At 46.5% G+C, this 72,089-nt stretch overlaps 2 protein-coding genes and 1 long non-coding RNA gene across 3 annotated transcripts; 1 reads left to right on the forward strand and 2 right to left on the reverse strand.

The window, feature by feature from the left end:
- The first annotated feature begins 8,990 nt into the window (after positions 1-8,990).
- LOC123107060 (uncharacterized) lies at positions 8,991-9,971 on the forward strand. The gene has a single exon (XM_044529068.1). It carries the CDS (start codon positions 9,072-9,074, stop codon positions 9,765-9,767), a length of 696 nt encoding a protein of 231 aa, XP_044385003.1. The 5' UTR covers positions 8,991-9,071; the 3' UTR covers positions 9,768-9,971.
- Positions 9,972-12,371: 2,400 nt separating this feature from the next.
- LOC123107061 (uncharacterized) lies at positions 12,372-14,093 on the reverse strand. Its single transcript, XR_006451581.1, has 2 exons — positions 13,725-14,093; positions 12,372-12,678 (listed from the first exon to the last, which is right to left on the reverse strand). It is a non-coding gene; the product is annotated as an uncharacterized lncRNA (long non-coding RNA).
- A 7,514-nt stretch (positions 14,094-21,607) lies between these two features.
- LOC123103769 (respiratory burst oxidase homolog protein E) lies at positions 21,608-31,305 on the reverse strand. The gene is made up of 13 exons (XM_044525450.1): positions 30,251-31,305; positions 29,964-30,123; positions 29,749-29,797; positions 29,402-29,515; positions 28,788-29,303; positions 28,058-28,456; positions 24,575-24,670; positions 23,448-23,563; positions 23,026-23,362; positions 22,755-22,949; positions 22,536-22,664; positions 22,312-22,390; positions 21,608-22,170 (listed from the first exon to the last, which is right to left on the reverse strand). The coding sequence occupies exons 1-13, from the start codon at positions 30,918-30,920 to the stop codon at positions 22,061-22,063; spliced, it is 2,970 nt and encodes a 989-aa protein (XP_044381385.1). The 5' UTR covers positions 30,921-31,305; the 3' UTR covers positions 21,608-22,060.
- Between the last annotated feature and the right edge of the window lie 40,784 nt (positions 31,306-72,089).

A 72,089-nucleotide genomic window follows, 5' to 3' on the forward strand; every position in this document is an offset into this window, starting at 1 on the left:
TGCTTGGCGTAGGTTGTTCTAGGATCACTTCTTGATCATAGTTCTTCGTTCGTGCTTTGCCTTTTCTTCTCGCTCTCTTTTGCGAACAGGTTAGCCATCATATATGCTAGTCGCTTGCTGCAGCTCCACATATTACCGTGCCTTACATATAAGCTTAAATAGTCTTGATCGCGAGGGTGTGAGATTGCTGAGTCCCCGTGACTCATAGATTACTTACAAACCAGATGCAGGGACCGATGATACCATTCCAGACGATGCGCTTGAGCTCAAGTGGGAGTTCGATGAAGACTCTCGTCGTTACTATGTGTCTTTCCCAGATGATCAGTAGTGGTGCCCAGTTGGGGCGATCGGGGACTTTGTCGCATGTGGGGGTTGATCTTTATTCTGGTACCGTAGTCGGACCATGAGTGTATTGGATGATTGTAATGTTATTCATGTATTTATGTGATGTGGCGAGTGTAAGCCAACTATGTATCCTTTCCCCTTTTATATATTACATGGGTTGTTGTGAAGATTACCTTACTTGTGACATTGCTTTCAATGTGGTTATGCCTCTAAGTCGTGCTTCGACACGTAGGAGATATAGCCGCATCGAGGGCGTTACAGCTGGTCCTATGGGCCTTAGCACGATGACTTCCCGACTGTCTAAATAAGTTGTGTCCGACTCCAGTGAGGGAGGTGCGATTCGATCTATGTTATTCTTTATCGGCGATGGTTGTTGTTCTACTGTGTTGGTCCTATGGGCCTTAGCACGATGACGTCCTGACTGTTTACTACAACAAGTTATGCCCGACTCTGGCGAGGGACGGGCGATTCGATCTACGTTATTCTTCATCGGCGACGGTTGTTGTTTTGGTGCATGATACGTCTCCAACGTATCTATAATTTTTTATTGCTCCATGCTATATTATCTACCGTTTTAGACATTATTGGGCTTTATTATCCACTTTTATATTATTTTTCGGACTAACCTATTAACCGGAGGCCCAGCCCAGAATTGTTGTTTTTTGCCTGTTTTAGGATTTCGAAGAAAAGGAATATCAAACGAAGTCCAAACGGAATGAAACCTTCGGAAACGTGATTTTCTCATCAGATAAGATCCACGAGACTTGGACCCTCCGTCAAGAAAGTCACGAGGCGGTCACGAGGGTGGAGGGCGCCCCCCCTAGGGCGCGCCCCTGCCTCATGGGCCCCTCGAAGCTCCACCGACGTACTTCTTCCTCCTATATAAACCCACGTACCCTCAAACGATCAGAGACGGAGCCAAAAACCTAATTCCACCGCCGCAACTTTCTGTATCCATGAGATCCCATCTTGGGGCCTGTTCCGGAGCTCCGCCGGAGGGGGCATCGATCGCGGAGGGCTTCTACATCATCATCCAAGCCTCTCTGATGAAGTGTGTGTAGTTTACTTCAGACCTATGGGTCCATAGTTAGTAGCTAGATGGCTTCTTCTCTCTTTTTGGATCTCAATACAATGTTCTCCCCCTCTCTCGTGGAGATCTATTCGATGTAATCTTCTTTTTGCGGTGTGTTTGTTGAGACCGATGAATTGTGGGTTTATGATCAAGTCTATCTATGAATAATATGTGAATCTTCTCTGAATTCTTTTATGTATGATTGATTATCTTTGCAAGTCTCTTCGAATTATCAGTTTGGTTTGGCCTACTAGATTGGTTGTTCTTGCCATGGGAGAAGTGCTTAGCTTTGGGTTCGATCTTGCGGTGTCCTTTCCAAGTGACAGAAGGGGCAGCAAGGCACGTATTGTATCGTTGCCATTGAGGATAACAAGATGGGTTTTTTTATCATATTGCATGAAACTATCCCTCTACATCATGTCATCTTGCTTAAGGCGTTACTCTGTTTTTAACTTAATACTCTAGATGCATGTTGGATAGCGGTCGATGAGTGGAGTAATAGTAGTAGATGCAGGCAGGAGTCGGTCTACTTGTCTCGGACGTGATGCCTATATACATGATCATACCTAGATATTCTCATAACTATGCTCAATTCTGTCAATTGCTCAACAGTAATTTGTTCACCCACCGTAGAATACTTATGCTCTTGAGAGAAGCCACTAGTGAAACCTATGGCCCCCGGGTCTCTTTCTCATCATATTAATCTCCATCACTTTATTATTGCTTTGCTTTTACTTTGCTTTTACTTTTTACTTTGCATCTCTATACCAAAAATACCAAAAATATTATTTATCATCTCTATCAGATCTCACTTTCGTAAGTGACCGTGAAGGGATTGACAACCCCTAAACGCGTTGGTTGTGTTGAGCTATTGTTTTTGTGTAGGTACGAGGGACTTGTGCGTGGCCTCTTACCGGATTGATACCTTGGTTCTCAAAAACCGAGGGAAATACTTACGCTACTTTGCTGCATCATCCTCTCCTCTTCGGGGAAATCCAACGCAGTGCTCAAGAGGTAGCAGTGCACTGGTCCTATGGGTCTTAGCACGACGACTTCCCGACTGTCTACTACAACAAGTTGTGCCCGATTCCGGTGAGCGAGGGGCTATAACATCGGCGCGCCTTCGGCTCGCTTTAGTTCTTGTAGTCGTCACTAGATTGTTAGCAACTAGCTACGAATCTCAAGGAATTGCCATGGAGGAAAGGGGATCGAGAGGGGAATTTCTTCAATATTCGAATTGCAGTAGCTAGTTACAGGTTTCTCCTCTTACAAGTTGATGGCAGAGCCATTCAACCAATGGCCCAAATGACACGGTAGCTGGGACACGTCGATATATAGTTCACTTGACCGACTTGTCTGATGCATATCGTTGGGCTGGTTGTCTCAGTTGCTTGTCGAGTCGAACCACCTCCTGAGCTTCTTCGGTTGGGCCGTCTCCTGTAGTAGCCCACATTGACAGATCAAGAATTCTTGCACCATCTTATGCACCTGATTACTCATGCCCTTCCAATAGAATAATTTCTTGAGCTTGCGCAAGGTGACTGGCACACCTGAATGTCCTCCCAGGGGACTAGCATGGAAAGCCTCAATAATTTTCACTGTCATGGGCAAGCCATTAGGCAACCACAATCGCTGCTTGTACCTGATCAGTCCATTTTGCAGATAAAAATCATCTTTAGAGTCAGAGCGAATAGCCAATCTCGTAAGCAATTCTTGCGCTTCTTGATCATGTTGGTAGGTGTCACACACATCCCGCAACTAAGCTGGGTGCTGACAAGTGATCGCTAACAATTCAGACTCGGGATGTGGTCTGCGAGATAAAGCATCAGCAACCTGATTCTCAGACCCTTTTTTGTATTTGATCTTGAACTGCAAACCTAGCAACTTAGTGAACACTTTCTGCTACCAGGGAGTATGTAAGCGATGGTCTTCCAGATGGGCCAAACTGAGGTGATCAGTAAAAATCAAAAACTCAGAATGTTGCAAATATGTGCGCCATTGTTCAACAACCAATAAAATCAACATGTATTCCTTCTCATAAGTAGACAATCCACGATTCTTTGGTCCCAGCCCCTTACTCACAAATGCTATTGGATGTCCCTTTTGTACCAACACTGCACCTACCCTAGTGTCACTAGCATCATTTTCAACAACAAACTGAACCTGGAAATCTGGCAAAGCAAATACAGGTGCTGATGTTAGAGCCTTTTTCAACACTTCAAAAGCAGTCTGTGTTGTTGTAGACCATACAAAGGGCACATTCTTGCGTAGGAGATGAGTTAAGGGCTGGCTGATAACACCATAATTGCGCACAAATTTCCTATAGTACCCTGAAAGTCCAAGAAACCCTCGAAGCTCCTTAACAGATTGGGGCAATGGCCACTCAAGGACCGCTTGCACCTTAGTTTGGTCTATTGACACTCTGTTCCCACTGACCACAAACCCAGATAGGATATGCTACGCTGGGCGAATGCACACTTTGACTCTTTAACTCTCCACTGATGCTGCCTAAGTAGTTGCAAACCTTGCTTGAGGTGTTGCACATGTTCCTCTAAGGTAGCACTGAACACCAGTATATCATCAAAGAATACGACTGCACAGTCATGATCCACGGGCGCTAGAGTAACATTCATCTCTCCTTGGAATGTAGATGGCCCTCCCGTCAGCCCAAACGATACCACATTAAACTCATAGTGACCATTGTGTGTATGAAAGGTTGTCTTGTATTCTTCCCCGGGAGCCAAACGGATCTGATCATACCCAGCACGAAGGTCCAATTTGGAAAACCATGAGGCGCCTGATAATTCATCGAGCAATTCATCTATCACGGGCAGAGGATATTTAGTCTTCAGTGTCATGTCAACATGTTCAGTTGTTTGTAATCAACACAGAGTCGCCATGTGCCATCCTTTTTTTAACCAAAATGATTGGGGAGGCAAAAGAACTAGTGCTAGGCGAAATTACACTGGAGGCTAGCATTTCTTTCACTTGTCGTTCTATTTATGTCTTTTGCTCAGGGGAATACATGTATGGTCTAATGTTAACAGGACAAGCTCCCTCCACCAGTGGCATTTTGTGATCACAAGAGCGACGAGGAGGAAGACCAGTAGGTTCCTCAAAAATATCAGCAAAGGAAGCAATGACTTGTTGAATTTCTTCAGGTACATCATCCATCACAGTCACTTTGTTTCTTATGTGTCTAGGATAAGTTATAGTTCTACCACAATGAATTCACACTCAGATGGCAGATCTCCTTGTAGAACCACTTTTGTGCCCTTGTAATCAAAGGATAGCCATTTTTGTAACCAATTAACACTCATAGTTCCCTGAGCCGAGAGCCAATCCATCCCAATAATCCCATCATAATGTTGCAGAGGCAGGATTTTGAAATCAGTAACAAACTGATGTCCCCCACTGACCATCCACAGTTAGGAATCCAAGCAGAGCATTCTAGTTGTCCTCCTCCAGCGATCCTGAATTTCTGTACCTTGCTCAAAGGTTGCTTACCTACTAAATAACCTGCCTGTCACTGAGAAATTAATGTGAGCTACCAGAATCCAATAAGAAGACTACTTCCTGTCCTGAAACTTGACAAGTGAGTCGAATAGCACTGTTAGTTTGACTAGCTGATTGTGTTTCTGCAGATAACACCATTGGATCCATATCACTCTCATCAGAATCAGGCGATTCTGGTGCACAAAATTCCAACAATTCCTGCACTACATGTAATTTCACTGTAGTATTGCACCTATGTTCTCTGCCCCATTTTTCACCACATATGTAACACGGACCCTTGGCTCTGCGATATGCTTTGAGAGTCGCTAACTTATCCTCTGAAGCAGTTGTTCCGTTGTGAGAATCCCCAATTCTAGCATATGTTTGTACCTTATTATCAGGTTGCTGTCTGTACTGTCTAGATGAAGCAGAAGAATAAGAGCGCTTGTTGCAGTCTGGCTCACTGTCACCAACTTCCTCTTGCACCAAAGCAATTGAGTAGGCCATGTCCAAATCAACATGACGTTGGACAGCTACTATCATTCTGACGGTGTGCTTCAATCCATCCACAAACCGGGTGGTATAATGTAGCATACTAGGTTCAGGCTCATATGCAGTCAACTGGTCCATAAGTTAAGAGAATTGAGTTATGTACTCCTCCATAGAGCCGGTCTGAAGCAGACGATACAGCTTGCGCACTAGGGATTGGTGCTGATTGCGGCCAAAATGGTTGATCATAGCAGCGCAAAAATCTTCCTAAGGCGATCGAACAAACTTGTGTTGAACTGAAGATAACCAACGTGCTGTCGGGCCTTCAAACTGCATCGCAGCCACCGCAATCCACAAGTCCGGATCAGTGTCAAACATATATCAAAATAATCCTCCCACCGAGTCTGCCACAACTTTGGATTTTCTCCACCAAAACCTCGGAAAATCGACAGATGGTAGTTTCCCATGCCCGGAATGGCCTCACGAAGACGATGAACCACTCCGACGCTCGCGATTCAGTAAACTGGAGAAGGAAGATGTTGGGCGGGGTAATTTTGCTGTACCTGAGCTGGAGGTTGAATGTACGGTGCAGACATGTCTGTACCCCGAACTTGCATAGATGCACAGAGCCCCGCGACGCCTGCATCTGGTGGCCCCTTCAGCGAGCGCTCGCACCCATCCATCTCTCCAGCGCAGAAGGAGGTGCCCTTGGCGATGCGCATGTCTTGGATCTACTTGAGTAGCTTTGCCTCGGCGCCATCGGTGTACGTCTGGAGGTCGTTGACAACGGTCTCCATCGCCGCCTCGACGGCCTTATCAACCGCCGCTCCAATCGAGCGTGACACCGCCGCCTCCACCGCGCTCCCCACGGTCTTCACAATAAGCGCGTCGAGCTCCTTCTGGTGGCGGAGATGAGCCGCCTCGCTTGCGTGAGTAATCGTCCCATAAATCGCCTTGCCCTCAGGCGTTAGGTGATCCATGAGTTCCTGCCGCTGGCGCGCCGCCGCTGCCGCCAGCCGCGTGTCGTGAGTATTCTCCAGCGTGGGTGGGGAATTTTTGGCTCTGAGTACCAATTGTTAGCAACTAGCTACGAATCTCAAGGAATTGCCATGGAGGAAAGGGGGTCGAGAGGGGAATTGCTTCAATATTCGAATTGCAGTAGCTAGTTACAAGTTTCTCCTCTTACAAGCTGGCGGCAGAGCCATTCAACCAATGGCCCAAATGACACGTTAGCTGGCACACGTCGATATAAAGTTCACTTGACCCACTCGTCCGATGCATATTGCTGGGCTGGGCTGTCTCGGTCGCTTGTCGAGCCGAACCACCTACTGGGCTTCTTCGGTTGGGTCGTCTCCTGCAGTAGCCCATGGTTTAGTCTTAACATAGATGGTCTGCCGTGCGGGACTGCGGGGTATGGGAGAGCAACTAGTTAACGAGCGCTTATTCGGGAGCCTCGCAATGATCAGCGCCACTTGGCACGCTCTCAGCCATTCGTCACGTGTCGCGCTCTGGACGCTTCCTTCGGATTTTATTTTTTTTATTTTTTTGCACGCGTTTTCGGCTTTTTAAACGGTTTTTTCCAAGTTTTTTCGATGTTTTGGTTTTCCTCCGGTCTTCCTTAGCTTTTCAATCAAAAAAAATTTGGGAAAAAAATTTTTGCGCGAAAAAAACACGTTTTTTTTTCTTTCGCGAAAGTCACGGGTTTTTTTCGCGAGAGGCACGCTTGTGCTTTAGTGAGAGTCACGGCCGTGCCCTTCGAAAATGGAAAGCCTTTCGGAAACAGAAAAAAACGCGTTTTCTGTTTTTTTTTCTTTCGCGAGAGTCACGGTTTTGCTTCCGCGAGAGGCACGGTTGTACTTTCACGAGTCACGGCCGTGCCTCTCGGAAAGGGAAAAATAAAATGCGTTTTCTGTTTTTTCTTCTTTCGCGAGAGTCACGGTTTTGCTTCCGCGAGAGGCACGATTGTGCTTTCGCGAGAGTCACGGTTGTGCCTCTCAGAAAGGGAAAAAATACGTGTTTTTTTTTCTTTTGTGAGTCACGGTTTTGCTTCCGCGAGAGGCATGGTTGTGCTTTCACGAGAAACACGGCCGTGCCTCTCGGAAATGGAAAAAAAACGTGTTTTCTGTTTTTTTCCTTCCACGAGAGTCATGGTTTTGCTTCCACGAGAGGCATGGGTGTGATTTCGCGAGAGGCACGGGTGTGCCTCTTTCGGAAAGGGAAAAAACCGTGCTCCCGGTTTGGTTTTTTCGCCCATTTTTTTTCGTCTAGTTTTTTTCATAAAAAAAATTCGTCAAAACCTATCAACATGGGATCTAGTTTTAAAAATCTCGACGCGAGAAATCCAATGATGAAAACGGTTCAAGATTTGGACATACGGTTTAAAAGATAAAGCGTTTTGAATAAGCAAATCTACGAAAAAAGGGAAAACTCTCAGGTTGCGACAAGTGGCGCGCTGCATGTGCGCCACTTGTCGCGACCTGGAAAAGTGGAGTGTTTTTTTTATGTAATGATTTCGGGGGTATGGACTAAGTGTTGTTGCTGTACCGGTACCTGGATCGCAGACACAGATGCCCACAACCACAAGGCCGCAGCTCCAATCGTCCGGTCTCGGGTGTGATCCATCGAACATTCGGAATAGGACGATCAACAGAAAAGGATCCATTCACCTAGCCCTAGATCAAACCGTGATCGATTGGATAGAACGTTCAGACGTGGGGCAGCACGTTGATCACACGAGATGCTCGTGTCATGCCAAACCGATATACTCCGTATCTCTGGTGGTTTCTTTTCTCAAACCAAACACAAACACAGCCCTCGGCCGGTACGCCGAAGTTGGAAGAACTTGTGGTTACGGACCGAAGAAGAGCGAAACGGTTTCCCAAAAATTGGAGCACAAACGCGGCACATCACATATCACGATACGTAACAAGAAAATAATTCTCGACCGATGTATCTCTCGGCCTACAGGAGCCACGAAGTAGTACCAGCATATCTCAGGCAGGCCCACATGCAGCCGGTTCCGTCAACTTGCCATCTCGACCGCCGGTTGCAAACCGCGCGCACGCATGCTGACGCTGGCTCAGGCTGCGGAAATGGGATATCTCGCAGCATCTCCCGGGCTCGATTCCGAGCATCTCCCTCGCAGATCCCCGCCGATGCCAATTCCGGGCATCTTTGCCCGCACTATTACGTTTGACAGCTCCCATTAACTGAAGATTGCCTCTTTTGCACGCACGCACCTCGACTTTTGCCGGTTTTCTGTTTACAGGTCCAAGGATTTCTTTATTTTGGGAGACAATACACTTTTCAAGAAAGTGGACGACAAATGCCTCGGCAGCTTTAAAATTTTAAGCCGAAAGGTTAAATAATAAATATTCAAGGCTTTTTTTTTTCAGTAGCAACTGGATTGTGTTCCGCCTAGCACATTCTGCATGCATCAGTTTTGCAAAAAAAGTTGTGTATCAGTGCACTTGTTTACCTAATCCAACATCCACTAAATATATACTAAACTGCAAACTCCATCATTTGCATTCCGCCACCTATATATACACTTCCCACCCAAGCCCACCCTCCTCACTATCCTCATCATTCACAACAAACTCACAGACCAAGCCTCCTCCTTCCTATCTTGAACAACCGCCGGGAGGCCTCCCCGTCGCCGTCGCCGCAAATGGAGCTGCTCAACGTGGTGCCGGCGGACTCCATGGCCTTCCCCCTCTACTCCCTCCCCGCGGCGGCCAACACCGTCGCCTCGCTCTTCGCCTGGCTCGTCGCCGCCCTCGCCGCCGCCGTTGGCCTCTGGCGCATCCGCGCGGTCGGCTCCTCCAACAAACTACCCGTCGCCGGCGCCCGCGCCCACGGCAGCACCCTCGTGGACGACAAGCAGCAGACGCAGGCCGTTTCGTCGCCTGCCGCTGACGAGCCACGGCCCAGACTCACCGAGCCGGTGGAGCCGGCTTCCCCGATTAGCGAGCCGAGCTCGCCGTCCAAGGTCCGGTTCACGGCGTACTACGGCGGGGCCGGAGCTGACGCCGGCGACGACGGAGTAGTTGACGGCGTCAGGAAATGCGCCGACAGGGACGAGGACGACAACGGCGTGCCCTTCGTCGACGACCAGAGCGAGACGCTGCCGAGACGGACGGCGTCGATGAGGATCAGGTCGGCGGCCTCGACGGCGGTGCCCTGCTGGGAGGAGAGGGAGATGGCCGTGAGGAGGCGGGGGGATCTGGGCTGGTACCGCCACCTTGACATGGCGGTGCTCGACGGCACCGTCGTAAGGCTGTGGGACGGCGAGGTCACCGCGGCGGTGGCGTCGCCGAGGGCGCGGCGGGGGAGGGCAGGATTGGAACTGCACCTGTCACTATAGAGATGGAGATCCTGATGTGTATAATGTGGTTAGGATTGTTGGACTGTGATTAGGTGGGTATGACAGTTTTGTCCTTCAATTTGGGCATGTCATATGTATGTGATGTGTATCATGGAAGAGGGCCGAGGCTGAAAAATGAACAGCCTTCGTCTCAGCTCTCAGGAGAAACGAAAATTTGGCAAATAATGGCAGAGTATTCTTGCTCAGTTCCCTTCCCTGCTTCCATTTCCATGGCTTGCACTGCTCTCCATTACATCCTTCTGACCCTTTTGTTCTCTCGGTTTATTTATCTGACGAACACCGCTTTCAAAATAAATTCATGCTTAGCTTCAGTTCTCCGGTGGATGAGTTATCTTTGTAATAACAATTCTAAAAGAAAAAAATCAAGAATGTTGCCGCCCTGCCCTTGCAAAAATTGTACTAAGAAATACTCTCTTGTATACTTTATCTGGTGCACAATTTTTATATCTTTATTTATGGAGTTTTGCAGGTCATTCCCAGCATCCATGATTTAGTTTTTCACAAACTTGGAAAAATTCATATGCCTTAACTCAATATGAGATGCAGGCTCAACCGAATGCAGAAAACTTGTGTTCTCAGTTCTCACAAATCACAATGGGCTCCTGGGTTTTAAAAGAGTTCCATATGATTTGTAGAGGATTTGGATCCTTAGGAATTTAGGACCACTTTGCACACTATTTTGGAGGAGAATTTTCATCCACTCAAACCTTTTTTATAATTATTTTTTGTTTTTTCTATGACATTAAACGCTATTTGATCCAAATTCCTGTGGTTTTCTAATCCTATGTTTCTTATGTTTCCGCATTTCATATGAAATGCGGATTTTTTTAGCCAACTACAAGTATATAACCAATGCCTATTAGTTAAGTGACCCATGCGGCATTGTCGCAGACAGTAATGCTATATAGTAATCACAGTGATGTGAAGATGATGCCGGCTTATCAATTGCACATTTATTTAATAAAGTTGCTAAATGATTCGCTGCTTTTCCCAAACGAATTCAGTGAACCACCCTGAATATCGTGTAGTGGCAGGCAGCACTCCTTGATTTTTCTGGTCCCAATTCATGGCTATGTACTAAACTGATTTGCTCGATCTCTGCCACAGTTTCCAGCCAAATATTTCAGTAGGAGTATACACATCATTGTCACCACTTCTGAAGCCACATAAAACTCATGGTTTTGAACCTCTTGGTGGCGGTGGAGAAAACAACACCATGTGTTGCTTTCCAATCGATGTCAGTGTCTAAATTACAGTGTAATCAATAGTAGCATGGAATCATAATTAGGCGATTATGACGGACTTAAATCCTTGTCTGGATTATGAATGCGACGTGCGTGTTGACAGATCTGCATCATGAATGGTGATACCATAAGAATATGCTTGGACATATACTACTTGGTAGGTGGTTTAATTTCCACATAATGATTGTTTTAATTCAGTTGCGCTCATCCCTCGAGCTGCAAGCATCCTTGAGATCCAATGGGCATGATCATATCATACAGAATGGTTATTTCCATTATGACTTGTGATTAATGAAAAGGGGTTAGCCCGGTTCAAAAAGAATTATACAGAATGGCACACAAGGGAAATTTAGATCCAATGCACGTTCATGCCATCCCCATCTCTTCTTTGCGGTTCTTATTGATTCATGTTCCAGTCACTTATTTCAAAAGTCAGAACTCATGGAGAGAGACCAATACCCCCTCCGTCTCAAAATAAGTGTCTCAATATTGTGCTAGGTTTAATACAAAATTATACTAAGGTTAAGAGACTTATTCTGAAATGGAGGGAGTAGTATATTTCAATAGTTCCCAGTGGATTTATAACACTGATCACAACAAATGCGAAACTACTTAGGCTAAATAAAATTTCGATGCAAGGATTGATTGAGACCGAAAGTCTTGCTGGCCGCATAGAAAAAGTTAGCGCGATAGTAGTTGGAGACCTGGACGTCGAGAATGTATCGTGTGCAACGCCCCAACTCATGCACCAGGTGCGCCAATGGCCAACCAGCCGTCGGATTAAAAATGAAGGGACAGAATCCATCTACGATGTGGGCTGCTGGAACATTTACAAATTAGACCTTGTAGTGCTGCTGAATCATACAAAACACGCTTCCAAAGTCGGTCATGTTCTCCCTTTGACCTCCCTTTTACTGCTGAACCAGGAAGAGCCTATCTCAGTCGAGACAATATCAAGTGAAACCACGTATTCAATGGAATCCTGGAAACCTCAGCCTAGCCCGTTGGATGCTATTTGTATGGACCAGATAGAATCATAACTGCTATGCCCTATTTGCACAAAAACGCCCGCAACCAGGGATGCTATTTTACGTGTACACCCTCAGGTCTAACAAGTAATTACAGCGTACATCCTTGCCCCTTATTTCCACTTTTTTGTCAGCCAAGTAGGATTTGTAAGCCATGCGCTGTGCCTATACTTCACCACACATGCGTGCCATGTACGTTTGGATTTAAATTGAAAAACTAGCTCAATGGATACCAAAACTGTACCAACAAAACCACATTTGGGAAACCAAAAGAACAGACAGTCAATGCCCCAGACCAGACAACAGAAAACTGAAGGAAGCTAATTTTAATATAGTCTACTAGTATCAGAATTCACTTGCAGTAATGCATGCATCGCTTCAACAACACATACATTAGTTAAGGCAAATGTTCCAACCGCATTATGCTAGGGAATTTTGTTACAAGATAGACACATCACTAACTGAACAGCCATAGTAAATCTCACACTTATACATCAAACATTGAGCACACAACTCGAGTACACACGCAGAAGGACGTATCAGTGCACTACTACGACTCCAAACAACAGTCTTTTTTGTTGTTGAAATCTGCATATATCTTTACTGCCACCAGAAAACCTGAAAAATAAGAGTTGAACTTTTTTTATACATAATACATTAAAACGAGTTTAACAACAATCTATGCAAATAGATACAGTAGTGCATGTCATCTTTATTAGCAAAAAAAGAACAGAATTATTTTCCAAACCAGCTCATTTCTTATTTCCCGTCATACTACACAAATAATTATGCATACAACAAAAAGTCAATTTGGAGGACGGGTGCATTGAAGCCCGATATTTGGAATAGTGTCAAAATTCTATTTTGAAGTTTCAAAATGTTCTGAAAACAAGTCAACATGGTTATATGGATGTATATTACACATGTGTAAATTTTGATACTAAAATAAGTAACCATGTGAGTTACACAAAAATGACAAAATCGTTTTTTTTTTGGAAAGATGAACTGAGCGTGCATTATTCACTATTTGAAAATCATCATTTTGTCATTTTTCTATAGCTCACATGTTTATTTATTTCGTCACCAAACTTTACACAACTGCAATATACATCCATATGATCACGTATAATTGTTTTCGAGTTTTTTAAGAACTTTAAATTATTTAAAATATGGTCCTCCAATAATTAATCTAGTAGCAATGGCAAACACATACATTAATCAAGGATTTTTCTCTCACTGTCACTCACACTACTAGCACCACACACAATAATTAATCTACAAAATTTGCAGCAGCGCATACAAGCCCTACACACAGCGCGAGTTTTCTCTTTGATAACTTCCATCTAGACACAATTTTCAATTCAGATACGTATCATCATCTAAATTCCATCTAGACAGTAGGGGTAGCAGTTTATAGATAAATAACAATTTTCATAGACAGTAGAGCATGCCATGGTTACACAGAGCACACACGCCAGGCAGCAAGCCAACAACACATGAATAGTCATAGATGTGTACTATAACAGTACCACACAATAATTATGAGCAAATGAATTATACCTCGCAATTTCTACAAGACCAAAATCTGGACAGTATGACATCGATGGGGAATGCTCGGAGCACCGGGCCAAAGCACAGAAGACGAACACTACAGATGCTCATACCTTGGGATTAGATCTAGTATGACATCGATGGGGAATGCTCGGAGGACTGGCACTGTTGGCCGGAGACGAATCAGAAGCGCCGCTCGCTGGCCCTGCCCGGAACGCCACTCGCCGGCCCTGCCCGAAACGCTCGGAGACTCGCACGCTTGGCCGGACACAACCGCCGGAGAGGAATTAACCGCGCCGCTCGCCGCTCGCCAGCCCAGCACGGAACGAGGGGATCCTGCCAGAGGGAAGCATCATCTCCCAACAGGTCTCCTAACCCTAGCGAAAGAATTTCGAATCTGGATGATTTTTCCTTTCGAATCGGGATGATACCTCCATGGGGAAAGGCACGGGACGGCTCAGCCGCCATGGGATGTTTCTGTACCTAAGTTACAGGATTCTTTTGGGGTTCAATTTGCAAATTGTACCTCTTTCCATCTCACAGCGTACGCATCCAATCCAACGGCACAAGTTTGGGTTTCCATGTTTCCTCTGAATGTATGGTTTCCACTAGATATGTTCTCATCTCAGTCTCCCTCTCGAGCTCTCCTGTACTAGTCGACACATACCTTCCTATCACACTTTTTCTCTTTGTCTCTCTCCTTTTCTCTCCTGGGTGACCGTTCATTGGCATTGAAGCAACAACACATGCAAGCGGCTGCCACAGCCGGAATCGTCCAAAGGTTGCTCGTTGTGCTGCGTGTATATCTATATCTTTGTACATTATACTCGTATACACAAATGGAGTAAGAAATTATGTACAAGGTAATAAAATCACAAGGAGAACCTAGTTTTACATTACATAATTATCATCTCCTAAAACAAAGATCTAATGTGCTCTTGCTCTCTAGTTTAACATCGTCATTTGTATCTGCAACTGTTTATCTACACATACACTACATCTTTTTTACAGAAGCATTCGCAGATAGATTGATCACCATGCAACTCCTAGTAAGTTGAAATAGATATCTTAAAATGCTAAAAAGGAGAAAATGGATGCAAGTCGAACATTACCTTGAAGAGCAAACAATTTTTGTTTAAAGATGAGCTTGCAAGTGAACATTTGGAGAGGACCTGAAAAACACAAACAACACCTATTTTCTGATGTACATTCAAAAGAAAAGGATAAAACAAAAGTGATCTGATTGGATAACATTTATCTTTATAGTGCCGAAAATTCAGTACTATTTGGTCCGGATTTCTGTACCAGATCATGGTTCTTACTACTAAAATCATGTTTGAGTGTCGATTAGAAGAATCTGTTCTCACTTGCGGGAACAGGTTAAAGCTTTTATTGTTCCTTTTCTGTTAATTCTTTGTAAGCTGATATATATGTTACAGGAAATCAAACCACAAAGGAAAGAATCCTAACCTCAAATTCCTCTTCAGTAACTTGAAAATGTTATGTACCTAACAAAATTGTGTGGTTCAGGTGAAGAAGCATAAAATCAAATAGAGTGTTGGTCCTATGAAATTTCACATATACAACGAGTACATCTCTACGGATTTAATACAGCTGCCAGGGACATAATTAAGCACTGTTGTTCAAACATCATGTCCTCATGATGAGTTTTCTTGAGCTGGAGGCACCAAAATGACTAAGCTAAGAACAAGCAGCACCCAGGACCCAACAAGGGTATTAATTTAGAGGATCGCTACAATGTACAACTAGTTTGGATTTCACAAAGTTCAGTTTGACACTTTCTATTTACATTTGTTTACAAATCAAGGATCAGAGAGCAGATCCCTTTGTTTATTTCTATTCGAACTGTTTTTATGGGGGATACAAGTTACATTCTGCTTTTAAGGTTGGGATGCAAGAGCTGCAAAAATATGTTACAATATCCAGACTACACATCGATAGAGAGAGCGCTGGACCATAAGCCTTAACTGTGCACATCGTTAAATTTGGAGGAGCATTGGTCATACTTATCTATCAGTAAAACAAAACGGAAAACAAAGGATGACAGAAGTATGAAAGAAAATATGTCCATAACATTGATAAACGAAGAAGAGAACACGCCTCGATTCTTAGAGCTCCTGCATATGGACCACACTGAAACACTCTCAATGAGCCGCCGCCGGCCGACTGTAAAAAGAACTCGAGTGTGCATGGCCGATTCAGATGGTACGACAGCTAATCGAGATCCAATAGGCAGAGATTATCAGTACAATCCAGAGAGAAAGAGAATACGACTAGGTTTGGGTAAAATTTTCTAACCCAAAGTTCCAGCAGTACACAAGAGGGCGAGAAGAAAACAAGATACTATCGGTCCAGATTACTTGGAAGTCGGAATCATTTAGAGACACTACAAGGCCCTTTCTGCAATGTTCCAGCAGCCCACATAGTAGATAGGTCTTGTCCCTTCATTTTAATCCGACGGCTCATGGGCCATTGGCGCAACTGGTGCATGAGTTGAGCGTTGCATAGGATACGTTCTCCCTGGACGTCAGGTGAACCTAACCATGCCCCGGAATGGCTCCAAACAAGGCAAGATCACACGCACCCGTCAAGCCCATCAAAGGCATCAATGCCGCTTGTGTCCGCATCCCAAGCAACCGGCTGCGCAGCGGCGAAGGAGTGGCGGAGTTTTATCGCAGCGTAGCTTTCGGTTCTCAGGCACTGGTGGACGACGTCAAGTTGAGGAAGCTGTGCGTGCGTGCGGCAGCGGCCGGTGTGGACTGTGGCGGCGTTGCGTACGTCCGGATTCTGGAGGGGCGTCGGTGTCCTGTGGGCTGTGGCCGTGCGGTCTCGTTGCGTTGCTCGTTGCTGATGCGTTGGCCGTATGCTTCTGTGCCGTCTCGTTGCCGGTGGAGCTGCTTGGCCGGGAGCTAACGTGTGGTCTTATTTCGCAGCGATTTTTCTCCGGCCCTCTCAAGGGCAGCATACATCCACTCTTTTGCTACGTCAATCGCCTTTCAGGACAGCAGTTTTTTTCGTTTCGCTCAGAGCCTCGGAACCTTACGAGTTTTTTTTTTGGGGTCTGTTTTTTCAAGATTCATTGTCTCAATATATGTCGCGCCTTCCGCACTGCAGCGGAGTGCCAGGAAACAGTTCGGCGGATCTGATAGTATCCGTTTTTCGGTTGTCCAATGCCAAAGTCGCTGAATGCATGATTTCATAGGGATGTCCAATGTAACCGCATTTCAGAGCATAAGGCCTCCTTTGGTTTACAGTAATTTTGTATGAACTCTAGAGAATAAGATTTTTCTAAAAAAAAAAATCTTTGAAGCTCTTTGGTTGGGAAGATTTGGGTTGGTATCGCCACCATGACATCGCAGTGCTCAATGGCACCGTTGTAAGGCTGTCAGCAGTTGCGTCATGGAGGGGGCGACGGGGGAGGGCAGGATTGGAGCTGCACTTGTCACTACAGAGGACGAGATCCTAATGTGTCTATAACGTGGTTAGGTTTATTGAATTTTTATTAGGGGGTATGACAATTTTGTCCTTCAATTTAGGCATGTCATTTGTATGTGTATCATCGAAGATTATAATGTGGTTAGATTTATTGAAACTGCTATCATTGTCATGCTACTGCGGTCTTGTAGATGGTTCGGCATAACCTGTGGGGTGTAGATGGCTCTTTGTGATGTGTTGTAAATATGCAAGGGGTGTTCTTTGCGCGTATGGTTGTATGGTATTCGAGTCCGGTTTTTCATATAGACTAGATGAAGGTTTTTGATTTGGTCTTCCTTATAAACCGGATCACGGTTTTCGACCTGGTTTTTCTCATAAACCGGCTCATTTTTCTTTGAATAGAGACCCTCCCCCCCCCCTCCCCGTTGACATGTTGAAAAAAAGAAGAGGGACGAGGCTGAAGAATGATCAGCATTCGTTTCAGCTCTCAGGACAAATGAAAATTTAGATTCAATCCTCCCTTGGATGAGATATCTTTCTCAAAATTGCAAGAAAAAATCAAGAATGTTGCCGATGTGAACTTGCAAATTTTTTAATCAAGGAATATCTCTTGGTTCTTGCATACTTTATGTGGTGCATAAATTATCATATTTTTGATGGAATTTTGCATGTTTAATTACATATTGGAATATTGGATATCATGCCCAATGTCCATGTTTTTTTCTACACAAACTTGAAAATTTCCAGTTTTTTCTTCATTCAATATGAGATGCGTGCACAACTGAACGCTCAAATTTTGTGTTTCTAGTTCCCACATTAGGGCAATTCCAACACTGTCACCAAATTGACAACACCAAATGTCCGAGAAAATGTTCGGATGTGTCCATGGACAACGGTAGGGAAACCGGCCATCCAACCGTAGTCATCAAATCTGGACAGTGGGCTAGTGACTTACAGCGGTGAGGCGGACCAAGAGAAAAAGACCAAGTAATAAGAGGGCCAGCCGAATGTCTGGACTTGTCCAACTCTTCCCCAATTTTTGGTTCCAGTTTGAGGGATTTGGGTTGTTTGGATTGAGCCGCGGACATTTAGTGACTTCCATTGGATGGTCAAAAATGCATGAACCATCTGGTCCAGACATTCAGGAACGACTTGGTGATCTGCATTGGAGTTGCCCTTAGAGCCTGGTATTTGTAATAGTACTATACTATTAATACACAACAATTTTCTTAGGCAAGGACTTTTGTTTTCCATACATGATGTTGCAGACAACGCTATGTAATCATAGTGATGATGTTGCAGACAACGCTATGTAATCATAGTGATGTGAAGACAAAACCGTCTTATTAATTGCTCGAGTGATAAAGTTGCCGCTAAATGATTCACTGCTTTTCCCAATTGAATACAGTGAACCATCTTTCAATATCATGTAGTGGCAAGCAGTACTCCTTGTTTTTTTTTCTAATTCATTGTTGTACTAATATTATTTTGTTCGATGTCATGCCAGTTTGTCACTACTTCTGAAGCCACATAAAACTCTTGGTTTGGGACCTTTTGGTGGTGGTGGAGAAAACAACACCATGTGTTGCTTTCCAATCAATACCACTGTCTAAATAACAAAGTAATCAATAGTAGCATTGAATCATTATTTGGTGATTATACAGACTTAAATCCTTGTCTGGATTATGAATGAGATGTTTATGTTTAACTTTTTGTAGATCTGCATTTCTTTTGTTGCCTGGAATATATCTGCACTATGAGTAAATATACCATGGGAATATGCTTGGACATATACTTTGGTAGGTGGGTTAATTTCCACTTAATGATTATTCAATCCCATCCCCTTTGGTACTCCAGTGAAGCTGCAAGCATCTTTGAGATTCACATCATACATAATGGCACAAGGCAAATAAAAATCAACGCACATGAAATTCATGCCACCCCGTCTCTTCTTTGCAGGGGCGGATCCAGCCCAGCAGGCCGCCCCGGGCCGCCTTCATGTACTGTAGCAATTGCTACATGATATAAAGGATCTGGCCTCATGCCCCGAGCTTGAACCCTAGATCCACCACTGCTTTTTTGTGCTCCCCTACTGCATATACAATACTAAGGTCATCTTCAATGCAAAACGCTTAAAGAGGCGCTAAGGGAAATAAAAATATATCATAAAATTGAAAGACCACTTGATGGCTATATGTTCCAATGCTACACGCTACTGTAACAAACATGCGCTAAAAATTGGCCTCTGCACTGATCATTTTGTCCCACACTGTAAAATAGGCTCAAGCACCCGGTTCTTTCTTTTTTCGCCGATGACTCATCTAGCGCACCACCCACGTGTTGATCGACCAGGAAATCAATCGTGGCGCATCTCTCCAAGCGGCCACGTTGGACGTGTCTTGATATCATCAAATACAAAATTAGATAGGCTAATAAAATTAGATTTCGCTACAAATAAAACATTAATGTTTTTAGCATGGTTAAGGAAATTCCCATCCTCACGGCAACTCATGGTTCCAAACGAGGCAAGATCACATGCACACATGGCTCCAGGGAGCATACGCTCCTGCTCGCTAAAAATATATTTTGCAAATGTTAAAAAAATTGAAAAAATAGATGTGCTCATTGTCACGCCCAAATATTTAAATTTTCAAAAATATTCCAAAGCTTAACTTGTTAAAATTGTTAAAAATGAATTTTCAAATTTTAACGCAGTGTAGAACTTTTTTAGCGTTGAAAAAAATGTAGATAGCGTTAAAAAAGATTGTAACGTTAAAACAATGTTCACGCATTTCAAGAAAAGTATGTGACATTACAGAAAATGTTAATCGTGTTTAGAATATATATTAAACATGTATTAAACAATGTTACTGATGTATGTGGAAAATGTAAAACATGCATGAAAAATGTAGACATCAAAATACATATTTGAAAAATATTAATCATGTATTTTAAAAATATTAAACATGTATAAAAATGTTTCTGATGTATACAAAAAAATTACAATGTGTACGAAAAAATAGACATCAAGATATATATTTGAAGAAAAAACAATAATCATGTATTTAAAATATGATAAAAATGTATAAAAATTGTTACTGATGTATAGGAAAAATGTAAAATGTGTATGAAAAAGTAGACATCAACACATATATATATTTTAAAAGTTAATCATGTATTTAAATTTTTAAATGTATATAAAAATAATATTCCCGAGGCATATAAAAAATATGCAATGTGTATGAAAAATGTATAATATGTTAAAAAGGACGAGAAAAGAGTAAAAAACAAAAGGTAACCAATAAATAAATAAAAATTTAAGAAAAAAGAAACTGAAGAAAACCAGAAAACACCATTGCGGACAGTGAAATCCGGATAAGCAAACCACGGAGAAAAAACTCGCGCGTAAGGTACAGTACTAGGTCGGCCTAGTAGTGCCGAACCAGAGACAAGAGCGAATTAGGGCTCGGTACGGGCAAGAAGTAGCTCTCGCTCCCGTTATTTGCCCTCCTTTGTGCTCTCAATAAGCAAAATGCCATGTTTTCGCATATGTTCAGTCATTTTGTGACATAGCAATTCTATACGCTGACCGCAGTAGTCGTTAAGGCAGCGTTGCCTACAACAATGCCCAATAAGGGTGCCTCAACTGCAGTTTTTTGTTGTTGTTATTGTTGTTGTTGTTGTTGTTGTTGTTGTTGTTGTTGTTGTTGTTTAATTTTCTATTTTTGGCCTTTCCACTTTTATTCTTTTTTGTTTATTTTCCTTGTGTTTCATTATAATTCTTTTTATTTTATGCCACCTGAATTTTTAAGAAATACAAGAACATTTTTTATATGCATGAAGATTTTTTTCATTCACATGAACTTTACTTTATAACACAATCCCATACCATGAACATGTTATTTTTATTTATATGAACAGTTTTTAACGCATAGGAACATATTTTTCCTAGTGCATGAACATTTCTTTTTCAGCATAATTATTTTTGTTACACTTCAGCATTTGCTCATTCACAACTCATATTTTCCCTCTTTTTTAAAACTGATTTGTAAAATTATTATAAAGTATATTATTTATTTGAAGTTTGAGTATAAAAAGGTAATTTAAATGGAAACCCGACAAGGCCACCACCGTGAGACCGTTGGCCTTCAGGCACGGGCTCGCGTGGCGTAAAGAAGATCACTGACTCACTCGGCCAGTTGTTCCATATTGCTCGCTCCCACTTTTCTGCTCTATCTTTCTAGTCTAGACACCAATATCTGGCGGGAGCGTTTTTTCCCTACAAACTCTCAAATTGTCGTGCAGTTTTAACTAAAGTTGCCATGGCAACTTTACAACTTTACGTGACTTGCCATGATCAAAAGAGAAAACTGCCATGTAATGCAAGAAAATGCTAGCGATTTTGTTGTTGTTGCCATCCGCGTGATCTGGATCCAATAACTGTGTGGGTGTCCCCCGAGACCTCCCCGGGGAACGTTCCCGGTTAACACTTCCCATCTTTCTTCCCATTTCCGGTACTCCATAGAAGATCGCATTCCCAAGGAAGAAAGTGTCAATACACCTGAGTTTATTACCAGCAGCCGATAGGCACAGATGCACACATGAATGAATGCCCGGAAGATTTACATTCAGAATGGCAGCCTCCGGCCCTTGTACATATGCTTTAGCTAGCATTTCATACGTAACTACCTACAACTATACTGTGTACATGTATATTAGTATATCTGAAATTTAACCCAACTCTTTACCCTGCCTCTTTCCTTCTCCTTTTGGATACATCAGCCTCCCTTTACTTTCTTTTTTGTTAATAATATATATTATAAATGGCACTAACTACCCTCCCCTAACAGGCCGTTCTTCTTTATACTATGTACAGTTCCAGATCAGGAAGAGAGAGAGGTCAGTTTGCTTTGCTTCTGTGCAAAAAATTTCCTCCTTCTTTACCGGTGCCTAACGCTATTTTGCAGATCAGAAGAATCAATGCTTCTTCCCATCAGAAGTACTCCTTGTGGAAATGGAAGCGCGTCGACGTCTTGTGGCTCATCTCGTGAGACAGTTTCTTCAGTTCTTTGGCCAGCGTCGGCGCGCCGCAGTAGAACACTCCTGCACGAACCAGAATGATCCTTGGTGAGCAAGTGAATGTGTGGAGTTGATTTTATCGAAAAAACTTGATTTTAGGAATGTAATGTTGTTGCTGATATCAACTGATGCTAGTGGATAGAATGTCTGAGCGAGAGATCATACCAACTGTTGAATTCGGCTGCTTGGCGGCGATTTTGGTGAAGACTTCCCTCCAGTTTGGCCTGGCAAAGTGTGTCCTCACCTGTCAAGTGCACAGCAAATGTTTCAGTTGCAGGGAGGCAGACATGAAAACACAAACTAATCATCAGATAGTTTGTGGATACTTGAAGACGTGCTTATATGGTGAATATTGTGATCCATTAATAACTGAAAGAAAGAAAGTTTACCCTGGTGCCCGAGACGATGTCGAGACCATGTTTAGCATGGTTCAGAGCTTGGACCATCGACAGCAGAGTTGTTCGTGCATCACGCTCCTCATACACGCTCGTAAGATAATTGTGCAACTCTATGACACCCTGGTTAAGATTGCATGACGAGTAGTTCATTCATCAGTGAAGTAAAAAACATTGCTGGGTTATCTGTAAAAGGAAGGCATGCACTCCTACCTTCTTGTCCATTTCGGCAACCTCATTCATCACTCCTTTGAACCATTCAAACGACATGGGCTCGCGAGTAACCCAGTAAAAATGTGCGCGGCTTGTTCTATATGATCTCTTCCTGTTGCTGCTAGCTGTTGAGACACTGAAGCTGTTGGCACTGTCCTCAGACCTACTAGTTTGAGTAGTCTCCATTGCCAAGTCCTGATAGTTACCGAAAATCATGTAAGCTATCTCAGGAAACTGTCAAAATGCAAACAAAATAGGTTGAAGCAAATACCATCAGCTCATCAGCAAGCTTAATATTGTTAAGTAGGTCCTTTAGAATGCTTATGAACGGTGTTGCTCCAATTCCAAGGCCAACTAGAAGCAGAACATCGTAGTTTCTGAAATCCTGTGCAGGGGCACCATATGGACCATCTACAAGCAATTTTGGTGGGACAGTGGTTCTAGGTTCTGCCGCGCCTAACTCGCTGAATGAAGTTCTTCTGTTCATGTGCAGCGAGTAGTGGTTCTCGGCAAATATGCGCTTGAGCTCTTGCGTCCAGTCTCCATTTGTGCGAATGTGAACAGCGAGGTAGTCATCTCCAGGAGCTGAGGTGATGGAGAAAGGATGCCTGAAGAAGAAAAATAGAGCAGAAGCAAGGTGAATTGCCGTGCTAAAGACTAGGCCAAGTAGAGAAGCAAGAAGGCTGTACACACCATTCAAATGGAGAGATCGTCGGACACTGAAGAAAGATATACTGTCCACTCCTATATCGAAATCCGTAGGGCTTTGACATTTGTATTGTCAGTACACTTCCAGGTAGAAGCATCACCTGAGTGAATCAAGTTTCTATAAGAACATGCACTTGGTTACCTAGTTCCATGCATGTGAACATATTCTGGTAAATGGATGAATATTGCGTGTACATTATTTCCTATATAAATTTCAGAATAACATTTAACCCCCTAAAATGATATAGTAAAAAAATCTCAAACTCATTAAACAGGTTGACTAATATAGTCCCTCCTTCCATCTATATAGGGCCTAATGCGTTTTTCGAGGCTAACTTTGACCAAATGTTAGAGCAATAATATATGACATGCAACTTACACAAAGCACATCATCAAATTCGTATGTGAAAGGAGCTTTCAATAATATAATTTTCACATTATGCATGTCATGTAGTATTAATTTTATCAATAGTCAAAGGCGGTCTTGAAAAACACATTAGGCCCTATATAGATGGAAGGAGGGAGTAATAAAAAACCACTGTGTTCTTATTCATGCCAATCCTAATGATTGAACCTATTGATTCAGAGACAAAAAAAAATTGATACTACAACAGGCAGAGGAGCCCTCAGTGAAGAATAAACAATGAATAATCAACCTGAAATCGTGGAACTTTTGTATAAGGAGGCTGATATAAAGGGACAGCCAATTTGAAAAGGACAGAAATGCGCGAGTAGAGACTATATTCCACTGCGGATGTTTTATAGTGGCAATATCATTTGTATCCCACAAGACCAACACAGCATTGACCATTTTTAGAAATTGCCTCCAGATGTTGATGGAACTGTTTTAGTCTTATCACACACCAACCAATCCATTAATACTAGTGCTGTGTGTATGAAGGCACTTGGTGCCTGAAGACCAGGCTCATTTGTGCAAAAGTTTAGTAGCAGCACACAATTATCATATTAGTGGTGCATCTTCTTTCGATCGTTTTTTTTATCGATGGAAGCTAGTGCTGGATACTTGCATCTAAGAAATCCACCCACTTATAATCATCAGGAATCTAGTTCTGTTACCTACTTTTTTTACCCTGATTCTGTTACCAACTTACCTTGATGATTTTGACAGTATGAGCATTGGACCGCAAGGCTCGCAGCATCCTCTCGCCGACATAGAGCACCAGAGGGACCGAAATGTACATCCATGTCTGAAAAAACACCAAGAGAAGAAATCAATCACACCATGTCAGCGGGCTGCTGCGGTGATCATCAACGCAGCACCGAATGCTCCAAACAAGGGCCAGCCGTTTGCAATGATTGAGCGTAGTGCAGAAGTCATGGCGGACTACAAACACCGCTGTTTCCACATGATACTGTTCCGAGTAGAAATTTGCACATGGTAATGCACTAATGCTCCAAACGAGACTTCGTAGACAATATGTGCCCCAAGACATTATCTAGAAGAAAAATGAAGCCACTCGAGTTGGCAGCTGTCAGATTACTTGGTGCTTCTAGAACGGCGCGACAGGCCGAGTTTAAAAACCCCCGGGGTGGATATAATATTGGTAGAGTTGAGCTTAGCAAGCATGTTAAGTAGGCTTGTACTGTTGCGAGCACAACCACCAAGAACGTGCTGAACATGGGATTCCTCTCTGACACCCGAACCTTCTTAGTATTAGTGTGCAAATGGCGCTTACCTGCCCGCAGTAAAATGCATTAAGATCCTACCCCCATGATGCGTCTCAAAATGGTTTAACTTGCCACTGAATCTCTATCTCTATCCAGCAGAGAAAATTTCAGAGAAGCAAAAGCATTTGGAGATCGCAAAGCGCATCAGAGAACGCAGCGGGCAGCAGCGCATGGATCCCACTACAGAAATGCCCGGCGGAAAGGGAAGAAAAAAAAAGGAAAAGCGGTGAAACCCCAAAGCGCACACTCCCTCCCATGGATGATGGATTGCACGGGAAGTTTCACCATCACGCGATTCGAGGCCCCTCTCTCTCTTCCTTCCTCTTTTGCCTTTCACTAGCTGCTAGACAGCCTCTTTAATCGGATCCGATCCCTAGAGAGATGCCACCCCCACCCCACCCCATGACCATCCGTCCCCTGCCTCTACCTTTACAACTCAGCCCCTACCCCCTTTTTTTTTTTGAAGGAACTCAGCCCCTACCCTTGGCCCCGGAGGCACGGCAATAATTTTAATTTTGAGACGCTGCCGCAACCGCACAGCATGTGAGTACGTACAATGAGGCCATTGTCACCTTAACATTGTTCTCGAGTGGGGGTCACTGGTCACGTAGTACAAGCACACCCATTTACAAAGCGAAGCCACCAGGGAAAAAAGCACTTAATCTTATCCTGGCTACCATAATTCAGAGTTGGGTGAGATGGTAATGGGCACCGAGCAAGCCAAAATTAGTGGCGTGCGTAACGGGGGAAAGGTCCGAGGCGGCAGCGTCCACATGTCCATGGACGGGAGTGAGGAGTTCGTGGCAAATGTGGGGGGAGGAAAGCTGCCGGTCGGTGCCGTTCGTCGCGTCGTCGCGGGCTCACGGCCGGGGGCAGTAGGTGGGCCGGAATATACTATCTTCGAACGCCATGTGACCTGGGGTCAAAGCCAGTGGCTCCTTTGACAATGTGGCACTCCAGATATATATGGAGGAACCCGGAAAGGAAGAAAATAAGGAAAAGCAGCAGTGCCATACTACTCCTTGTCAGTGCTTGGAGCCAAGACCAAGGCAGAGTTCATCATCGTAAGCTTAAAGGCTAATCCTTTGGTTTGCAGGAATTTCATAGGATAGGAATTTTTCCTTTAGAGCCCTTTGGTTCATAGGAATAGATTCCTATTTCTACACAGGATTGGTTCCTATCCTCCACATTTCATAGGAAAATAAAAAAGAACCTAGACTCAATGGAAAAATTCCTTTGATGTCAACCAAATGACATCTCCTTTCCTATTCCTACTCATAGGATTTGACATACATGCCATCTCATTTCCTACAAAATTCCTATTCCTACGATAATCCTATCCTATGAACCAAAAGAGGCCTTAGGCAGAGTTGATCATCGATGGATCACTCCTTGCAGATTTGGGGTGCTGGATCATTATGTGGGGCGGTGGTAATTACTAAGATGGTTGTGAGGAGTTTGTGACCGCCTCTCCCTCACTCGCTCGTGCAGGGTGGGGCAGTAAAGTCGTTGGGCTTTAGGATGACGCCTGGTTGTCCATTTATTGGTGATGGATCAGCCCATGTTATTCGGTGATGAATGAACGGATTATGGATGGGAGATTTATTTCGTGGAGAGTGCTACCACTCCACTCCAGTACTGACAACAGTGCTGCCTTCTGTAAAGCAGCTTACGGCTATTCATGGCATTAATAGACAGATCTAATCTAATCTACACTCCTACTCTATCTATCTTGATGATTAGCGTTAGCGATGGTCACCCATTTCAGCACCCAATACAAAACGAAACGCCCTGCCTGCTGTAAAGTCATCGTGGCTAGATCCACCAGCAAGCAAACATAGGACCATGATCACCGAGACTCTTATCTTATCTGCGTTTCCTAACCATGTTTATCATGGTGGCACACATGCGCGCAAATGGCAAGGGTTCAGTCTCCACGATGAGATGGCAAGCGTCCAGACGGTGCTCCGGCGACGTCAACATTGCGGAGCTGGCAACACGACCTAGTGGTGAGTGGAACAAGGAGACGGGCGCAGACCGGAATGGCTCGGCAGTCAGCAGCACAGTGGGATCCGTTCGTCGTGGATCGAGAGCCTCAGACTCCTACCGACACACATCAGTGGGCCGTGGCGTCGCGCGTCAGCAGCTACCACACGCCTAGTGCGGGTGATACCTCTGCCTACCTCGCGCCAAGTCGTCGAACGCGGCCCACATTTATGATCCTAACCGGACAGACTGACCACCATGCCGACCCCATACCCCGTAGGAGTACAGGGCGGAGCACGGAATAGCTGGGCTGTCATGCATTGCACGGCTCACCTCCGGTTTGACCCCGTCGCCACCGACATCAATACTTAAATCGTCTAGCACATGCAGGCAGCTACTACTACCATGTTTTCAGACTAACGAGTGTATAGTATTCTCCTTAAAATTTCTTATATAAAAATATCTCGGCTTCGCCTTCTATTTACTGTCGGGGTCACATCACATGGCCGGACTTTTTCGAGGAAGAGGCACGATCCTCCTCTCAACATTCTTATTTCTTACCCGCAAAAAAAAAACATTCTTATTTCTTTTCTTGGCGCCCGGTTCCTGTCACGGGTAACGGCAAGTCGGCAAGGGCCGTTCCGGGCCTGATGGGCGCGGGGAGAGAGCGTGACATGATGGATCGATCCGTTTTCTAGAAGACGGCAACACGTTTCCTCCTCATCATCAGAAATGTAAAGCGAAGATGGCAACGTAAAGCACCACCACTATACTAGGCCGAAGAGAACAGAACCAAACCGCTCCACAACGGCGTCCGCGAATAAAGCGACCGAGCGCGGACCAGAGCACCGTCGGCCTCGCGAGAGATACGTGTGCTCGAACGAATGAAAAACAAAAAACGTGGGCGGGTGGGCGCGTACCGTTTTCTCGTACCAGCGGCGGACGAGGAAGAGGAAGTAGCCGTGGGCGAGGAGGAGGAGGTAGACGAAGCCGAGGAGGTGGTGGGAGTACCAGAAGGCGTTGAAGCCGGCGAGGCGGTGGAGGGGCGCCGGCAGCCGCGACGCGGAGGCCTCCTTCTCGCCCTTGCGGAACGGGTGGGTGGCCAGGGTGAAGGAGACGGTCATGAGCACCACCATGGCGATGCCCGTCACGCCCTCCACCCCGGAGATGAGCCGCCCGTACGTCGGCTTGGACGCCCCGAACGCGCCCGCCACCAGCCGGTACTCCTCCGGCCCCGACGCGATCACCCGCGGGAAGTCGCACGCCAGATGGTTCCCCGCGTGCAGCGTGATCCCCACCACGATCGCCGTCGCGATCATCTGAAACGGACAAGCATTCCTTGTTACCACCTGAACCTGACCCGCGTCTGGTGCACGTTGCTCGCCACATTCGGTCAGCTACACTCCAGTAGGATCACTAGCTCCATGCCATGGCAGCACTGGGTGGAGTGATAAGAGGACTCGAGCGACCACATGGGCGGCACGCATGATCCAGGGGCGCCGGCGTTCCACGTTACGCGCCAATCATTGCGCGCCACGCTCCCCCCGGCTACACGACGCACCACCGCGCCGCGTCAGAGTCCCGGTGACGGTAGCCACCGCCAGTCTACCTCAGTTACTAATAACGACTGGAAAGAAGGGAAGGTACTACCTTGTGGAAGGTGATGTTGTCGTCGAAGGGGACGAAGAAGCGGGCCCAGGAGGAGCGGAGCCAGGTGAGCGTGTTGCGGCAGACGGGGAGGAGGACGAGCGCCATGTTGAGCTTGAGCGTCTCGGCGGCGCCCTTGGCCGTCGGCAGGCAGTAGCCCATCACCTGGAACGCATCCGTGCGCCGGTACTGCACGAACTTCCACACGAACAGCGCCGCCATGGCCGCGACCCACAGCGCCAGCACCCACGCGCGCCGCCAGTTCTCCTCCGCCGCCACCCGCACGTGCGACGCCGCCCTGGCCACGCCGCGGCCCCACCCGCGCCGCCGCTCCCTCATCCCTTCCCCCCACGTCTGCGTGCCGCTGCCGTCCTCCTCCCCCTTGGCGGCGGGCGGCACGGCCCCGCCGGCGCCCACGCCGAGGTTCTGGCTCCACTGCGCGCCGCTCGCCGTGCTCAGCGGCCGGCTGTAGTTCATGTACGTGTCGCGCTGGAGCAGCAGCGTCTCCAGCTGCCACAGCTGCACAAAAAGCCATCACACGTGTCATCCAGTCGTCCACGTAGCTGCGTACGTACTGTGTACAATTAAGTCCACACGAGTACACGTATTGTACGCACCTCAATGTAGCCGAGGTTCTCCGGGTCGAGCTCCTCCATGATGAGCGCCGCGTACTCCTCCGCCTGCTCCTTGAGCTTCGCCAGCTTGTTCGCCGACGCGCTCAGCACGATCAGCTGCTCGGACAAAACAAAGATCAAAGTTTCTTCAGCGAGAATTTTTTACTACTTTGGACTCGACGAGTGAAGCAGAAGCAGCAGCAGCGGCGGCGCACGTGAAAGTAACAGCAAAGCCGTGACAGTTACCGCAGCGGTAATTAACTAACTAACTAGTAACAGTAACAGCAAGCGTGACTGTAATTGGAGAAGGAGCTTCTTAAACGCTATGGCAATGGAGAAACGAAGATCACCTCCTGTACTTCCTCCCTCGTGATCCTCCCGTCCACGTTGGTGTCCACCCTGAGTTGAATTTGGGGCAAAACAAGAGGAAGAATGAGCATCGAGAATCCGGGACGCGGGAGCTTGCATCGGAAGCCGGGAATGGCCGGCTAAAAGCGGTTGCTTGGGATCCGGTGAAGGAAAATGTAGTATGGGTGGGGAATTCGGTTCCGGTGGTGGTGCTTACATGTCGAAGAAGATCTGGAGCCGCGCGTCGAAGCTCTGGTCGGAGATCTGGAGCCAGAAGTCGTAGAGCTCCTCCTTGGTGATCCGCTCCAGGCTCTGCCGCCGCCGCCGCGCCAGCGCGTCGAAGATGCCCTCCGCGAACTCCTTCGAGTCCACCATTCCTGATCATCGATCGACAGGCACGGCCAAGAACATCATCGCCGTTAATGGTTGCGCAATGGGATGGGAGGAGTGCAGAGTGCGGTTGTTGCCGAGAGAGAAACAGAGTGGGGGAGCGGGATGGTGTACCGATGCACTCGCCGAAGTTGTCGCGGGAGAGGAGGCCGTCGTGGGCGAGGGCATTGAAGCGCTCCTCCACGCGGCGCCACAGCTCCGCGGCCTCCAGGGAGCCGGTGGTGCGGCTGATGAAGCGGAGGCCCTTGAGCGCGCGCTTGGCGCCGGCGCGCGACCGGTTGACCCGCGCCTGGATGCGGCGCCGCTCGCGGGCCGCCATGGCCGCCTCCCGCTGCAGCTCGGCGGGCGTGGGCACGCGCGGGGAGGGCGACGGCGCGGGGGACGGCGACCGCAGCCACGCGAACTTCTTCCGTATCCGCGAGGACGTGGACGAGCAGCGGCTGAGGGGGCCGCCGCCTCCTCCCGGCGCCTCCGGCGTGTGCGGCATCGCGGCGGCGCTGTAGAGCGCGGCCCTGGTGGGCGTGACGCTGCGCACCACCATGGACTCCTCGTCCAGCTCCAGCATGACCTCCACCAGGTCCTCCTGGTCGGCGAGGAATGCCGGGAGCATGCCCCCGCCGCCGCTCCCCCCGGCGGCCGCGGCGAAGAACTCGTCCCCATAGGCGGTGGTGAAGGACTCGTTGTCGGAGGTGTCGGTGTTGGTGGTCTGGTCGTCCGCCAGGCACTCCGCGATGCGCCGGTGGCCCGTCCGCCGCGCGTTGCTCCCGCGCGACGGCGTCCACATGGCCGCTCCCCGCGCCCCCGCCCGCGAGACGTGCAAGAGGAAGAAGAAGCAGAATAAAAATAACCCGGGGCTCTGCTCTCGGTGGGGGCTGCAATGGTAGTTGCGGTGCGGCCGCTTGTATTATGATACGCGCTCAGCTCGCTTGCTATCTCTTCCCGTCGCGCCCCGTGGGCTGGCTCGGCTTGTCGTACGCCCGCGCGCCCGCCGCGGTGACCACCTCTATCTCCTTCTATTCCTCGGCGGCGCGCATGCACGCGCTCGCGGTTTCGCTGGGCTTCGCGGTGCGGTGCGGTGCTCGGGTCTGCTGCTGCCTCTCGCGGACGCTTTATCTTTATACCAAGTCGATATCGCCGCTCGTCTCCGAGGCCCAGAAACGAGCTGCGGGTGCCACGGGTTTGGCCTGGGGCGAGCGCTGCGGTGCTCGGTGCGGCGGCAACCTGCGTACGCGCGGCTGGCCGGTCGGTGTGGGGTGGGGTGGGGCTGTGGAACGTGGACCGGACCGCGTTCGGCCCCGGAATCTCAGATGCTTCCAAATGGGTAAAAATGAAGTGGACTGGCGGGAGGGAGCGCCCGGCGGCCGCGCCTGGCGACCGTCGACTGTCGCCGTGTGGGTTAAACGGGAGAAGATAGGGGACCGTTGATTCGGAGGGAGACTCTACTTGCTGCAACTTTGAATAGTTCGTCCAAAAAAAGAACTTTGAATAGTTTGGTGTTTCTTTTTGCCATGGATTCAGATTTCACACGTACTGTTGCAAATGGGCGAGTAGAGAAAAGTCCAGTATATTTTCAGTCACAATACATTTTTTCTTTTCTTCTGAATATGAAGTTGGGATACAAGTAATGTTGAAATACCCCTGAGATATACAATTTCATATTGACACGAAAGCACTTTCTGATCGTTATTTGGCTCTACCCGCTTCAGTCGGAGTTGATGGGAGTGATTGCTCTAAATTCTTTTTGTATCGAATCCCGGAAAGGATTAGTGATGGAAAGAAAAAACACATATGTCTATCCTATATACCGAAATAGTCCATCCTCACTACTTCTATAATCTGAATATGCACACATGACACGTCATCAAAGTTCCACCATCACATGCACGGCAATTATATTTCATTATTAGTTGATCCCCACCAATTCTATTTATTTCAAATGCACACATGTCCTCTTATCGAAGGTCCACCCAACATGCATGAAAAAAAACTATTATATTACAACCTATACTCGATAAATATTTTTTAACTTCACAATAATCCAATACAATACATTATATTTGTTTTTAGTTATATATATTATTAATCCAAATGTTTCATACAATCAAATATATTGATACATATTGCAACATATTCCCGGTGCAACATCTTATTGAAATATATTGCACATTCTATGTTGATTTGCGCAGGAGAGCACCGGCATCGATCTTGAGAGATGTGAACAGATTCTTTGTTGCGGCAAAGTGCACATTCTATGCATATCCACTAGACGCGGCGACTATGGAAGCACTAACCATGAAGGATGGGGTCTACCTTGCATACTCCCTTGGGATCAATATGTTGCAGGCGGAATCCGACTCTATGAAGCGATCACTTTCTCTAAAGGCCAATCACAAAGGTGGGACTCGGAAAACGGCAATTTATGCGGATTGTGTGGACACGGCGGTGCTAATTGGGACTGTTGAATACAAACATTGTCCTGAAGAAACTAAAGGCGTTGCTCATGGACTTGCTAGCTTTAGTGGTCGAAATAATCTTTCTTGTATCTGGACGATCATCCCCCATATACTTGCTTACTCGGAAAACTCGCGAACGATGTAAGTGTTGCTTATAAAGTAACAAAGCTAGCATTGAAGAAAAAAAAGGCCCTAACAACCCCTGCCATTTTTATTGAGAACTACGTAAATATTTTTCGTTACCGTGGATTCGGCGGTTGCTCGAGGGAAGATGTCTAAATCATGTACTGAAGGAGTCAGCTATTGGAGTTTTAATGATGGCGTCATTTGTTTCTCTGGGATTGAGATAGACATCGCCCCCTATCAGCAGACGCATTGATTTTTTTGTCCTCTGGCCAACTTCTCCTCCGGTAAGCTGATCATACGTCGTCGACGCCACTGTCCTTCTCCGTATTCGGTGGCCTCTCCTGCATCCTCATCCATTTTCCTGCATCCTCCTGTGATGATAGGAGCCGCCATTTCAAAGAACAATATTCCTCATACAGTGTTCATTGTATAGACGTTTAGGTAGGCACAAATAAAGCTTGTGAATACACCTAGCTAACGTACGAGCAGCAACCGCAAGATGAGAAGTTCACCTCTTGTTTGGGAGCATATGTCAAACCTTGCCGGGTTAAATGCCGGATTAAGATTATGCTGTTGCTCTCGAGGGAAAATGGGAGTACTGATTTATTTTTAATAAATACAGGTCAACTACCGGAGCTGCCGGCTGTTGCAATGAAGTTATGGTACTACTACTGTACTACTACTTCGTCTTGCGTACGTAGCCGGAAATGTCTCCAAGAATATATTGTTGTTGTGTCAATCGCCGCTGTTGTTTTCGTAGAAAATGCAATGGAAAAGAAGCTAGTAGCCCGGTTCGAAAATAAAACTCTTCACTCACGTACTACTTACGTGCATCAATTATTGATTGATGAAGGATAGTACTCCCTCCGTAGACTAATATAAACGCTTTTATGTTAGTTTACAGAGGGAGTAAAAACTAGCAAAGCGCTGAATGTGGGCGGGGTAATGTACGGACGCCCAGACCAGAGGCTCAGGAACTCTCAGGTTAGGCTCCTCATAATGTTGACTCGAAAAATCTGAATTATAGCGTGAACATTGTGACCAATAATTAACAAGAAACCACGTGGACAGGAGGAACCATTTGAGCGCCTAGCGCGGGCCGGCAGCTTGCAGCGCGGTTCCCGAGTCTCCAGTGTCACTGTCAGCAGTAAGAGGGGCCCTCTTTCCCTTATACTACTATGATTATGATATGAAGCTGACTCAGACTGATGAGTGATCACTCTGTCTGATCCTTCGTTTCGTCATGCAAATGGATGTCATTTGGTCGCTTGCAGCGTGGAATGGCATCGTTTTGATCAGAATCCATACGGAGGTAGGTGGGTAAATGTTTTTGTTTGTACCGGAAAAGGACAGTAAGAATTAAGGAAAGGTAAAGCATGCATGGAATTGACGTGAAGGAAAGCAGGCGCCGTGAGGGCCAGGGTTGGTAGCCGGTGAAAAGTTGGCCACTCAACTGAATGCGCCGTGTAAAACACGGCTGCCAACGTAGATCACATTCTGTCAAAAGTTCATAGACAGATGGCCTCCTCTCCATGCAAAACTTGCCTCGCAACCGCGAGCTTCGTGAGCAACCGCCGGTCGATTTAATTGGCCGCGGTTGTTCACGCGATTCCACAGCGCACAGTACGTTATCTAGAAGGCTCATGCAGCAGCAGCAGCTGGTCTTCACTTGCAAGCTAAAACTGCAGAGCTTTCGCATGTTGCACCACTGGCACGGAAGATCAGATCTTGTGCCGTTGTGCGGTACCGTCGAGGACAGGGGGTGGGTTTGATTAATTAAAGATCGTCAATGAATCGGGAACAGTCGGGGGCGGTACATTAGTTGGGCAGTAGAGATTAGGGGAGTGAGTACAGAGTGGTAAGTGAAAGCGAGGGTCGTACGTTGTATACGTACCGTTGCTGTTTCGCGTCAACGCCGTGGTTGGCACGGCGGCGACAGGCCGACCGGAGCACAAAAATTCGTGGCCGGAAAGGCGGAAACCGGCGCCATGGCCTTTTCAGGGCCGGTTTAGGGGTAGTGGCATCCTGGTCTGGTCTGCTCATGCTTGCCTTGGAGTCAAGTCTAGCCGTGTCTAGCTTTGCTGGATGGTGGTGCACGCACTAGTTAGTTTGGAGCCCACCAAAGCATGCCGTTAACTGAATTTTGTTCTCGCACACCCTTTTGCGTGACACCAGATCAACGAAAATCGGCTTGGTGCAGGCTCTTTTGATTCATATATCAACACCAGACCATGAGTTGAACAATACATTCTTGTTGGAACACACGAAAAAGATTTTCATCCCGCTATATAGATAAAGCACAAATACACGCCCGAACGACTACTACCTGATGATGAAGAAGCCCTCAAAGAAGCAAAAATTAGGAGAAAAAACAGACAACATACATTGGCAGAATGACGACATCACTGAGCAAGAAAATAGGAGGAACTAAAGACTACAACACAACACGACCAACACCACTTGAGTTTCATGGCCACGCCCTCGAGAGGGAAACGACACAAAGCGTCGTCGTCGCAGCGTCCGGGGAAGTGGACAAAGGTTTTCACCTAAAACCGTGACATGGAAGCAAAACCACGACACCATCCTCAAGGGGAAAGCGGCACCACCGGGCGTCAACATTGTTCGTGCCAGAGTGCAGAGCTTTCACCTGGTTGCTTCCCCATACAATGAAGGAGCCACATGCACACAATCGGCCGCCGCGAGGAAACGGGGACCTCCAGAACCAGCTTTGGGCCCTTCCCCTACCACAACAAGGCGCCAAGTGCACCCACCACAATGCCTCTTGCCGTCCACACGACTAAGAGGCACCGCCATGATCACTACGGAGAACTGCCGGAGAGCCCATTGAGTAGACCGCCACTCGAGGCGGCTGCCTCGGCATCTCAATTTGAACTTCCCGCAAGCACTATAACACGCGACCGCCATCGCCCAGAGGGGAGGCAAATACGTCCCCTCCAACCCTCAGGTCCCATCACTCGGCTGGCCGGAGGGGGGCCATAGTCGGGTAACACTATCGCCACGGCTGCCCAACGAGTAAGCACTGGACTGCATGAGGGGGAAAAGCCCATCATGTGCAAGGAGAGGGTTGTCCTGATGGAAATATATGCCCTAGAGGCAATAATAAAGTTGTTATTATTATATTTCCTTATTCATGATAAAGGTTTATTATTCATGCTAGAATTGTATTGATAGGAAACTTAGATACATGTGTGGATCCATAAACAAATACCGTGTCCCTAGTGAGCCTCCACTAGACTAGCTCGTTGATCAAACATGGTTAAGTTTATTGCTATTGCTTTCTTAATGTCAAATACATATTCCTTCGACTATGAGATCGTGCAACTCCCGGATACAGGAGGAATACCTTGTGTGCTATCAAACGTCACAACGTAACTGGGTGATCATAAAGATGCTCTACATGTATCTCGAAAGGTGTCTGTTGAGTTGGCATGGATCGAGATTAGGATTTGTCACTTCGAGTATCGGAGAGGTATCTTTGGGCCCTCTCGGTAATACACATCACAAGAAGCTTGCAAGCAAAGTTACTAAGGAGTTAGTTACGAGATGTTGTATTATGGAACGAGTAAAGAGACTTGCCGGTAACGAGATAGTAGCATACCGATAGACAAAGGGAATTACGTATGTTGTCATAAGGTTCGACCGATAAAGATCTTCATAGAATATGTAGGAACCAATATGGGCATCCAGGTTTCGCTATTGGTTTTTGACAAAGCGCTCGCAATGTGCTTGGCCGAGGACCTACGCACACTAGTGGGCCACCACTAGAGTGCCTTCATTCGTGGATGATCCCTACACAACAACTTCATGTTGGTGCAATACACGTCGCGACTGCTACACGCACTTAAAGAGCCTATGATAATGCTAAAGCTCGACATCTCAAAGGCTTTCGAATTTGGTAAAGTGGCCTTTTCTGCTTGAGGTGCTGAGGCGGATGGGATTTGGTACGAGGTGGATAGCATGGATATGTGGTCTATTAGCAACTTACTCCACATGAATCATGGTAAATTGCATACTTGGGTGGCCTATCCTCAACTGTCAAGGAATGAGGCAAGGATGCCCGCTATCTCCGATGATTTTATACTTTGCATGGAGCCGCTGCAAGGACTTTTCAATCTAGCCGCCCAAAGAGGGCTGCTTGCACCTCTAGCTCACTCCAGTATACATCAAAGGGTATCCATGTTTGCGGATGACATTATGGTATTCTTCTGGCCCAGCAAGATAGAGGTAAACGTGTGTGGAATGATCCTGCAAGCCTTCGGCCATTTCTTAGGGCTCTCGGTGAATATGATGAAGAGCGTGGCTGTACCAATCAGGTGTTCCCGGGAGGACGTCGCGCTGGTTTGTTCCTCACTCGAATGTGTGAGCTCATCCTTTTCGTGCAAGTATCTGGGCTTACCGTTGACTCTCCGCAAGCAAATGGCCACACAATTGCAGGGGCTAGTGGACTAGAGGGCGGCCCTGCTTCCGAAGAGTGTCCTTCTCATACTCATAACGACAGTCCTATGCGCATTTCTGATACATGCAATGATGGCTATGGACATACCTGCGAAGACCCTAAAGGCCGTGATCAAAATCTGCCGTGGGTTCATGTGATGCAACACATCAGAGGCGAGCGGTAGTAATTGTGCGTGTAAGGGTATTTCCCTACTTTGTGTTTTGGATGATGATGACAACCCTTTGTTGGTATAATCGTGTGCTAAGTGCTTCAGGTACTCAGTGTTTAGGCGTACATCGGTTAGCTATTCTCTCTGGAAGGAAAAGATCGAAGACAGAGTTTTCTACGTTTTTTATCTCTTTGGTCGTAGGGAACCCGTACTATCAAGAGGGAATCCACATTAGGAGGTGTTGGGGATTTTTCTCACGTACACTCTTGCCTCACCCCTCTCTTGCCTTCCTTTTGCTGAGAGAGAGAGAGAGAGAGAGAGCTTCCCTTCTCTCCCGCCTCTTGCTGTGCCTTCCTAGCGGTTGTACCGCTAGAACTTTGGCGCTTACCCAGTCTTGTTTGAGCGGTTGTACCGCTGCCTCCGGGCGGTGGTACTGCCACCTTGCTCCTCAATGACTGCAGCGGTTGTTCCGACAAAGTACCGCTCAACAACCGGTCTTGCCTCTGTTGTGATGCGGTACTTGGGCGGTAGTGGCCCGGTTGGTCCGGTTGTGCCCCGCACACTGGTACTACCGGTGCCCCGAGAGGTTCTACCGCTTGGGACTTAGCCGCTCAAGCGCCCATGGCCAGGCGGTTGCACCGGTCGTGTACTGCTTGACTATCGCACTCTAGGGTGACTCCCTTCTGTTTCAATGCGGTAGTTAAGAGGTGGCTGGGCGGTTTTTCCGGTTGTTCTCTTTGACTGGTAATACTGCCTGCTCGCACGGTTGTACTGCCAGGTAGGGTTCAGTTGGTAAACTGCGAGGCCCGGTTGTACCGGGGCGAGGACCGGTTGTACCGCTGCAGTACAGAAAACACAGTAACGGTTGGATTTTTAGGGTTGCTATATAAGGGTGGTTCTTCCACCTACCACATTTACCTCTTACCTCTCTCACTCGACCATTAATGCCACTCAAGCTCTCTTGCCCGATCTCTCTCTCTAGCCACTCAAACTTGTTGATTTGCTAGGGATTGAAGGAGGAGACCTAGATCTACACTTCCACCAAAGGATATTTGCTTCCCCCATACTTTCTGCTACCTCTTGAACACTGCATTGGTTTTCCCTTGAAGAGGAAAGGGTGATGCAATAAAGCAGCGTAAGTATTTCTCTCAGTTTTTGAGAACAAAGGTATCAATCCAGTAGGAGACTACGCGCGAGTCACCTCGTACCTACACAAACAAATAAGAACCTCGCAACCAACGCGATAAAGGGGTTGTCAATCCCTTCACGGCCACTTGCAAGAGTGAGATCTGATAGAGATAATAATAATAATAAGATAAATATTTTTGGTATTTTTATGATATAGATTGAAAGTAAAGATTGCAAAATAAAATAGATTGGAAACTTGTATGATGGAAAATAGACCCGGGGGCCATAGGTTTCACTAGTGGCTTCTCTCAAGATAGCATAAGTATTACGGTGGGTGAACAAATTACTGTCGAGCAATTGATAGAAAAGCGAATAATTATGAGAATATCTAGGCATGATCATGTATATAGGCATCACGTCCGTGACAAGTAGACCGAAACGATTCTGCATCTACTACTATTACTCCACACATCGACCGCTATCCAGCATGCATCTAGAGTATTAAGCTCATAAGAACAGCGTAATGCCTTAAGCAAGATGACATGATGTAGAGGGATAAACTCATGCAATATGATGTAAACCCCATCTTTTTATCCTCGATGGCAACAATACAATACGTGTCGGTTCCCTTTCTGTCACTGGGATCGAGCACCGCAAGATTGAACCCAAAGCTAAGCACTTCTCCCATTGCAAGAAATATCAATCTAGTAGGCCAAACCAAACTGATAATTCGAAGAGACTTGCAAAGATAAACCAATCATACATAAAAGAATCCAGAGAAGATTCAAATATTGTTCATAGATAAACTTGATCATAAACCCACAATTCACCGGATCTCGACAAACACACCGCAAAAGAAGATTACATCGAATAGATCTCCAAGAGAATCGAGGAGAACTTTGTATTGAGATCCAAAGAGAGAGAAGAAGCCATCTAGCTACTAGCTATGGACCCGAAGGTCTAAGGTAAACTACTCACACATCATCAGAGGGGCCATGGAGTTGATGTAGAGGACCTCCATGATCGATACCCCCTCCAGCAGAGCTCCGGAAAAGGTCCCAAGATGGGATCTCTTGGGTACAGAAGGTTGCGGTGGTGGAATTAGGTTTTCGTGGTGCTCCTGGATGTTTGCGGGGTATATGGATATATATAGGAGGAAGAAGTATGTCGGTGGAGCAACGAGGGGCCCACGAGGGTGGAGGACGCGCTCCCTGCCTCATGGCCTCCTCGATTGATTCTTGACGTCCACTCCAAGTCTCGTGGATCACGTTTGTTCCAAAAATCACGTTCCCGAAGGTTTCATTCTGTTTGGACGCCGTTTGATATTCCTTTTCTAGGCAAAAAACAACAATTTGGGCTGGGCCTCCGGTTAATAGGTTAGTCCCAAAAATAATATAAAATTGTAAAAATAAGCCCATTAATATCCAAAATAGATAATATAATAGCATGGAGCAATCAAAAATTATAGATACGTTAGAGACGTACCACTTTCTCGTGTGGATTTCGTTACTCTTGGGTGTTTGAGCACCCTAGATGGTTGAGTTCACCTCAGAGCCATATTCCATTGTGGTGAAGCTCCATGGTTTCGTTGGGAGCCTCCAATTTAGTTGTGGAGAGAGCCCCAACCTTGTTTGTAAAGGTCCGGTCGCCGCCTTCAAGGGCACCAATAGTGGAATCACGACATCTCGCATTGTGTGAGGGCGTGAGGAGAATACGGTGGCCCTAGTGGCTTCTTGGGGAGCATTGTGCCTCCACACCGCTCCAACGGAGACGTACTTCCCTTCAAAAGGAAGGAACTTCAGTGACACATCTGATACGTCTCCAACGTATCTATAATTTTTGATTGTTCCATGCTATATTATATTCTGTTTTGGACATTATTGGGCTTTATTATACACTTTTATATTATTTTTGGGACTAACCTATTAACCGGAGGCCCAGCCTAGAATTGCTGTCTTTTTTTGCTTGTTTTAGGGTTTCGCAGAAAAAGAATATCAAACGGAGTCCAAAAAGAATGAAACCTTCGGGAACGTGATTTTCGGAACGAACATGATCCAGAGGACTTGGACCCTACGTCAAGACATCAACCAGGAGGCCACGAGGTAGGGGGCACGCCTACCCCCTGGGCACGCCCTCCACCCTCGTGGGCCCCCTGTTGCTCCACCGACGTACTCCTTCCTCCTATATATACCTACGTACCCCCAAACTACTAGATACGGAGGCAAAACCTTAATTCCACCGCCGTAACTTTCTGTATCCACGAGATCCCATCTTGGGGCCTATTCCGGAGCTCCGCTGGAGGGGGCATCGATCACGGAGGGCTTCTACATCAACCATAGCCCTTCCGATGAAGTGTGAGTAGTTTACCTCAGACCTACAGGTCCATAGTTATTAGCTAGATGGCTTCTTCTCTCTTTTTGGATCTCAATACAAAGTTCTCCCCTCTCTTGTGGAGATATATTCGATGTAATCTTCTTTTGCGGTGTGTTTGTTGAGACCGATGAATTGTGGGTTTATGATCAAGTTTATCTATGAACAATATTTGAATCTTCTCTGAATTCTTTTATGTATGATTGGTTATCTTTGCAAGTCTCTTCGAATTATCAGTTTGGTTTGGCCTACTAGATTGATCTTTCTTGCAATGGGAGAAATGCTTAGCTTTGGGTTCAATCTTGCGGTGTCCTTTCCTAGTGACAGTAGGGACAGCAAGGCACGTATTGTATTGTTACCATCGAGGATAACAAGATGGGTTTTATTTCATATTACACGAGTTTATCCCTCTACATCATGTCATCTTGCTTAAAGCGTTACTCTGTTCTCTTGAACTTAATACTCTAGATGCATGTTGGATAGCGGTCGATGTGTGGAGTAATAGTAGTAGATGCAGGTAGGAGTCGGTCTACTTGTCTCGGACGTGATGCCTATATACATGATCATACCTAGATATTCTCATAACTATGCTCAATTCTGTCAAATGCTCAATAGTAATTTGTTTACCCGTCGTGAATACTTATGCTCTCGAGAGAAGCCACTAGTGAAACTTATGGCCCCCGGGTCTATCTTCCATCATATTAATCTTCCAATACTTAGTTATTTCCTTTGCCTTTTATTTTATTTTGCATCTTTATCATAAAAATACCAAAAATATTATCTTATCATATCTATCAGATCTCACTCTTGTAAGTGACCGTGAAGGGATTGACAACCCATTATTGTTGGGGAACATAGCAAAAATTTAAAATTTTCTACGCATCACCAAGATCAATCTATGGAGTAATCTAGCAACGAGGGGAAGGAGAGTGCATCTACATACCCTTGTAGATCGCTAAGCGGAAGCGTTCAAGTGAACGGGGTTGATGGAGTCGTACTCGTCATGATCCAAATCACCGATGATCCTAGTGCCGAACGGACGGCACCTCCGCGTTCAACACACGTACAGCCCGGTGACGTCTCCTACGCCTTGATCCAGCAAGGGGAGAAGGAGAGGTTGGGGAAGACTCCATCCAGCAGCAGCACGATGGCGTGGTGGTGGTGGAGGAGCGCGGGACTCCAGCAGGGCTTCGCCAAGCACTACGAGAGACGAGGAGGGAGAGGGGTAGGGCTGCGCCAACAGGGGAGGAACTTCATGTGTTGGGCTGCCCCTTTGCCTCCACTATATATAAGGGGAGAGGGAGGGCTGCGCCCCCACCTAGGGTTTCCACCCTAGGGGTGGCGGCAGCTCCAATCCCCATCTGGGGTGGCGGCCAAGTGGGGGGAGAGGGAGGCGCACCAGGCATGGGCCTTAGGGCCCATCTGCCCTTAGGGTTTGCCCCCTCTTCTCCCTAGAAGCATGGGCCTTGGTGGGGAGGCGCCCCAGCCCACCTAGGGGCTGGTCCCTTCTCACACTTGGCCCATGTATGCCTCCGGGGCCCGTGGCCCCTCCCGGTGGACCCCCGGACCCCTCCGGTGGTCCCGGTACACTATCGGTGATGCCCGGAACACTTCCGGTGGCCAAAACCATACTTCCTATATATCAATCTTTACCTCCGGACCATTCCGGAACTCCTCGTGACGTCCGGGATCTCATCCGGGACTCCGAACAACATTCGGTAACCGCGTACATACTTTCCCTATAGCCCTAGCGTCATCGAACCTTAAGTGTGTAGACCCTACGGGTTCGGGAGTCATGCAGACATGGCCGAGACAACTCTCTGGTCAATAACCAACAGCGGGATCTGGATACCCATGTTGGCTCCCACATGCTCCACGATGATCTCATCAGATGAACCACGATGTCAAGGATTTAATCAATCCCGTATACAATTCCCTTTGTCCATCGGTACTGTACTTGCCCGAGATTCGATCGTCGGTATCCCGATACCTTGTTCAATCTCATTACCGGCAAGTCTCTTTACTCGTTCCGTAACACATCATCCCGTGATCAACTCCTTGGTCACATTGTGCACATTATGATGATGTCCTACCGAGTGGGCCCAGAGATACCTCTCCATTTACACGGAGTGACAAATCCCAGTCTCGATTCGTGCCAACCCAACAGACACTTTCGGAGATACATGTAGTGTACCTTTATAGCCACCCAGTTACGTTGTGACGTTTGGCACACCCAAAGCACTCCTATGGTATCCGGGAGTTGCACAATCTCATGGTCTAAGGAAATGATACTTAACATTAGAAAAGCTTTAGCAAACGAACTACACGATCTTGTGCTAGGCTTAGGATTGGGTGTTGTCCATCACATCATTCTCCTAATGATGTGATCCCGTTATCAACGACATCCAATGCCCATGGTCAGGAAACCGTAACCATCTATTGATCAATGAGCTAGTCAACTAGAGGCTTACTAGGGACATGGTGTTGTCTATGTATCCACACATGTATCTAAGTTTCCTATCAATACAATTCTAGCATGGATAATAAACGATTATCATGAACAATGAAATATAATATAATAATAACTAATTTATTATTGCCTCTAGGGCATATTTCCAATAGTCTTCCACTTGCACTAGAGTCAATAATCTAGTTCACATCGCCATGTGATTAACACTCACAGGTCACATCGCCATGTGACCAACATCCAAGAGTCTACTAGACTCAATGATCTAGTTCACATCACTATGTGATAAACACTCAAAGAGTTCTGGGTTTGATCATGTTATGCTTGTGAGAGAGGTTGTAGTCAGCGGGTCTTGCCATATTCAGATCCCTATGTATTTCGCAAAACTTTATGTCATATCGTAGATGCTGCTACCACGTTCCACTTGGAGCTATTCCAAATTGTTGCTCCATTATACATATCCGGTATCTCTACTCAGAGCTATCCGGATAGGTGTTAAGCTTGCATCGACGTAACTCTTTACATCGAACTCTTCACCACCTCCATATCCGAGAAACATTTCCTTATTCCTCTAAGGATAATTTTGACCGCTATCTGGCGATCCACTCCTAGATCACCTTTGTACCCTCTTGCCAGACATGTGGCAAGGTACACATCAGGTGCAGTACTTCAGCATGGCATACCGTATAGAGCCTATGACAAAAGCATAGGGGACGACCTTCGTCCTTCCTCTTTCTTCTGCCGTGGTCAAGCTTTGAGTCTTACTCAACTTCACACCTTACAACTCAGGCAAGAACCCCTTCTTTGACTGATCTATTTTGAACTCCTTTAAAAACATGTCAAGGTGTGCGTTCTTTGAAAGTATCATCAAGCGTCTTGATCTATTTCTATAGATCCTGATGCCCAATATGTAAGCAGCTTTATCTAGGTCTTCCTTTGAAAATCACTCTTCAAACAACCGTTTATGCTTTCCAGAAATTCTACATCATTTCGAATCAACAATATGCCATCCACATATACTTATCAGAAATGTTGTAGTGCTCTCACTCACTTTCTTGTAAATACACGTTTCTAGCAAACATTGTATAAACCTAAAAGCTTTGATCACTCCATCAAAGCATATATTCTGACTCCGAGATGCTTGCTCTAGTCCATAGAAGGATCGCTGGAGCCAGCATACCTTTTAGCATCCTTAGGATCAACAAAACTTTGATTGTATCACATACAACTTTTCTTACAAAAACTTGGTAAGAATACTTGTTTTGACATCCATATGTAAGATTTCATAATCGAAAAATACAACTAATGCTAACATGATTCCGACGGACTTAAGCATCGCTACGGGTGAGAAATTCTCATCGTAGTCAACTCCTTGAACTTGTGAAAAGACTCTTTCCCACAAGTCGAGCTTCATAGACGGTAACATTACCTCCCACGTCCGTCTTCTTCTTAAAGATCCATTTATCTCAATGGCTTGCCGATCAACGGGCAAGTCCACCAAAGTCCATACTTTGTTCTGATATATGGATCCTATCTCGGATTTCATGGCTTCTAACCATTTGTCGGAATATGGGCCCACCATCGCTTCTCCATAGCTCGTAGGTTCATTGTTGTCTAACAACATGATATCTAAGACAGGATTACCATACCACTTAGGAGTAGTACATATCCTTGTCGACCTATGAGGTTCGATAGCAACTTGATCCGAAGCTTCATGATCACTATCATTAACTTCCTATTCAACAGACGTAGGCACCACAGAAAACATCTTTCTATGTTGCATCACTCTCTGGTTGAAGTAAAGGTTCGACAACCTCATCAAGTTCTATCTTCCTCCCACTCAATTCTTTCGAGAGAAACTCCTTCTCGAGAAAGGACCTGTTCTTAGCGACAAACAATTTGCCCTCGGATCTGAGATAGAAGGTATACCCAACTGTCACCCTTGGGTATCCTATGAAGATGTGTTTGTCCGCTTTGGGTTCGAGCTTCTCCGGCTGAAGCCCCGACCATCGCATCCCCAAACGTTAAGAAATGACAACTTTGGTTTCTTGCCAAACCAATGTTCTTATGACGTCGTCTCAACGGACTTAGATGGTGTCCTATCTAAAGTGAATGCAGCTGTCTCTAATGCATAACCTCAAAATGAAAACGGTAGATTGGTAAGAGACATCATAGATCGCACCATATCTCATAAGGTTCGATTACGACGTCCGGACACACCATAACCCAGTGGTGTTCCAGGTGGCTTCAACAGTGAAACAATTCCACAATGTCTTAAGTGTTTGCCAAACTCATAACTCAGATATTCTCATTGATCAGATCGTAGGAATTTGATCTTCTTGTTATGATGATTCTTAACTTCACTCTGAAATCACTTGAACTTTTCAAACGTTTCAGACTTGTGCTTCATTAAGTAGATATACCTATATCTACCCAAATCGTCAGTGAAGATGAGAAAATAGCGATATCCACCACACACTTTAATTCCCATTGGATCACACGCATCAACATGCATGATTTCCAACAAGTCACTTGCCCGTTTCATTGTACCCGAAAACGGGGTCTTAGTCATCCTGCCCATGAGGCATGGCTCACATGTGTCAAGTGATTCAAAATCAAGTGACTCCAAACATCCATCGATATGGAGTTTCTGTTGGGTTATATAGTAATTTCGAAAAAATTCCTACACACACGCAAGATCATGGTGATGCATAGCAACGAGAGGGGAGAGTGTGATCTACGTACCCTTGTAGATCGACAACAGAAGCGTTAGCACAACGTGTTTGATGTAGTCGTACGTCTTCACGGCCCGACCGATCAAGCACCGAAACTACGGCACCTCCGAGTTCTAGCACACGTTCAGCTCGATGACGATCCCCGGACTCCGATCCAGCAAAGTGTCGGGGAAGAGTTCTGTCAGCATGACGGCATGGTGACGATCTTGATGTACTACCGTCGCAGGGCTTCGCCTAAGCACCGCTACAATATTATCGAGGACTATGGTGGAAGGGGGCACCGCACACGACTAAGAATATGATCACGTGGATCAACTTGTGTCTGTAGGGGTGCCCCCTGCCTCCGTATATAAAGGATCAAGGGGGGGGGGTGTGGCCGGCCAGGAGAGGGCGCGCCAGGAGGAGTCCTACTCCCTCCGGGAGTAGGATTCCCCCCCTTTCCTAGTTGGAATAGGATTCGGGAGGGGGAAAAGAAGAGAGAGAAGAAAAGGGGGGCACCGCCCCCTCTCCTTGTCCTATTCGGACTAGGGGGGGGAGGGGTGCGCGGCCCAGCCCTGGCCACCTCTCCTCTCTTCCACTAAGGCCCATATACCTCCCGGGGGGGTTCCGGTAACCTCCCGGTACTCCGGTAAAATCCCTATTTCACCCGGAACACTTCCGATATCCAAATATAGGCTTCCAATATATCAATCTTTATGTCTCGACCATTTCGAGACTCCTCGTCATGTCCCCGATCCTATTCGGGACTCTGAACTCCTTCGGTACATCAAAACTCATATACTCATAATATAACTGTCATCGAAACCTTAAGCGTGCGGACCCTACGGGTTCGAGAACAATGTAGACATGACCGAGACATGTCTCCGGTCAATAACCAATAGCGGAACCTGGATGCTCATATTGGCTCCTACATATTCTACGAAGATCTTTATCGGTCAGACCGCATAACAACATACGTTGTTCCCTTTGTCATCGGTATGTTACTTGCCCGAGATTCGATCGTCGGTATCTTAATACCTAGTTCAATCTCGTTACCGGCAAGTCTCTTTACTCGTTCCGTAATACATCATCTCACAACTAACTCATTAGTTGCAATGCTTGCAAGGCTTATGTGATGTGTATTACCGAGAGGGCCCAGAGATACCTCTCCGACAATCGGAGTGACAAATCCTAATCTCGAAATACGCCAACCCAACATGTACCTTTGGAGACACCTGTAGAGCACCTTTATAATCACCTAGTTACGTTGTGACGTTTGGTAGCACACAAAGTGTTCCTCCGGCAAATGGGAGTTGCATAATCTCATAGTCATAGGAACATGTACAAGTCATGAAGAAAGCAATAGCAACATACTAAACGATCGGGTGCTAAGCTAATGGAATGGGTCATGTCAATCAGATCATTCACCTAATGATGTGATCCCGTTAATCAAATAACAACTCTTTGTCCATGGTTAGGAAACATAACCATCTTTGATTAATGAGCTAGTCTAGTAGAGGCATACTAGTGACACTCTGTTTGTCTATGTATTCACACATGTATTATGTTTCCGGTTAATACAATTCTAGCATGAATAATAAACATTTATCATGATATAAGGAAATAAACAATAACTTTATTATTGCCTCTAGGGCATATTTCCTTCAGTCTCCCACTTGCACTAGAGTCAATAATCTAGATTATATAGTAATGATTCTAACACCCATGGAGCCTTGGTGCTGATCATGTTTTGCTCGTGGAAGAGGCTTAGTCAACGGGTCTGCTACATTCAGATCTGTATGTATCTTGCAAATCTCTATGTCTCCCACCTGGACTAGATCCCGGATGGAATTGAAGCATCTCTTGATGTGCTTGGTTCTCTTGTGAAATCTGGATTCCTTTGCCAAGGCAATTGCACCAGTATTGTCACAAAAGATTTTCACTGGACCCGATGCACTAGGTATGACACCTAGATCGGATATGAACTCCTTCATCCAGACTCCTTCATTTGCTGCTTCTGAAGCAGCTATGTATTCTGCTTCACACGTAGATCCCGCCATGACGCTTTGTTTAGAACTGCACCAACTGACAGCTCCACCATTTAATGTAAATACGTATCCAGTTTGCGATTTAGAATCGTCCAGATCAGTGTCAAAGCTCGCATCGATGTAACCATTTACGATTAGCTCTTTGTCACCTCCATAAACGAGAAACATATCCTTAGTCCTTTTCAGGTATTTCAGGATGTTCTTGACCGCTGTCCAGTGATCCACTCCTGGATTACTTTGGTACCTCCCTGCTAGACTTATAGCAAGGCACACATCATGTCTGGTACACAACATTGCATACATGGTAGAGCCTATGGCTAAAGCATAGGGAACATCTTTCATTTTCTCTCTATCTTCTGCAGTGGTCGGGCATTGAGTCTGACTCAACTTCACACCTTGTAACACAGGCAAGAACCCTTTCTTTGCTTGATCCATTTTGAACTTCTTCAAAACTTTGTCAAGGTATGTGCTTTGTGAAAGTCCAATTAAGCGTCTTGATCTATCTCTATAGATCTTAATGCCTAATATGTAAGCAGCTTCACCGAGGTCTTTCATTGAAAAACTCTTATTCAAGTATCCCTTTATGCTATCCAGAAATTCTATATCATTTCCAATTAGTAATATGTCATCCACATATAATATCAGAAATGCTACAGAGCTCCCACTCACTTTCTTGTAAATACAGGCTTCTCCAAAAGTCTGTACAAAACCAAATGCTTTGATCACACTATCAAAGCGTTTATTCCAACTCCGAGAGGCTTGCACCAGTCCATAAATGGATCGCTGGAGCTTGCACACTTTGTTAGCTCCCTTTGGATCGACAAAACCTTCTGGTTGCATCATATACAACTCTTCTTCCAGAAATCCATTCAGGAATGCCGTTTTGACATCCATCTACCAAATTTCATAATCATAAAATGCGGCAATTGCTAACATGATTCGGACAGACTTAAGCATCGCTACGGGTGAGAAGGTCTCATCATAGTCAATCCCTTGAACTTGCCGAAAACCTTTTGCGACAAGTCGAGCTTTGTAGATAGTAATATTACCGTCAGTATCCGTCTTCTTCTTGAAGATCCATTTATTCTCAATTGCTTGCCGATAATTGGGCAAGTCAACCAAAGTCCATACTTTGTTCTCATACATGGATCCCATCTCAGATTTCATGGCTTCAAGCCATTTTGCGGAATCTGGGCTCACCATCGCTTCTTCATAGTTCGTAGGTTCATCATGATCTAGTAGCATGACTTCCAGAACAGGATTACCGTACCACTCTGGCGCGGATCTCACTCTGGTTGATCTACGAGGTTCAGTAGTATCTTGTTCAGAAGTTTCATGATCATTATCATTAGCTTCCTCACTAATTGGTGTAGGTGTCACAGAAACATGTTTCTGTGATGTACTACTTTCCAATAAGGGAGTAGGTACAGTTACCTTGTCAAGTTCTACTTTCCTCCCACTCACTTCTTTCGAGAGAAACTCCTTCTCCAGAAAGTTTCCGAATTTTGCAACAAAAGTCTTGCCTTCGGATCTGTGATAGAAGGTGTATCCAATAGTTTCCTTTGGATATCCTATGAAGACACATTTTTCCGATTTGGGTTCGAGCTTATCAGGTTGAAGCTTTTTCACATAAGCATCGCAGCCCCAAACTTTCAGAAACGACAACTTTGGTTTCTTGCCAAACCACAGTTCATAAGGCGTTGTCTCAACGGATTTTGATGGTGCCCTATTTAACGTGAATGCGGTCGTCTCTAGAGCGTATCCCCAAAACGATAGCGGTAAATCAGTAAGAGACATCATAGATCGTACCATATCTAGTAAAGTACGATTACGACGTTCGGACACAACATTACGCTGTGGTGTTTCGGGTGGCGTGAGTTGCGAAACTATTCCACATTGTTTCAAATGTACACCAAACTCGTAACTCAAATATTCTCCTCCACGATCAGATCGTAGGAATTTTATTTTCTTGTTATGATGATTTTCAACTTCACTCTGAAATTCTTTGAACTTTTCAAACGTTTCAGACTTGTGTTTCATTAAGTAGATATACCCATATCTGCTTAAGTCATCTGTGAAGGTGAGAAAATAACGATATCCGCCACGAGCCTCAACATTCATCGGACCACATACATCTGCATGTATGATTTCTAACAAATCTGTTGCTCTCTCCATAGTACCGGAGAATGGTGTTTTTGTCATCTTACCCATAAGGCACGGTTCGCAAGTACCAAGTGATTCATAATCAAGTGGTTCCAAAAGCCCATCAGTATGGAGTTTCTTCATGCGCTTTATACCGATATGACCTAAACGGCAGTGCCACAAATAAGTTGCACTATCATTATCAACTCTGCATCTTTTGGTTTCAACACTATGAATATGTGTGTCACTACTATCGAGATTTAATAAGAATAGACCACTCTTTAAGGGTGCATGACCATAAAAGATATTACTCATGTAAATAGAACAACCATTATTCTCTTATTTAAATGAATAACCGTCTCGCATCAAACAAGATCCAGATATAATGTTCATGCTTAACGCTGGCACCAAATAACAATTATTTAGGTCTAATATTAATCCCGAAGGTAGATGTAGAGGTAGCGTGCCGACTGCGATCATATCGACTTTGGAACCATTTCCCACGTGCATCGTCACCTCGTCCTTAGCCAATCTTCGCTTAATCTGTAGTCCCTGTTTTGAGTTGCAAATATTAGCAACAGAACCAGTATCAAATACCTAGGTGCTACAGCAAGCATTAGTAAGGTACACATCAATAACATGTATATCACATATACCTTTGTTCACCTTGCCATCCTTCTTATCCGCCAAATACTTGAGGCAGTTCCGCTTCCAGTGACCAGTCTGCTTGCAGTAGAAGCACTCAGTTTCAGGCTTAGGTCCAGGTTTGGGTTTCTTCTCTTGAGAAGCAACTTGCTTGCTGTTCTTTTTGAAGTTCCCCTTCTTCTTCCCTTTGCCCTTTTTCTTGAAACTAGTGGTCTTGTTGACCATCAACACTTGATGCTCCTTCTTGATTTCTACCTCCGCAACTTTCAGCATTGCGAAGAGCTCGGGAATAGTCTTATTCATCCCTTGCATATTATAGTTCATCACGAAGCTCTTGTAGCTTGGTGGCAGTGATTGGAGAATTCTGTCAATGACGCAATCATCTGGAAGATTAACTCCCAATTGAATCAAGTGATTATTATACCCAGACATTTTGAGTATATGCTCACTGACAGAACTGTTCTCCTCCATCTTGCAGCTATAGAATTTATTGGAGACTTCATATCTCTCAGTTCGGGCATTTGCTTGAAATATTAACTTCAACTCCTGGAACATCTCATATGCTCCGTGACGTTCAAAACATCGTTGAAGTCCCGATTCTAAGCCGTAAAGCATGGCACACTGAACTATCGAGTAGTCATCAGCTTTGCTCTGCCAGACGTTCATAACATCTGGTGTTGCTCCAGCAGCAGGCCTGGCACCCAGCGGTGCTTCCAGGACGTAATTCTTCTGTGCAGCAATGAGGATAATCCTCAAGTTACGGACCTAGTCCGTGTAATTGCTACCATCATCTTTAAACTTTGCTTTCTCAAGGAACGCATTAAAATTCAACGGAACAACAGCACGGGCCATCTATCTACAATTAAACATGAATAAGCAGGATACTATCAGGTACTAAGTTCATGATAAATTTAGGTTCAATTAATCATATTACTTAAAGAACTCCCACTTAGATAGACATCCCTCTAATCCTCTAAGTGATTACGTGATCCAAATCAACTAAACCATGTCCGATCATCACGTGAGATGGAGTAGTTTCATTGGTGAACATCACTATGTTGATCATATCTACTATATGATTCATGCTCGACCTTTCGGTCTCCGTGTTCCGAGGCCATATCTGTATATGCTTGGCTCGTCAAGTATAACCTGAGTATTCCGCATGTGCAACTGTTTTGCACCCGTTGTATTTGAACGTAGAGCCTATCACACCCGATCATCATGTGGTGTCTCAGCACGAAGAACTTTCGCAACGGTGCATACTCAGGGAGAACACTTCTTGATAATTAGTGAGAGATCATCTTATAGTGCTACCATCAATCAAAGCAAGATAAGATGCATAAAAGATAAACATCACATGCAATCAATATAAGTGATATGATATGGCCATCATCATCTTGTGCTTGTGATCTCCATCTTCGAAGCACCGTCATGATCACCATCGTCACTGGCGCGACACCTTGATCTCCATCGTAGCATCGTTGTCGTCTCGCCAATCTTATGCTTCCATGACTATCGCTACCGCTTAGAGATAAAGTAAAGCATTACAGCGCGATTGCATTGCATACAATAAAGCGACAACCATATGGCTCCTGCCAGTTGCCGATAACTCGGTTACAAAACATGATCATCTCATACAATAAAATTTAGCATCATGTCTTGACCATATCACATCACAACATGCCCCGCAAAAACAAGTTAGACGTCCTCTACTTTGTTGTTGCAAGTTTTACGTGGCTGCTACGAGCTTAAGCAAGAACCAATCTTACCTACGCATCAAAACCACAACAATAGTTTGTCAAGTTGGTGCTGTTTTAACCTTCGCAAGGACCGGGCGTAGCCACACTCGGTTCAACTAAAGTTGGAGAAACTGTCACCCGCTAGCCACCTTTGTGCAAAGCACGTCGGGAGAACCGGTCTCACGTAAGCATACGCGTAATGTCGGTCCGGGCCGCTTCGTCCAACAATACCGCCAAACCAAAGTATGACATGTTGGTAAGCAGTATGACTTATATCACCCACAACTCACTTGTGTTCTACTCGTGCAAATAACATCAACACATAAAACCTAGGCTCGGATGCCACTGTTGGGTTATGTAGTAATTTCAAAAAAATTCCTACGCACACGCAAGATCATGGTGATGCATAGCAACGAGAGGGGAGAGTGTGATCTACGTACCCTTGTAGATCGACAACGGAAGCATTAGCACAACGTGGTTGATGTAGTCGTACGTCTTCACGGCCCGACCGATCAAGCACCAAAACTACGACACCTCCGAGTTCTAGCACACGTTTAGCTCGATGACGATCCCCGGACTACGATCCAGCAAAGTGTCAGGGAAGAGTTCCGTCAGCACGACGGCGTGGTGACGATCTTGATGTACTACCATCGCAGGGCTTCGCCTAAGCACCGCTACAATATTATCGAGGACTATGGTGGAAGGGGGCACCGCACACGGCTAAGAATATGATCATGTGGATCAACTTGTGTCCGTAGGGGTGCCCCCTGCCTCCGTATATAAAGGATCAAAGGGGGGGTGTGGCCGGCCAGGAGAGGGCGCGCCAGGAGGAGTCCTACTCCCTCCGGGAGTAGGATTCCCCTCCTTTCCTAGTTGGAATAGGATTCGGGAGGGGGAAAAGAAGAGAGAGAAGAAAAGGGGGGGCGCCGCCCCCCTCTCCTTGTCCTATTCGGACTAGGGGGGGGGAGGGGCGCGCGGCCCAGCCCTGGCCACCTCTCCTCTCTTCCACTAAGGCCCACTAAGGCCCATATACCTCCCCGGGGGGGGGGGGTCCGGTAACCTCCCGGTACTCCTGTAAAATCCCGATTTCACCCGGAACACTTCTGATATCCAAATATAGGCTTCCAATATATCAATCTTTATGTCTCGACCATTTCGAGACTCCTCGTCATGTCCCCGATCCTATCCGGGACTCCGAACTCCTTCGGTACATCAAAACTCATAAATTCATAATATAACTGTCATCGAAACCTTAAGCGTGCGGACCCTACGGGTTTGAGAACAATGTAGACATGACCGAGACACGTCTCCGGTCAATAACCAATAGCGGAACCTGGATGCTCATATTGGCTCCTACATATTCTACGAAGATCTTTATCGGTCAGACCGCATAACAACATACGTTGTTCCCTTTGTCATCGGTATGTTACTTGCCCGAGATTCGATCGTCGGTATCTTAATACCTAGTTCAATCTCGTTACCGGCAAGTCTCTTTACTCGTTCCGTAATACATCATCTCACAACTAACTCATTAGTTGCAATGCTTGCAAGGCTTATGTGATGTGTATTGCCGAGAGGGCCCAGAGATACCTCTCCGACAATCGGAGTGACAAATCCTAATCTCGAAATACGCCAACCCAACATGTACCTTTGGAGACACCTGTAGAGCACCTTTATAATCACCCAGTTACGTTGTGACATTTGGTAGCACACAAAGTGTTCCTCCGGCAAACGGGAGTTGCATAATCTCATAGTCATAGGAACATGTATAAGTGATGAAGAAAACAATAGCAACATACTAAACGATCGGGTGCTAAGCTAATGGAATGGGTCATGTCAATCAGATCATTCACCTAATGATATGATCCCGTTAATCAAATAGCAACTCTTTGTCCATGGTTAGGAAACATAACCATCTTTGATTAACAAGCTAGTCTAGTAGAGGCATACTAGTGACACTCTGTTTGTCTATGTATTCACACATGTATTATGTTTCCGGTTAATACAATTCTAGCATGAATAATAAACATTTATCATGATATAAGGAAATAAATAATAACTTTATTATTGCCTCTAGGGCATATTTCCTTCAGTTTCTTCATGCATCTTACGCCAATATGACCTAAGCGGCAGTGCCACAAGAAAGTGGTACTATCATTATTAACTCTACATCTTTTGGCGTGAACATGTGTATCACCACGACCGAGATTCAATGAACCATTCACATAGGGTGCATGACCATGAAAGGTATCATTCATGTAAACAGAATAACCATTATTCTCTAACTTAAATGAATGACCGTATTGCAATGAACATGATCTAATCATATTCATGCTCAACGCAGACACCTGATAACATTTATCTAGGTTCAATACTAATCCCGAAGGCAGATGGAGCGTGCGATGGTGATTTCATCAACTTTGGAAACACTTCCAACACACATCGTCACCTCGCCCTCAGCCAGTCTCCATTTAGTCCGTAGCTTTTGCTTCAAGTCACCAATAATAGTAACTGAACCGGTATCCAATACCCAGGTGCTGCCAGGAGTACTAGTGAGGTACACATTAATAACACGTATATACTTTGTTGAAGTTGCCAGCCTTCTTATCTACCATGCATTTGGGGAAATTCCGCTACCAGTGACCGTTCCCCTTACAATAGAAGCACCTAGTCTCGGGTTTGGGTTCAACCTTGGGTTCCTTCACTGGAGCGGCAACTGGTTTGCCATCCATGAAGTTTCCCTTCTAGCCCTTGCCCTTCTTGAAACTAGTGGTCTTGTTAAACCATAAACACTTGATGCTCCTTCTTAATTTCTACCTTTTGTGGTCTTAAGCACTGCGAACAGCTCCGGGATCAACTCCATCCCTTGCATGTCATAGTTCATCACGAAGATCTAGTAGCTTAGTGATAGTGGCTAGAGAACTCTATCAATCACTATCTTATCTGGAAGTTTAACTCCCACTTGATTTAAGTGATTGTAGCATCTAGACATTCTGAGCACATGCTCACTAGTTGAGCTATTCTCCTCCATCTTGTTGGCTAAAGAACTTGTCAGAGGTCTCACACCTCTCAACACGGGCATGAGCCTGAAATCCCAATTTCAGCTCTTGGAACATCTCATATGTTCTATGGCTTTAAAACGTCATTGGAATCCCGATTCTAAGCCGCAAAGTATGGTGCACTAAACTATCAAGTAGTCATCAGGACGTGTCTGTCAGGTGTTCACAACATCCACAGACGACGTTGTAGGGGTTTGCACATCGAGCGGTGCATCAAAGACATAAGCCTTCTGTGTAGCAGTGAGGACACTCCTCGGACTACGGACCTAGTCCGCATCATTGCTTACAATATCTTTCAACTTAATCTTTCTCTAGGAACGTATTGAAACAAGGAGCTACAACATGAGCTATTTATCTACAACATATTTGCAAAGACAATTTAGACTATGTTCATGATAATTGAGTTCATCTAATCAAATTATTTAATGAACTCCCACTCAGATAGACATCTCTCTAGTCATCTAAGTGAAACATGATCCGAGTCAACTAGGCCATGTCCGATCATCACGTGAGACGGACTAGTCAACATCGGTGAACATCTTCATGTTGATCGTATCTTCTATACGACTCATGCTTGACCTTTTGGTCTTCCGTGTTCCGAGGCCATGTCTGTACATGCTAGGCTCGTCAAGTCAACCTAACTGTATTGCGTGTGTAAATCTGGCTTACACCCGTTGTATTCGAACGTTAGAATCTATCACACCCGATCATCGCGTGGTGCTTCGAAACGACGAACCTTCGCAACGGTGGACAGTTAGGGGGAACACTTTTCTTGAAATTTTAGTGAGGGATCATCTTATTTAAGCTACCGTCGTTCTAAGCAAATAAGATGTAAAACATGATAAACATCACATGTAATCAAATAGTGACATGATATGGCCAATATCATTTTGCTCCTTTTGATCTCCATCTTCGGGGCTCCATGATCATCATTGTCACCGGCATGACACCATGATCTCCATCATCATGATCTCCATCATCGTGTCTTCTTGAAGTTGTCTCGTCATCTATTACTTCTACTACTATGGCTAATGCTTTAGCAATAAAGTAAAGTAATTACATGACGTTTATGTTGACACGCATGTCATAAATAAATTAAGACAACTCCTATGGCTCCTGCCGGTTGTCATACTCATCGACATGCAAGTCGTGATTCCTATTACAAGAACATGATGAATCTCATACATCACATATATCATTCATCACATCCTTTTGGCCATATCACATCACACGGCATATGCTGCAAAAACAAGTTAGACGTCCTCTAATTGTTGTTGCAAGTTTTTACGTGGCTGCTATAGGTTTCTATCAAGAACGTTTCTTACCTACGCGAAAACCACAACGTGATATGCCAACTTCTATTTACCCTTCATAAGGACCCTTTTCATCGAATCCGATCCGACTAAAGTGGGAGAGACAGACACCCGCTAGCCACCTTATGCAACTAGTGCATGTCAGTCGGTGGAACCAGTCTCACGTAAGAGTACGTGTAAGGTCGGTCTGGGCCGCTTCATCCCACGATGCCGCCGAATCAAGATAAGACTAGTAACGGCAAGTAAATTGACAATATCGACGCCCACAACTGTTTTGTGTTCTACTCGTGCATAGAAACTACGCATAGACCTAGCTCATGATGCCACTGTTGGGGAACGTAGCAGAAATTTAAAATTTTCTACGCATCACCAAGATCAATCTATGGAGTAATCTAGCAACGAGGGGAAGGAGAGTGCATCTACATACCCTTGTAGATTGCTAAGCAGAAACATTCAAGTGAACGGGGTTGATGGAGTCGTACTCGTCGTGATCCAAATCACCGATGATCCTAGTGCCGAACGGACGGCACCTCCACGTTCAACACACGTACAACCCGGTGACGTCTCCTATGCCTTGATCCAGCAAGGGGAGAAGGAGAGGTTGGGGAAGACTCCATCCAGCAGCAGCACGACGGCGTGGTGGTGGTGGAGGAGCGCGGGACTCCAGCAGGGCTTCGCAAAGCACTACGAGAGACGAGGAGGGAGAGGGGTAGGGCTGCGCCAACAGGGGAGGAACTTCATGTGTTGGGCTGCCCCTTTGCCTCCACTATATATAGGGGGAGAGGGAGGGCTGCACCCCCACCTAGGGTTTCCACCCTAGGGGTGGCGGCAGCTCCAATCCCCATCTGGGGTGGCGGCCAAGTGGGGGGGAGAGGGAGGCGCACCAGGCATGGGCCTTAGGGCCCATCTGCCCTTAGGGTTTGCCCCCTCTTCTCCCTAGGCACATGGGCCTTGGTGGGGAGGCTCCCCAGCCCACCTAGGGGCTGGTCCCTTCTCACACTTGGCCCATGTATGCCTCCGGGGCCCGTGGCCCCTCCCGGTGGACCCCCGGACCCCTCCGGTGGTCCCGGTACACTACCGGTGATGCCCGGAACACTTCCGGTGGCCAAAACCATACTTCCTATATATCAATCTTTACCTCCGGACCATTCCGGAACTCCTCGTGACGTCCGGGATCTCATCCGGGACTCCGAAAAACATTCGGTAACCGCGTACATACTTTCCCTATAACCCTAGCGTCATCGAACCTTAAGTGTGTAGACCCTACGGGTTCGGGAGTCATGCAGACATGGCCGAGACAACTCTCTGGTCAATAACCAACAGCGGGATCTGGATACCCATGTTGGCTCCCACATGCTCCATGATGATCTCATCGGATGAACCACGATGTCAAGGATTTAATCAATCCCGTATACAATTCCCTTTGTCCATCGGTACTGTACTTGCCCGAGATTCGATCGTCGGTATCCCGTTACCTTGTTCAATCTCGTTACCGGCAAGTCTCTTTACTCGTTCTGTAACACATCATCCCGTGATCAACTCCTTGGTCACATTGTGCACATTATGATGATGTCCTACCGAGTGGGCCCAGAGATACCTCTCCGTTTACACGGAGTGACAAATCCCAGTCTCGATTCGTGCCAACCCAACAGTCACTTTCGAAGATACCTGTAGTGTACCTTTATAGCCACCCAGTTACGTTGTGACATTTGGCACACCCAAAGCACTCCTACGGTATCCGGGAGTTGCGCAATCTCATGGTCTAAGGAAATGATACTTGACATTAGAAAAGCTTTAGCAAACGAACTACATGATCTTGTGCTAGGCTTAGGATTGGGTCTTGTCCATCACATCATTCTCCTAATGATGTGATCCCGTTATCAATGACATCCAATGCCCATGGTCAGGAAACCGTAACCATCTATTGATCAACGAGCTAGTCAACTAGAGGCTTACTAGGGACATGGTGTTGTCTATGTATCCACACATGTATCTGAGTTTCCTATCAATACAATTCTAGCATGGATAATAAACGATTATCATGAAAAATGAAATATAATATAATAATAACTAATTTATTATTGCCTCTAGGGCATATTTCCAACAATTATCACGTTGGTTGCGAGGATTTATTTGTTTGTGTAGGTACGAGGGACTCGTGTGTGGCCTACTACTGCATTGATACCTTGGTTCTCAAAAACTAAGGGAAATACTTACGCTACTCTGTTGCGTCACCCTTTCCTCTTCAAGGAAAAACCAACGCAAGTTCTCAAGAGGTAGCAACATCCTTGTCTTCGCCGGCTCCACTCTTGGTTATCTTGTACCTTTACTTGTGCAAGCTTATTTGTGTCATATCCCTTGCTTGCTTGTTGTTATTGTTGTTGCATCATATAGGTTGCTCACCTAGTTGCATATCTAGACAACCTACTTTGATGCAAAGTTCAAATTGGTAAAGAAAAGCTAAAAATTGTTAGTTGCCTATTCACCCCCCCTTCTAGTCAACTATATCGATCCTGTCAGTTGGTATTAGAGCCTCGTCTCTTTATTAAGGACTTTGTCGTCCAAAGAGTATGGTTGACACCGTAGATGGTGTGGAGCAGCACTCCGGTGTGAATCCAATCTCGTCTACGGCCGATGGGGGAACCATGATCTCTCTTGAGGAATTCAATGTAGCTTTGGACACATTGAAAACCTCCATGACGACCGAGGTTGAAAGCATGTTTAACAAATTCATAGAAGGGCTTAAACTATCCACCACACCAATGAAAGTGGGTGATCCCACTAACAAGGTGACGGATGCTAACTCTGACAAGGGGGAAGCTGCTAGTGAAAAGGATCCTTCTTCTAGTGGTAAAATTGGCAACGACATCTTTGCCCATGTGGAACTTCCGCTTACTTATGGTGGACCGATTCCCTCCACTCATTTGAATCATGCCGGTCCTCCCCCTAAGATTGTGAAAAATGAGGACTTTGATTCTTGGGTTTATCACTTTAAGCATCATTTAAATCATGTGAATACTAATCTTTGAAGAATCATTGAAGAAGGTTTCTATCCGCATGACCGAAGCAACTTCACCCCTAGAGAAGCCGTGGATAATCAATTCAATGAGAATGCTCTCTTCATCATCCAAGGTGCAATTTCGCCCGAAGATCTTGCTCATCTCCGTCCCTTCACCATGGCCAAGGATGCATGGCACCATGTTGTTTCCCTTTACAGGGGAAGCACAAGCATTCAATGCTCCAACTATGAAGTGGTGCAAGATGAAGCCAATAAGTTTGCCATGAAAGAAGATGAAGAACCACGTGAGCTTTATTGGAGATTAATCAAACTTGCGGTCTCACTCCGAGATCATGGGAGCAAGGATACTGATGACAATTGGATCAAGCGCAAATTCCTCAAGGCCATGATGCCTTATCACAAGGCAATGTCCTCCGTCATTCGTCGAAGGCCGGACTTCCACACCTTGTCCTCAAGTGAAGTGTTGGATGAGTTTGTCGCTATGAGCATCTTGGACAAGACCGCCGACAATGCGGTGTTACGTTCTCAAAGAGCAAAGAAGCCCAACCTTGCATTGAAGGCTAAGGTTAGTGTGGAAGAAGAGGACGAAGAGGAAGAAGAGGAGAGCAACCCCGAAGATACAAAGTATGCCTATCATGAACACATGGCTCTTGCTTCAAGGCAATTTTGGAGCAAGAAGAACACAAGGCCCAACTTCAACAAAAACCACTCAAGTGGCGCGAAGGTCAAGCAACGAGTGAGGACGTGCTATAATTATGGAAATGTGAGCCACTTTGTTGCGGAATGTCCTTATGAGAAGAGGGAAGACAATGGTGGCAAGCTCATCCGAAAGGACAAGGCCAAGTCTTTCCCCAACAAGAGCAACTTCACCAAGAAGACTCCTCCCAAGGGGTTGGTGGCACAAGAAGAGTACAATGAGGATGAGGATGATGATGAAGACGGTGAGCCGATTGCCATGGCCTCCGTTGCCATTGCGACAACTCCACGGGTGTCTCTCTTCGACTCACCCAATGAGAACATCACCGACAAGTGCCTCATGGCTAAAGCCACCAACAAGGTAACCCCCAACATCAAAACTACCACCATTAATAATCCCTCTTTGACGGATTGCATTGATGAACATGAGGGGTCTAATGTGGAGGAAAATGAGTTTGAGTCTTTTATGAGTAAGCTTAAGGGTAAATCCAAGAAACACTTCGTTACTCTCTTGGAACAACTTGGTGAAGCCAATGACATGATCGAGGCTCATGAGGACACCATCTCTAAGATGGAGGGGCATAGTCATGACTATGCCGATGAGATATTGGATCTCTCTAATGCTCTTGAGGAAGAGCGTGGTCATGGCTTGGCTCTTGAGGAGTCACACAACAATGCCCATGATAAACTAAAGAAAGATCTTGATCATGCTCTTGTTGTTTCTCGTGTGCTAAACTCCAAGAAGGCCAAGCTTGGAGTTGATCTTGCTAGACTCAAAGAGGAGTTTGACTTACTTGAAAAGGCTCACAAGGTCTTGAAGGGTGCTCATACTAGCCTCAAAGAGTCTCATGATCAACTCCAAGTAAAGCTAACCAAGGAGAAAGCCACATTTCCTCATATGGTCTTAATTTATAATGCAAATGCTACTAACCCGTGTTGTGAGCATGTGCATCTTTTTGAGGAGAATGCTAAGTTGAAGGAGCAACTTGAGAAAGGCCTTGTGCCGTGCATACAAGGTGAGAAGAACCTTAAAGACCTTTCGAGCAATCAAAAGGAAGTTGTGGCCAAGGAAGGGATTGGGTTTGCACCCAAGTCCAAGAACAAGAACAAGAATGACAAGACCAAACGACCTCCTCCTCTCATGCAAACTTTTGTCAAAGAGGGAGAGGGTGCCTCTAAGAATAAGAAGAACAATGTGAAGGGTAGTGATGCCAAGAAGGGCAATGCTACTCCTCCCAACAAAGTCGGCGACTTCAACCCTTCTTATGTGTTATGCCGTGCTAGTGATGGACATGTTTATGCCAAATTTGTTGGTTCTTATTATGAGTACATTGAATGGTCTATTTGGGTTCCTAAGACCCTTGTTACTAACATCAAAGGACCCATCACAAAATGGGTACCTAAAACCAAGCATTGATCTCTTGTAGGTGTTTTCTTCCGGAGGAGGGATCATGATTGCTCGATAGTGGAGCTACTAATCATATGACCAGAAGCAAGGCCTTGGTGGTGGACGTGCAAAAGATTCCATCTATGCCCACCAACGCCAAGTGGGGTGATGCCTCGTCCTCTAAGGTATTGGGACTCGATAAGGTTGTCATTTCTCATGATCTCACGACCAAGAAGGTCATGCTTGTTGAATCCCTTGCATACAATCTACTTTCCGTTTGTCAACTTGCGCTCATGGGCTTTGCCACTTTCTTTGATGTTGATACCGTGGCCCTCTTGTGGAGCAAGACTCTTAAAGTAGCCTTTGTTGGGAATGTCTAAAACGGTCTCTATGTGATTAACTTTTCGGAGCAACTCACTAAGACTTCGACATGCCTAATGGCTAAAGTTGACATGGGATGGCTTTGGCATTGCCATTTAGCCCATGTCAACATGAGATCTTTGCAAACTCTTCTCAAGGGGGACCATGTCCGTGGACTAACAAATGTTAGTTTTGCTAAAGATCATGCTTGCAGTGCTTGTATCGAAGGAAAGCTACATGAAAAGGCTCACCCTCCCACGACTATCATTTACTCGAAGAGGTCTTTGGAGCTCCTTCACATGGATCTCTTTGGGCCTCCATCTTTTGATAGTCTTGGGGGTAGGAAGTATTGCTTGGTGATTGTGGATGATTATTCAAGATACACTTGGGTATATTTCTTCAACAGGAAGAGTGAGACCCAACAAACCGTCATTGACTTTGCAAATGAAGCTCAACGTCAACACAATGCAAAGATCTTGACAATAAGAAGCGACAACAGCACCAAGTTCAAGAACTACACCTTGGATGAGTTTCTTAGTGATGAGGGGATCAAGCATCAATATTCCACACCTTACACCCCTCAACAAAATGGTGTAGCGGAGAGGAAGAACTGGACATTGATGGATGCGGCAAGGACCATGATGGCGGAGTTCAAGTCTCCAAACAACTTTTGGGCCGAAGCCATCAACACCGCGTGTCATGCATCCAACCGGCTCTACCTCCGCAAAGGCTTGAACAAGACTCCATATGAGATACTCACTGGTAACAAGCCCAACCTCAAGTACTTTCGGGTGTTCGGGTGTAAGTGTTTTATTCTCAAGAAAGGTGTTCCTTTGTCTAAATTTGAGGCTAGAGCTCATGAGGGCATATTTGTTGGCCATGCTACAAACTCCCATGCTTACTGTGTCCTCAATAAGTCCACGTGACTTATTGAGGAGACATGTAACATGGAGTTTAATGAGAATAACGGCTCCCAAGTCGAGCAAAGTGGCACTTGTGATGTAGGTGATGAAATTTCTCCCCAAGCCATAAGAAGAATGGGTGTTGGTTTTATCCTACCCATTGAGGAACCCCTTGTGGCCGAAGGAGAAGGACAATTGTCGGTGTCAAAACCGGCGGATCTCGGGTAGGGGGTCCGAACTGTGCATCTAGGCGGATGGTAACAGGAGGCAGGGGACACGATGTTTTACCTAGGTTCGGGCCCTCTTGATGGAGGTAAAACCCTACGTCCTGCTTGATTTATTCTTGATGATATGGGTATTACAAGAGTTGATCTACCACGAGATCGGAGAGGGTAAACCCTAGAAGCTAGCCTATGGTATGATTGTTGTTGTCCTACGAACTAAAACCCTCCGGTTTATATAGACACCGGAGAGGGTTAGGGTTACACAAGGTCGGTTACAAAGGAGGAAATATCCATATCCGTATTGCCTAGCTTGCCTTCCATGCCAAGTACAGTCCCATCCGGACACGAGACAAAGTCTTCAATTTAGTATCTTCATAGTCCAATAGTCCGGCCAAAGGATAGAGTCCGGCTGTCCGGAGACCCCCTAATCCCGGACTCCCTCAGTAGCCCCTGAACCAGGCTTCAATGACGATGAGTCCAGCGCGCAGTATTGTCTTTGGCATTGCAAGGCGGGTTCCTCCTTCGAATACATCATGGAAGAATTTGAATACAAGGATAGTGTCCGACCCTGCAAAATAATTTGCACATACCACCATAGAGAGAATAATATTTCTACAAATCTAATCTGCCGACGCGTTTTGGCAACATAACATTATGCCATAGCCCGGTGATTATTCGAACCGTTTCCTTTGACTAGCCCCGCTCATAACGCGAGGCAGTTTCTTGACACGTCTTGTCAAAGCAGAGATCGTGTTCCCCTTATTACGGGATTTTCATCAATACGGGCATGGGTAACCAAACCGCACCATCGATTACGGTGCTTGGGGGGTAAGCGAGTTTTACTAGGCTATTGGGGGTGCATAGTTTTGGCCGCCCTTATAAAGGGATAAGGTTTAACCTTTCTCTACCCACTCCTTCTTCCTCCTTGCCCATCCATTCTTGCGCACTCGAGCCCCAACGCCCAAGTCCACATATTTCTCCTCAACCTCCTCCAAACATGCCCGGAGCGGGAGGCAAGTGGATGGCTTCCTCCGTTACGGAGGAACACATCAAAAAGCTGCGCATAGCCGGATACTTAGCCGCGAATATCATGCATCGGCTGCCCGCTGCGGGGTAGATCGTCCCTACCCCAGAACCCCATGAGAGGGTAGTTTTCCTCCACCACTTCCTCCGCGGACTGGGGTTTCCCCTTCATCCATTCATCCGTGGTCTCATGTTCTACTACGGGCTGGACTTCCATGATCTAGCCCCGAACTTCATCCTCAACATTTCGGAGTTCATCGTCGTCTGTGAGGCTTTCCTCCGCATCCGCCCCCACTTCGGCCTATGGCTAAAGACCTTCAATATCAAGTCGAAGGTGGTGGGCGGCCAACAAGCAGAATGCGGCGGAGGCATGGTGGGCAAGATGCCCAACGTTATATGGCTTGAAGGCTCCTTCGTGGAGACCATAGAGGGGTGGCAATCGGCGTGGTTCTACATCACCGAGCCGCGTGACACCAAATGGGTGGCTGCCCCCAAGTTTGATCCGGATTCCCTACACGGCTCACTTCCTGGAAAGAGAAGGGCTTGTCGTGGGGTTCATCGGTGGAGCTAGATGGACTCCAAAAATGTATCCTGAACATGACAAGCAAGAAGCTCAAGCTTGTCAACATAGTCCAGGTCATGCTCATCCGCCGGATCCTCCCGTGCCAACAACGGGACTTCAACTTGTGGGAGTTCGACCCGGCCCAGCACCAGACTCTGAGCGAGCTCTTCGACACGATGCACAAGGACGTCTGGAAGGTGCTGTTCAAGGGCGCCGAGGTCCCTCCCTCTCTCACCGAGGACCACGGGCTAAGCGCGAAGCGCCGAGCGCATTCGGTGAGTTCTATACATCCGGTAGGATATTTATTTCCCCTAGCTTAACCATGTGCGAGGTCTCATCTCCATGCCTTTGACAGGACTGGGTGGAGACGTCGGGGCAGATTAACTCTCCGGCCCCTCTGCCCGAAGACATTGCGGACGCTCTCCTGACGGAGATGCTGACTCCGGCTCCTTACAAGGTGCCGGAGAAGACCAAGAAGGCCAAGGGAACCCGAAAGAGCTCCCGATGCCAGGTGTTATCGGACTCATCGTCCGATAACTCCGCAATGCACTCCTCCCCCGAAGACGAGGAGGAAGATGAAGATGTTCCCCCTCCAGTCGGGGGAGACAAGAAAAGGAAGGCCGCCCCTACTGGGGGGGGGCGAAGGGTCCAAGAAGGGAAGGACTCTCCTTCCGGACTACTCCACCACCGCTGCCGAAGGCAAAGACAAGTGGCTGCTCAGGGCCAAGCCCCTGGCCAAGTCGTAAGTATTCGGATACCAGAGTAACTCATAGCATTCCTTTGTCGCACTACTTCTCCTAACGCCAAATTATGATTGTACAGACCGCCCCGAACCCGTATCGACGTATCCTCGTCGGACGGCTCCCTGGGCTCGTCGGATATGGATAGCGATCCACTTCCAACCGCCACCTCCCCTTTCCCTACGGACAACGCTGAGGTGTTGTCTCAAGAGGCACTGGGTCGAGGGGAGACAGTCCCGGAGGCGCCTCAAAGCGACCTTCCGGACTCCGTGAGCAGGGGGGCAAAGCCCCTGAGGGCTCCGAGTTCAGCCCTCAGCCGAACACCGCGCCGGAACCTCCAGTGGTTCCGGACTCGGGCAGGCGACCTCCTTCCAAGAGGGGCAAGACGCCTGTGCCGGTGACCTCTGCCCATCCAGAGGCATCAGTCAATCTGCTGGGAGCGCTTCGCAGCGCTTCCATTAACGAAGAGCACCGCACTATTATGAGTGCGGTGGTCCAGAAGGTTCAGTCCGCCAAGAGCGGACTGACTGAAGCCTGTGCCAGCCTTCTAACAGGCTTTGAGGTAAGTTTTTGAAATATAGGAGAAATATTACCGCATAGACAGTAGCCCCTGATGCTCTGTTCGGTGTTCACAAAGAAAAGCCGAACAGAGGATCAAACAATATTGCAGGAGTCTAATATAAGTATGTCTATATGCGTATGCAGGCTTCGCTGCTGGCCTCTGCCGCACTGACTGCGAAGGTCGCCACACTGAAGCAGGACCTTAAAGGGTCCAAGGAAGAGCTCGGTCTTGCCAAGAGGCAGCTCGAGGAGAACAAAGGTAAGTAGTACCTAGTCTATGGATCTATATAAAAGGAAAGCGATTGCAAAATGACAGGATTATCGTAAATTTGCCAGGGCCACGACCGAGGTGGCGACCCTGAAGCAAGTGCTGTCCGAGGCCGAAAACAAAGCGGCCAAGGAGTGCACCGAGCGGGAGAGGCATGAGGCACAGGTGGGCGAGGTGCAGCAAGAGCTCCACGCTCTTGTGACGAAGCACGAGGCGCTGGAGCTTGACTTGAAGACGCGAGAGTCCGAGCTTGCCACAGCCCTTGAGGGTGCAAAGAGTGCCAAGGCTGAAGCCCAAAAGGCCCTCCAGGAGATTGATGCGATGAAGAAGATAGCAGCGGGTAAGGCATTCTATATGCAAAGTAAGCATGTGAAAGTAAATTACTTATTACTTACCCGAATCCGGAGCTCTCCAGGAGCATTCGCAGATTTGCCCCGCAGCGTGTCGGATGCCGCAAAATTTTACTGGGCCGAGGAGGGAAGCTCGACGGAGAAGTTGTTCCGGGCCCAGTATACTGGGACCGAACACCCAGTACCTATGAGCGACCAGCTAAAGCAGCTGGTCGAGCTACACAAGGCGGTCGAACAGGCCATGAAGGGCTTGATAGTCTGGATGTGACCTGACGACGCCCTTCCCAACAGCTACTTCGGCTTGGTGAGGCGGCTTGTGGATGCCTGCCCACGGCTGGAAGTTATCAAGTGGTCTATTTGCATCGAAGGTGCACGCCGGGCTTTCGCCCGTGTGAAGGTACAATGGGCCAAGATGGACGCCGTGAAGCTGATCAAGGAAGGGCCGCCGGAGGGCAAGGAGCATCGCCACCCCGAGATGTACTATGAGGGTGTCCTGAAGGGTGCCCGTCTCGTAGCGGACAAGTGTATGATAGATATAATATTTGAGTGAACTCGCTCGTGTAATCCTGTATTCATGAAAACTTGTTCATATGCGCTATGCAACGCTTGTTTGAATTTAAAATATTACCTTCTGTTCGGCTGTTTATCAGATCTGAGAGATGGCTAGTCGTCGGCTTCTGCCCCCATGCCACGAGTGCTGGGGTGTTCGGGGTAAACCTGAGCACTCTTGTTCTCATTTTTGGGTCCTTCGAGGGAGGTGCTCAGCACAACGAACAAGGCAATCAGACTATAATGCGTTATCACTCTCACTTAGCCATAGAATTCTATAATTTTAAATTTCAGCAAAGCCCCTAGTATTCGGAAGGCCGGATCTGGGGCGCGATACACGCCTTAAGCCGGACAGGGCCGACTCCTTGCTCTAAGCGGCATAAGTCTTTAAGGACTCGAAAACCTCTCGAACAGCGACCAGTCTCTCGCCTTATCATGACAGTCAGTTTTAGCTTTCTCTACTGAGGTCCAGCAGAACCAGGGCACAATCGCAGTAGTTCTCCCAGTGCTACCTTAGCCGATATAGCGGAACGTAAGGTACCAAAGCATGGGAGCCAGGCTGTAGGGACCCCGATCCTAAGTCACACCATATCACTTTGCGGCCTCACGCACGGTATTCCCACGGGTGCCACCTTACCTGGCCCGGGACCGTTTACGCCTATTGGCTCACGTATATGATAGTGTTGCTAGCATCCATATGACAGAGAACCCGGGCCGCCATGACTAGTCGTGAACCCAAGGTGGCACCAACTTACGGGGATAGGCATACATGAATCAACATCGACCATGTCGGTCAGCAGCATGTGAATCCGGGTTGTAGCACCGGGCTAACAGGACTCCGGGAACCCGGGCTGTAGCAGGCTAGGCAGGACTCCGGATGTCACCGCGTGACATTTCCCCGAAGGGACATACACAGGAATGAAGTGAATCACATGCCGGCCAGTCAAGTGTTCCAGAGAAGTAGTGCAGGGCTAGCAGGACTCCGGTGAACCGGGCTGTAGCGGACTACTATGGCTCGTGGAAGCACAAGACTACATTTCCCCATAAGAGAAGCTACCAGGGATAAACAACTAGGTTGTCGGACCCCACACATAGCAATACACGTTACACGTACGCATAACATGCAAGTATGTGTTGTACAACATGGCATCACAACATAACTCAAACTCATATAGATAAAGGCCTAGAAGAGCCACATAGCATTCAATACAAACAGGGGTCTCATGACCCATCATTCAGAGCATACAAGCAATGGAAGCATTACATGTCTGAGTACAGACAACTACAAAAGGAAAAGACTAAGAAGCCTGACTAAACACGACCCTCCCAAGGCTACAAGATCGTAGCTGGGATACAAGCTACTCGTCGAAGTCACTAGTGTAACCAACTACAAAACATAAATAAGCAAACATGAGTACGAAGGTACTCAGCAAGTCTTACATCAAAACTATCTACATATGCAACATTATCAACAAGGGGGTGGTGGAGTTTACAGCAGCAAGCCAGCTTTGACTCAGTGGCTAACCTATACTACGAGTATCAGAAACTTCTTTGAGGTTAGAAGACGCACATGAGTCCACATATTCACCATATCAATACTCCACTATGGATCTTTTCCCGTCTCCCTACGAGAAGGCCATCCATAGCACTCACGCTTATCTTGCAGATTTTAGAGTATCCACTTCAAGTTGTCTATGTACTACATAAGTCCTCCAAGTTTCCATATCCGAGGAAAACGGCTATTCGAATAGATAATGTTAACCCTGCAGGGGTGTACTTCTTCACACACACTCTCGCCACTTATTGCCCTGTACACGTCATGTACCTCGGCAACCTTCAAGCGGAAGGCGGGCGAGGGTGTCGGCCATGACCTGACTAACCACACAAGTCTCTCATCCAGGTTTATCGCCTATTCGAGTTCCATCCGCAAGGAGTTTCGGCCGAAGTCTCCAGTACGGCCCCAAACAATGTGTGCAGGGTTCCCAAGCCCACCATCCGGGTGCCACTTGGTACACCGTGCCACGGTGCCTAGTCTATCCCAAGCCCGTCCCATCGGACACCACATGGTAGACAAGTAGCACTACCTACAAACGCCAGAAACTAGTTGTGACTCCTAGACAGAGATCAAGTGGATTAATAAGCCGAGAGGGGCCGAATAACCAGAACCCAATGTGTGGTAGTAACTGGACTTGGATAACATACACAAAACTCAGTGCTTAGGGATGGTTCCAATGAGACAACCCACCATGTACTCCTACATGGCCTCTCATTGCTACCTTTACCAAAACGTGTTCACAGACTTAGCCTTTATCGGTAGGACATGTTCACCACTCCGATTCATTCCCAATGAATCAGACCTGACACAACTCTAAGCATAGCTGGCATAAAGAAAACAAGCATGGATGAGTAGCCACATCAAGGCTCAAGCAACTCCTACTCATGCTAGTGGGTTTCAACTATTTACTGTGGCAATGACAGGTCATGCAGAGGAATGGGTTCAACTACCGCAACAGAAAGTAGAAGTTTGAATCGTTGTTGTACTAATGCAGTATAAGGAGCAGGAGCGAGAGAGTGGGATTTATCGAAATGCTCAAGGGGGGGGGTTGCTTGCCTGATAGAACAACGAAGGGGTACGACTCCTCTGACAGGTACTCGGGAACACCTTCCGGAGTGGAACCTATCGAGAAGAAACGGTGCCGGCAATCAACACACAAACAAATGCAACAAAATTATGCAAGAACATGACATGTGCAAATGCTAGTGTTTGGGCTAATGCAAGATGCTACCAAGTTGGTTCAAGCCCATTTGAATCAAAGATTCAAATGCAATTCAAAATGAAGCATTTAAAATGCCCATATCATGTTTTCACTTATACAGCATGTATACGTTGGTTTTTCATGCATGTAACTAGCATAAATGGATTCCTTGCATTTTTCTGATAATTTTTCATATATAATTTATTTCATTCTGAGCTACGGTTGAATTTCTATGAATTTTAGAAGTTTAAGCAATATTCTGGAATTTCCAGAGTTAAAATAATTCCAGAAATCAAATATTGCGTCAGCTCTACGTCAGCATGACATAAGAGAGTCAACGGGGCTGACCAGGTCAAACTTGACCAGTGGGTCCCACTGGTCAGTGACCCAGTCAACTAACTAAGTTAGTTAGTCCTAACTAACTGGGCAGGACCCACTAGTCAGTGACTGTAGTAGCTAACCTAGTTAGTTAATTAGTGCTAACTATAGTAATTAGTCGGACGGGGCCCGCAAGTCAGTGAGAGAGAGGAGGGAGGTCAAACTGGGCTGTGGGGTCGACCCACGCCGGTCAAAGGTCAGCGGTCGCCGACGTTTAGCCGCCGGCGAGTCCAGACGCGGCGGTGCGCTACGGATTTAGCCTACAGGGAGCCATTTGGCACACGGAGTGCAGCTACGGGATGCGGACGCTCGTCCGCATCCAGCCGTGGTGGTGGCGCGGCCGGGGAGCGGCCGGAGTGGCGCCAGCGACGACGAGTGCGGCGACCGGAGCTCGGGTGCGCGCGGGGTTAGCATTGCAGGGTGCAATCGGGCAAGGGGAGGCGCTAGCGAAGCTCAGCGCGGGGCAGCAAGCTCGGTGGACACCCGTCTAGGACCAAATTGTCACCGGAGCATTGCCGCCGATGAGCTCGGGTGGCGGCGCGGTTCGATCGAGAAGGGGGCGATAGCTGCGGGGCGTAAACGAGCTCGGGAAGAGGGGGAACAGACGCAGAAACTCACAGCGGAGGCGACGGGATGGTCAGCGGGCTCGGGGACGAGTCGGAGACGACGGTCGGGCGCCGGCGATCTCGGCGGCCGAGAGGTTGAAGACGATGGAATTGATGGCGAAGCAGAGCTCCCGGCGATGTTTGGCTCGACGATGAGGACGAAGGCGACGAGGTGAATCCCTGGGGCACGTCGGGGAGGCGAGAGGGAGGCGGTGGCCGCAGTAACGGCGAGCGGTGGCGTCGGCTGCGCTCGGTGGCGCTGCGGGGAAGAGAAATCAGAGGAGGGGAGGAGCGCGGGAGAGAGTGAGAGAGGTCCAGGGGTGCATGGCGACGCGAGGGAGGTCCAGGCGACGGGAGGATAGCCAGACAGGGTGGAGGTGGCGCGCGGTGGCCGCGCGCGTGCGTCGTGCCCAGCTTCTCCTCTGCCTACTGGCAAGAGGTAGAAGACGGGGCTGCCCCTGGTGGGTGGGGCCGCCAGGTGGGCTGGCCAGCTGGGCTGTAACAGTGCCAGGCCTCAGGTAAGCTTTTCCTTTTTTGTTTTCTTTTCTATTTCTGACATTTGTTTTTGACTTAAAAATAAATACCAGCACAAATATAAAAATGTTGAGATTCCTTGTGACCACTAGTTATAATATACCAGAGGCCCTCACCAAATTCCAACATTTTTGGAGCCTCTAAAATATTTATATTATTTTAAACAGCTCCAATTCAAATACATATGGGTTCATTCAAAAAATCCAAAAA

Source organism: Triticum aestivum, chromosome 5A (assembly GCF_018294505.1).
Source record: "Triticum aestivum cultivar Chinese Spring chromosome 5A, IWGSC CS RefSeq v2.1, whole genome shotgun sequence".
Lineage (NCBI taxonomy): Eukaryota > Viridiplantae > Streptophyta > Magnoliopsida > Poales > Poaceae > Triticum > Triticum aestivum.

Coding starts and splice junctions, on each gene's coding strand:
- LOC123107060 (XM_044529068.1), top strand. CDS start 9,072: ATGGAGCTGCTCAACGTGGTGCCGGCGGACTCCATGGCCTTCCCCCTC.
- LOC123103769 (XM_044525450.1), bottom strand. CDS start 30,920: ATGTGGACGCCGTCGCGCGGGAGCAACGCGCGGCGGACGGGCCACCGG. Junction 28,457..28,787: donor ACAACATCACCTTCCACAAG/GTAGTACCTTCC, acceptor TGTCCGTTTCAG/ATGATCGCGACGGCGATCGT. Junction 24,671..28,057: donor GCCGCTGGTACGAGAAAACG/GTACGCGCCCAC, acceptor GTGTTTTTTCAG/ACATGGATGTACATTTCGGT.